The following is a 72,089-nucleotide window of genomic DNA, read 5'->3' as shown; positions in this document are numbered from 1 at the left end:
CTGCCCACTCCTAGGGCCCAAATATTACCAATATAAACCAGATATGATATTTTCACCAATACCACAATAATAGATAAAAACACCGTCTCTTAAGGCTCAATCCAAAAACTTGAAACACTGAACCATCTATTCTAGGCCGAGGAGCGGGGGCGCCATAGTGCGATCAAGAGGGTGCCAACCTCCGCTGTGAGGTAGGGTATCGTTGGTAGGGACACGCTAGGGCGTTATAGCCAGTGAAGGAGGCAAGCAACATCCCCCCATTCTCCCCAGGCAGCCCCATGCAAGCATCACCACCACCCCATTCTCCCCAGCAGCCCCATGCAAGCAACACCACCACCCCATTCTCCCCAGCAGCCCCATGCAAGCAACACCACCTCATTCTCCCCAGACAGACCCATGCAAGCAACACCACCCCATTCTCCCCAGGCAGCCCCATGCAAGCAACATCCCCCCATTCTCCCCAGGCAGCCCCATGCAAGCATCACCACCACCCCATTCTCCCCAGCAGCCCCATGCAAGCAACACCACCCCATACTCCCCCAGGCAGACCCATGCAAGCATCACCCCATTCTCTCCAGGCAGCCCCATGCAAGCATCACCACCCCATTCTCTCCAGGCAGACCCATGCAAGCAACATCACCCCATTCTCTCCAGGCAGCCCCATGCAAGCAACATCACCCCATTCTCCCCAGGCAGACTCCCACTTACCTGGTCTATGACTTTGGAGAATGACCCCCATAATACCCCAAATCTTGCACAAAAATCCTCGAAATCCAGCCATGACATCCACAGCCTCCTCCTGTCTGCTCTGCTCTATGGAGGAAGAGGCAGATTCTGCACAAAACACTCCAAAACCAAATCCTGCACGAAATCACAAAACCAAATCCTGCACGAAATCCCAAAACCAAATCCTGCACGAAATCCCGCCATGATATCCACAGCTTCCTCGTGTCTGCTCTGTCTGTTCTATGGAGGAAGAGGCACCACCCCTTCCGGTCACATGGGCAGAGGTCCTTTAGCCGACTTGGATTTAGCCTCTACCATGAGTTCAGTGAACCCTTCAGAGTTACCACATCTAATGAATGGCTGTGGGTGAGACTGGGCAGACTACCGGCTCTGGCAGATGATTGACATGCTGCGGCTTGTAGTGACTGGTCACACAGGCGGTGCCCGGCGGCTTCTCCCCACCCGCTGACAGTGACTGTCAAAGTAGTGCCTGAGTGAACGTGCTGGCGGAGGCCAGTCAGTCACGGTCAGCGGGTGGGGGAAGGGCCAGGGACCCGCCTGTGCGACAAGTCACCGGTGCGGCTCAGTCCTCATGGCTCTATGTGGCTTACTCTGAGACACCTCAGCATTACAAATGGCGGGAGCTTACTGTCGGTGGCTGAGCTGCTGCACACAGCTTGGGCAGCATGGGTCAGCTGACAGGTTCCCTTTAATGATTCTGTCAGTAAAATGTAAACTCAAGCGACCCTGGCGAGATTGTCAAGCAGAACCCTCCAAAGGAAATATTTCTTTTTCCCTTGAAGGTTTTTTGTGTCATTTTTCCAGTCACTCCCTGAACGTTTTTCTGACAGTTTTGTCCGTGTTTTAGAGGATTTTTCTTTAGTTTTTACTAGCTGTACTACCCGGCTTCGCCCGGATTAATGACTGCTGTTAGCAAAATAGAATGTGATAACAAAAATGTATTCTGCACACAAAAACCACAAAACAAATAGATTGAAATGTAATTATTAAAAGGCAAAAACTAAGCTAATAGAAGCATTTCTTAACATATATTAGCTTTGTTATACTGAGAATGTCTTTGTTGCCTATATTAACCAATCAGAGCTCAGATTAATTAACTGTAGCAAAATAGAAGCTGAGCTGTGATTGGTTGCTATTGGCAGCCTGATAAATCCCCAGCCAACATGAAGCCCTCCCCCCTGGCAGTATATATTAGCTCACACATACACATAATAGACTGGTCATGTGACTGACAGCTGCCGGATTCCTATATGGTACATTTGTTGCTCTTGTAGTTTGTCAGATTGTTAATCAGATTTTTATTTTTGAAGGATAATACCAGACTTGTGTGTGTTTTAGGGCGAGTTTCATGTGTCAAGTTGTGTGTGTTGAGTTGCGTGTGGCGACATGCATGTAGCGACTTTTGTGAGATGAGTTTTGTGTGGCGACATGCGTGTAGCAACTTTTTGTGTGTCGAGTTGCATGTGACAGGTTAGTGTAGCAAGTTGTGTGCAGCAAGTTTTGCGCATGGCAAGTTTTGCGCGTGGCGAGTTTTATGTGTGGTGCCTTTTGAGTATGTGCAAGTTTTGTGTGAGGCAACTTTAGCATGTGTTGCAACTTTTGTGCATGTGGCAATTTTTCCGCGTATGCAAGTTTTGCGTGTGGCGAGTTTTCCATGAGGTGAGTTTTGCATGTAGAGAGTTTTGTGCGTGGCGAGTTTTGAGCGGCGACTTTTGTGTTTCGACTTTTGTGTTTCGACTTTTATGTGGCGAGGTTGGTGTGTGTGTGGTGAAATGTGCGCTGAGGGTGGTATATGTGTTCGAGCACGTGGTAGTGTGTGGCGCATTTTGTGTGTGTGTGTTCATATCCCCGTGGTAGTGTGGTGATTATCCCATGTCGGGGCCCCACCTTAGCAACTGTACAGTATATACTCTTTGGCGCCATCGCTCTCATTCTTTAAGTCCCCCTTGTTCACATCTGGCAGCTGTTAATTTGCCTCCAACACTTTTCCTTTCACTTTTTCCCCATTATGTAGATAGGGGCAAAATTGTTTGGTGAATTGGAAAGCGCGGGGTTAAAATTTCACCTCACAACATAGCCTATGACGCTCTCGGGGTCCAGACGTGTGACTGTGCAAAATTTTGTGCCTGTAGCTGCGACGCCTCCAACACTTTTCCTTTCACTTTTTCCCCATTATGTAGATAGGGGCAAAATTGTTTGGTGAATTGGAAAGCGCGGGGTTAAAATTTCACCTCACAACATAGCCTATGACGCTCTCGGGGTCCAGACGTATGACTGTGCAAAATTTTGTGGCTGTAGCTGCGACGGTTCAGATGCCAATCCCGGACATACATACATACATACACACATACACACATTCAGCTTTATATATTAGACTAGCTGTACTACCCGGCTTCGCCCGGGTTAATGACTGCTGTTAGCAAAATAGAATGTGTTAACAAAAATTTATTCTGCACACAAAAACCACAAAACAAATAGATAGAAATGTAATTATTAAAAGGCAAAAACTAAGCAAATAGAAGCATTTCACAACATATATTAGCTTTGTTATACTGAGAATGTCTTTGTTGCCTATATTAACCAATCAGAGCTCAGGTTAATTAACTGTAGCAAAATAGAAGCTGAGCTGTGATTGGTTGCTATTGGCAGCCTGATAAATCCCCAGCCAACAGGAAGCCCTCCCCCCTGGCAGTATATATTAGCTCACACATACACATAATAGACAGGTCATGTGACTGACAGCTGCCGTATTTCCTATATGGTACATTTGTTGCTCTTGTAGTTTGCTTATTAATCAGATTTTTATTTTTGAAGGACAATACCAGACTTGTGTGTGTTTTAGGGCGAGTTTTATGTGTCAAGTTGTGTGTGTTGAGTTGCGTGTGGCGACATGCATGTAGCGACTTTTGTGAGATGAGTTTTGTGTGGCGACATGCGTGTAGCAACATTTTGTGTGTTGAGTTGCATGTGACAGGTTAGTGTAGCAAGTTGTGTGCAGCAAGATTTGTGCATGGCGAGTTTTGCGCGTGGCGAGTTTTATGTGTGGTGCATTTTGAGTATGTGCAAGTTTTGTGTGAGGCAACTTTTGCATGTGGTGCAACTTTTGTACATGTGGCAATTTTTCTGTGTGTGCAAGTTTTGCATGAGGTGAGTTTTCCATGAGGTGAGTTTTGCACGTGTGGCGAGTTTTGCGTGAGCCTAGTTTTGCATATGGCGAGTTTTGCATGTAGCGAGTTTTGAGTGGTGACTTTTGTGTTTCGACTTTTATGTGGCGAGGTTGGTGTGTGTGTGTGGTGAAATGTGTGCTGAGGGTGGTATATGTGTTCAAGCACGTGGTAGTGTGTGGCGCATTTTGTGTTTGTGTTCATATCCCCGTGTGTGGTGAGTATCCCATGTCGGGGCCCCACCTTAGCAACTGTACGGTATATACTCTTTGTCGCCATCGCTCTCATTCTTTAAGTCCTCATTGTTCACATCTGGCAGCTGTCAATTTTCCTCCAACACTTTTCCCTTCACTTTTTCCCCATTATGTAGATAGGAGCAAAATTGTTTGGTGAATTGGAACGCGCGGGGTTAAAATTTCACCTCACAACATAGCCTATGACGCTCTCGGGGTCCAGACGTGTGACTGTGCAAAATTTTGTGGCTGTAGCTGCGACGGTACAGATGCCAATCCCGGACATACACACATACATACATACACACATTCAGCTTTATATATTAGATATACCTGTATGTAATCTCCTGTATATAGTATATACCTGTGTGTCATCTCACCTATATATAGTATATATCTGTGTGTCATCTCCTGTATATAGTATATACCTGTATGTCATCTCCTCCTATACATAGCATATACCTGTGTCATCTCCTCCTGTATATACTATATACCTGTAGGTAATCTGCTCCTGTATATAGTATATACCTGTGTGTCATCTCCTCCTGTATATAGTATATACCTGTATGTCATCTCCTCCTGTATGTAGTATGTACCTGTATGTCATCTCCTCCTCTATATAGTATATACCTGTGTGTCATCTCTCCTGTATATAGTATATATCTGTGTGTCATCTCCTCCTGTATATAGTATATACCTGTGTGTCATCTCCCCTGTAAATAGTATATACCTGTGTGTCATCTCCTGTATATAGTATATAGCTGTATGCCATCTCCTCCTGTATTAGCCCTCGTTCACACGTTATTTGGTCAGTATTTTTACCTCAGTATTTGTAAGCTAAAATGGCAGCCTGATAAATCCCCAGCCAACAGTAAGCCCACCCCCTGGCAGTATATATTAGCTCACACATACACATAATAGACTGGTCATGTGACTGACAGCTGCCGGATTCCTATATGGTACATTTGTTGCTCTTGTAGTTTGTCTGCTTATTAATCAGATTTTTATTTTTGAAGGATACCAGACTTGTGTGTGTTTTAGGGCGAGTTTCGTGTGTCAAGTTGTGTGTGTTGAGTTGCGTGTGGCGACATGCATGTAGGGACTTTTGTGAGATGAGTTTTGTGTGGCGACATGCGTGTAGCAACTTTTTGTGTGTCGAGTTGCATGTGACAGGTTAGTGTAGCAAGTTGTGTGCAGCAAGTTTTGCGCATGGCGAGTTTTGCGCGTGGCGAGTTTTATGTGTGGTGCCTTTTGAGTATGTGCAAGTTTTGTGTGAGGCAACTTTTGCATGTGTTGCAACTTTTGTGCATGTGGCAATTTTTCTGCGTGTGGCAATTTTTCTGCGTGTGCAAGTTTTGCGTGTGGCGAGTTTTGCACGTGTGGCGAGTTTTGCATGTGGAGAGTTTTGCGCGTGGCGAGTTTTGAGCGGCGACTTTTGTGTTTCTACTTTTATGTGGCGAGGTTGGTGTATGTGTGGTGAAATGTGCACTGAGGGTGGTATATGTGTTCGAGCACGTGGTAGTGTGTGGCGCATTTTGTGTGTGTGTTCATATCCCCGTGGTGGTGTGATTATCCCATGTTGGGGCCCCACCTTAGCAACTGTACAGTATATACTCTTTGGTGCCATCGCTGTCATTCTTTAAGTCCCCCTTGTTCACATCTGGCAGCTGTTAATTTGCCTCCAACACTTTTCCTTTCATTTTTTCCCCATTATGTAGATAGGGGCAAAATTGTTTGGTGACTTGGAAAGCGCGGGGTTAAAATTTCACCTCACAATATAGCTTTGACGCTCTCAGGGTCCAGACGTGTGACTGTGCAAAATTTTGTGCCTGTAGCTGCGACGCCTCCAACACTTTTCCTTTCACTTTTTCCCCATTATGTAGATAGGGGCAAAATTGTTTGGTGAATTGGAAAGCGCGGGGTTAAAATTTCACCTCACAACATAGCCTATGACGCTCTCGGGGTCCAGACGTGTGACTGTGCAAAATTTTGTGGCTGTAGCTGCTACGGTTCAGATGCCAATCCCGGACATACATACATACATACATACATACACACACACACACATTCAGCTTTATATATTAGATTACATGTTTTTTTACTGTTGTTTTCTAGTATTTTTTTCATTCCATAGAATAGAGAAGAACATTTTTTTTTAAGCATAAATGATTGCAAAACTCCAAAAGATGTCCAGGTACCTTCTGAGCTTTCCTGTTGACTTGTATTTGTAAAGCATCTTTTGAGTGTAAAATGCCCAATGAATGTTCATGGCACTTCTTTTAGCCTCTTGGTGTTTTTAGAAACCTGGAGTGATTAACCCCTTTCCGACATTTGCAGTAATAATTTGTCCACTCGTCCTGGTACTTATTGATGCAGGATGAATTATTAAGTCCAGGCGTTGCATACACACAGGATGATTTTGGCAGCTGACACCCGGCACTAAGGCTGGTTTCACATTTGTGCACGGGAGGGCTGAGGATAGCTGCCTACTTCCTCCCTGAAGCTCCGCATACTTCTGTATGTGTCCTGCGTTTCCCTATCTTTAACATTGGGTACACAGGGAAATGCAAAAAACAAGCCCTCACGTGCTCTGTGGGCCGAAATATGGAAAAATTATAGCTCTCAAAATGTGGTGATGCAAAAACTATCTTTTGTAATAAAAAGCGTCTTTTAGTATATGACAGCACCGATATAACACCAATATAAATCTGGTATCGCTGTAATCGCAAGGACCCGAAGAATAAAGTCACCTAATCCCTTATACCGCAAGAGCAACAGCATAAAATATAAGACCAGTTCTCCACCTGTTGTTGATTTTTTAATTCTGTCTCACAATTATCGCAGTACAGCTTAGTGTACATTTATCCTGTGCTCTGTGCTGAGCACTTACACCGGGGTTTCCCTGTAAATCTCTGAAATACGTGATTCAGGCGGAACCCCTGGCAGAAGATTCCCTATAATGAGGCAGTGAAGGCACTGTGGACGCCATAGGACCTGTGATCCGTCAGTATCCGTCTTTTTAGGATTGCATAAAAGTGCCATCGGCCAGTTTTGTGCACTTCGGAAAAGGTCACCGCTTAACACAGACCAGACGGAGCCAGAATAACTCTTAACTCTGCTGCCGCACTATAGTGAATGGATCCCTGAGGGTGTTTCATCTGAATCACGTCACTCAGAGATTTAGATGGAAATCCCAAAGTAAGTGTTCAGTGTAGAGCGCCAGATAACTGTGATCCAAAGCATTATGTAAAATGTTCCCAATAAAACCTTCCAACTCAATCCACAAGAAAAAGCAAGTACTCAGGTCAGTCATCTTTTAATGGAAATATAGGAGGCTTCCACGTTACTGGTAGTACAAAGGCTTTGGAAAAGCAAAATGGCTCCTCAGCCACCAAAAGAAATTAAACTTTCTCCGCTCCCAAATCCAAATTCCCCCTCTCTTCTGAACCCCACAGTGTACCTAAACCACATATAGCATCCACATGTTTGGCATTTCTGAAGCGATGAGAGCCCCTAACTTATGGGTGGAAGTGTCAAGAAGCACGGGCTGGGCATAACATACTGGTGACTGCAAAGTACTGGTCAATACAACTGCAGTTTGCAATTTTCACTCTGCAACATTTATTGCTGCTTGTTTCTGGAAAATACACATGGAGTCCAAATCGTCACTACACCTGTAGATAAATTCCCAAAGGGGTTTAACTTCCAAAATGGGGTCACTTGAGGGGGGATTCTGCTTTTCTAGCAGTTAGGGTCTCGGTGTATGGAGTCTGCAAACTGTTCTAGGAAAATCTGTGCTCGAGGAGGCAAATAGCGCTTTGTTCCTCCCGAATCTCTCTGTATGGTTAAGTAGTACTGTACAGCCACATATGGGGTATTGCCAGGTTCAGTAGAAATTCTGGGACAAATTTTGGTGCCATTTTTACCAACTTGTGTGAAAATGTAAAATCTGGGGCTAAAACAAAATTTTGGTATGAAAAATGTAGGGTTTTTTTTCACTGCCCAATTATATAAAATTCTGTCATACACCTGTGATGTCAATATGATCACTGCAACCCTAGCTAAATCCATTGAGAGGTGTAGTTTGTTAAATGGGGTCACTTATGGGGAGTTCTGCTTTTCTGCTCTCCCAGTGGGTCATGGCACCTGCAAACCATAACAGTAAAATCTGGCGCTCCTTGTATTCTGAGCTTTGCACTGTGCCTGCATGTAGGGTATTGGCGTACTCTGGAAAAAATGGACCTCAGTTTGTTGTGAAAAAAAATATCCAATTAGCCCCTAGAAAAATTAAAAACTTTGAGGCTAAAAAAAATAACAACATGCATGTAATTTATTCTTTCTTCACTGCTCAATGGTATAAAATTCTGTGAGGCACATGTGGTGTCAATGTGATCACTGCACCCGTAGATGAATTAATTGGGGAGTGTAGTTTGTAAAATGAGCTCACATATAGGGGGTTTCTGCTGTTCTGGCACCTCAGGGGCTTTGCCAATGTGACATGGCACCCTCAAACCATTCCAGCACAATCTGAACTCTAATATGGCACCTCTTCCCTTTTGAGCTTTGCCCGTGCCCCAAAAGTAGTATTCCCTACATATGGGGTATTGGCATACTCAGGAGAAATTGTAAAACAAATTGTATTGTGCAATTTCTCCTGTTATCCTTATGAAAATGCAAACTTTGGGGCCAAAAAAACATATTTGTGGGGAAAATGTGATTTTAGTATTTTCATGGCTCAATGTTATAAACTTCTGTGAAGCTCCTGGGGGTTCATGCTGCTCACCACACATCTAAATCCGTTCCTTGAGGGGTCTAGTTTCCAAAGTGGGATCACTTGTGGGGGGTTTCCATTGTTTAGGCACATCAGGGGCTCTCCAAACGTGACATGATATCCGCTAATGATTTCAGGAAATTTTACATTCAAAAAGTCAAAAGACTCTCCGTAACTTCCAAACCATGCCGTGGGCCCAAACTTTAGTTTTCTCCCTCATATAGGGTATCAGCGTACTCAGGAGAATTTGCACAACAAATTGTATGGTGCAATTTCTCCTGTTACCTTTATGAAAATGCAACATTTGGGGCTAAGAACGTATTTGTAGGGAAAATGTGATTTTATTTTTTTATTTTCACGGCTCAACTACTGTGAAGCACCTGAGGGTTCAATGTGCTCACCACACATCTAGATCCATTTCCTGAGAGTTCTGGTTTTCAAAATTATGTCACTTATGGGGTATTTTCACTGTTTAGACACATCAGGGGCTCTCCAAAATGTGATATGGCGTCCATCAATTATTTCAGCAAATTTTGCATTCAAAAAGTCAAATGGCACTCCTTCCCTTCCAAGCTCTGCCGTGTGCACAAACTGGTTTTCTCCCTCAAATGGGGTATCTGCATGCTCAGGAGAAATTACACAACAAATTTTGGGGTCCGTTTAAAAAATTCCTGTGAGGCACTTGAAGGGTTAACAAGCTTTTTGAATGTGGTTTGTCAGGAGGAATGGGCCCAAATTCCAACCAACTATTGTGAGAAGTTTGTGGAAGGATATCCCAAACATTTGACCCAAGTCATTCAGTGTAAGGGCAATGGTACCAAATACTAATGAAATATATGTAAACTTTTGACTTTTGCAGTAAGTAATAAAAATGCCTTAAAACATTCTCTCTTGCTCATTATTCTGGCATTTGGCAAATATTAATAATTATGATCATCCTAATTAACCTAAAACGGGAAATGTTTATTCTGATTTCATGTCAGATATTGAGAAAACATGCATATGTGTCTTTTTATATAGTGTGTTAACTTCTGGTTTCAACTGTATCTCTGTTACATTGTCATGGTTGTGGTCTGGGTTCTCTCCCGGTCCTCATGGGATTAATTTTCTTTGGCCTCCTTTTGGATCTGGGAGGGACATATATACCCACACAAGGCTCAGGTTCCCTATCAGTTATACTTACGCCCTCGGCTGAGTGTGTTGACCCTCGTGTGCCTGTGCTTTGTGCCCGTTCTTGTGCTTGATCTTTTGGCTCTGACCCGGTTTGTCCCTTTGATTGTGATTTGGTATTCTGTCTCGGTACTGTTTGCCCATTTTGTATATTGACTCTTGCCTGGCTTTATGATTACCTGCTCTGTCTTTTCCCTCTGGTACTGCTACGTTATCTCTGGTTCTGACCTTGGCCTGGCCCTGATTACGTCCCTGACTGCTCCCCCTGGTAACGGTGTCATCGTCTGGTTGTTACCGCCGTCTGTCCGACAGCTCTCCTTTCCCCGTCGGAGCCTAGCTCTTGGAGCTCCGGCCTTGGTCTCCGCCCCTGGCCACTCCCCCCGGTGGTCACGTGCTTCAGGTCCTTTCCGCCTGAAGCACATCTCTCTGCCACTGCCATTCCTCATCCCTGGGATCCTAAACTGACCCCGGAATCTGTCATTCTGGGCACTTGCATCAGGCTAGTCAGTAAGTACCGTGCAGAGTGCTTTACATACATAAGGGCATAAAAATTCAAAGTTTGAAAATTGCAAAGTGGTCGCCAAATTTCAGTTTTTTCACAAACACAAGAAAAAATTTTATAACTATCATGAAGTGCTCCGGTGAAGCATTTCAGCGTTATTACCTCATAAAGTGACACTGGTCAGAATTGTAAAAATTTGCCTGGTCATTAACGTTCAAACCACCTTTGGGGGTAAAGGGGTTAACAGATGATCAAAAGCCTGAACATATACACATGTTGTTTTTACATAGAATTGCATATGTTCATTCTTTTGAAACTTTTCCACGGCGGAATCCACCTGAAGATGTGTGTACAAAACCTTACAGTACTCTACAGTCTCACAGTAATGATGCCCGCTGTTATGCCCCTAATCCTTACAGATTGTAAACTTGCACGCAGGGCCGTTACTCCTGTAACTATTGACTTACAGTGGGGAATGGAAGTACCGTATTTAATACACTGCCGATTTTGCAAGTTTTCCCACGTACAAAGAATGGAGAGGTCTATAATTTTTATTGTAGGTACACTTCAGCTCTGAGAGACAGAATCTAAAAGTAAAAAACAGAAAATCACATTGTATGATATTTACATAATTAATTTACATTTTATTGCATGAAATAAGTATTTGATACAATATAAAAACAGAACTTAATATTAACCAAGTTTGCACACACTGCAGCAGGGATTTTGTCCCACTCCTCCATACAGAACTTCTCCAGATCTTTCAGGTTTCGGTGGGCAACATTGAGTTTCAGCTCCCTCCAAATATTTTCTATTGGGTTTAGGTCTGGAGCCTGGCTAGGCCACTCCAGGACCTTGAAATGCTTCTTACGGATACACTCCTTAGTTGCTCTGGCTGTGTGTTTCAGGTCATTGTCATGCTGGAAGACCCAGCCATTACCTATCTTCAATGCTCTTATGAGGGAAGGATGTTGTTGGCCAAAATCTCACGACACATGAGCCCATCCATCCTCCCTTCAATATGGTGCAATCATCTTGTCCCCTTTGCAGAACAGCATCCCCAAAGTATAATGCTTCCCCTACCATGCCTCACAGTTGGGACTGTGTTCTTGAGTTTGTACTCATCCTTCCTCCAAATTTGGCATGTTGAGTTGATACCAAAAACTTCTATTTTGGTCTCATCTGACCACATGACCTTCTCCCATGCCTCCTCTGGATCATCTAGATGGTTATTGGTGGACTTCAAATGGGCCTGGACATGTGCTGGCATGAGCAGGGGGACCTTGTGTGCCCTGCAGGATTTTAATCCATGATGGTGTAGTGTGTTACTAACAGTAATGTTTGAGACTGTGGTCCCAGCTCTCTACAGGTTATTGATCAGATCCTCCCGTGTAGTTCTGGGCTGATTTCTGACCTTTCTCAGAATCATCCTTACCCCAAGAGGCGAGATCTTGTATGGCTGATTTGATCAGCTATCATGTGCACCCAGCGTCGGACTGGAGCACCTTGGGCCCACCAGAGAAAATCATTCTTGGGGCCCACTATCTAGCTACATAGAAATAGATACAAGACCACCAATTGTGCGGTAAAAATCGCTAATATCAGGGTATAATATAAGGTAGTTCACGTCTTAATTATGTAGCAAGGGTTGGGGTAGCCCCCTCACAATATAATGTAGCCCCCTCATAAAATATAATGCGGTCCGCTATCATAGAATATAATGCAGCACCCCACAATATATAATGCAACCCCCTCAGGTATGACGCAGTCCCCACCATAGAGTATAATGTAGCACCCCCATAGAGTATAATGCAGCCCCCCTCATATACTATAATGCAACCCACCACAGAATATAATGTAGTCCCCTGAGAGAATGCAGTTCCACCACAGAATATAATGCAGCCCCCCCATAGAGTATACTGTAGCCCCCTCATATAGTATGATGTAGCCCCCCATAATATAATGTAGTACCCTGAGTATAATGCAGTCCCCCCACAGAATATAATGTAGCCCCCCCAGGGCCGTATTTAGAGTTTCTGCTGCCCTAGGCACTTTTAGTGCTGCCTCCCCCTTTGGTGAGTATGACACTATCGGCAGTGACTTTGGCAAGAATCGCTGATGTGAAAGTCGCCTTTTGCAGCAGATCCGGCAGTTTTTCTGCATGTGTCGCATAACGGATCACTTGCAGCAACACTGTGTTCAGCCGCATTCATTCCCTATGGGATTTGCGGCACTTTGCCGTGATCTGGCAAATGTGGTACCATACCTCCCAACTTTTGAAGAAGGGAAGGAGGTATAAAGTTTGTGGCGCACGTCGTGTGCTGCGGCAAATTTTAGGCCACGCCTCTGACCACACCCATTTCACAACTAGTCACACCCATATCCACGTCCCAAACACAGCCATTTAGCACTGCTGATCACACTGTTTTATATACAATAATTATAAACAAAAAAAAATATGGCCACACAGTGCTCCATACTGTATAATGGCCACACATGATCCTCAATACTGTATAACGGCCACCACACATGATGCTCCATACTGTATAATGGCCACACACAGTTCTCCATACTGTATAATGGCCACACATGATGCTCAATACTGTATAATGGCCACACATGATGCTCCATAGTGTATAATGGCCACACATGATGCTCCATAATGTATAATGGCCACACAGTGCTCCATACTGTATAATGGCCACACAGTGCTCCATACTGTATAATGGCCATACATAGTGCTCCATACTGTATAACGGCCACACAGTTCTCCATACTGTATAATGATCCCACATGATGCTCAATACTGTATAATGGCCACACATGATGCTCCATAATGTATAATGGCCACACAGTGCTCCATACTGTATAATGGCCACACAGTGCTCCATACTGTATAATGGCCACACACAGTTCTTCATACTGTATGATCCCACATGATGCTCAACACTGTTTAATGGCCACAAATGATGCTCCATACTGTATAACGGCCACACACAGTTCTCCATACTGTATAATGATCCCACATGATGCTCAATACTGTATAATGGCCACACATGATGCTCCATACTGTATAACGTCCATTGGCCACACATGATGCTCCACACTGTATAACGGCCACACATGATGCTCAATACTGTATAATAGCCACACACAGTTCTCCATACTGTATAACGATCCCACATGATGCTCAATACTGTATAATGACCCCCCCCCTGTATGCATGGCTTATCTCCCTCCCATCCCATATGCATGGCTCATATTCCCCCCCTGTATGCATGGCTCATATTCCCCCTCCTGTATGCATGGCTCATATTCCCCCCCTGTATGCATGGCTCATATCCCCCCCTGTATGCATGGCTCATATTCCCCTCCTGCATGCATGGCTCATATTCCCCCCTGTATGCATGGCTCATATTCCCCCCCCTGTATGCATGGCTCATACTCCCCAACCCCCTGTATGCATGGCTCATATTCCCCAACCCCCTGTATGCATGGCTCATATTCCCCACCCTGTATGCATGGCTCATATTCCCCCCCCCTGTATGCATGGCTCATATTCCCCAACCCCCTGTATGCATGGCTCATATTCCCCACCCCCCTGTATGCATGGCTCATATTCCCCCCCCCGTATGCATGGCTCATATTCCCCACCCCCCTGTATGCATGGCTCATATCCCCCCCCGTATGCATGGCTCATATTCCCTCCTGTATGCATGGCTCATCTCCCTCCCATCCCATATGCATGGCTCATATCCCCCCCCCGGTATGCATGGCTCATATTCCCCCTCCTGTATGCATGGCTCATATTCCCCCCCCCTGTATGCATGGCTCATATCCCCCCCTGTATGCATGGCTCATATCCCTCCCTATATGCATGGCTCATATCCCCCCCTATGCATGGCTTATCTCTCCACCCCCGCTCCTGCTCCCATCTTGCATGGCGCGCCGGCTTATGTCCTCCTTTGTCCCCCCATCCCTCATACTCACCTGTCCTGCACTGCTGTGCCGACATCCCTCTCGCTCTGTCCCGACTCCCGACGCAGCACCTTCTTCCTGTGTGAGCAGTCATGTGATACCGCTCATTAAGGTCATGAATATGCGCATATTCATGACGTTAATGAGCGGTACCACGTGACCGCTCATTCAGGACGAGCTGCAGATGAGAACAGGCATCGCTGGAGCAGGGTGAGTATCGTCTTCAAGGAGGGTGGGTGGGGGGCGGCCGGGGGGGCCCCTGGAGCAGTGGGGGCCCTAGGCAGCTGCTGGCCAGTATGCCAGCAGGTGTCAGTGCCAGGGCCCACCGGAGAATCCTCCGGTTCTCCAGTGGGCCAGTCCGAGCCTGTGCGCACCTAACAGCCACGGGTGGAATTGCAATCCACCTGCAGCTGTTAACATGTTAAATGTCTCTGACAGTGGCAACTAAATGACGCTTACCAGAAGCGCTTCACAAACCCTGACAATTGGTGCCCCGTCACATGATCGTGGGGCGCCGATGGGTTGGAATGACAGCAGAAGACCTCTGTGCTTGTCATTGCAGATCTCCTGAAGCCCTGCTATGTGTAGCACAAGATATCAAGTGATAGCAGATTCAAGTCTCCTAAACAGACTATTAAAGAAAGTAAAATGTAAAAAATAATGTTTTAAGAAATAGCAAAAATATAAAAAGTTCAAAATAAAACAAAAAAATACGCATATTTGGTATCGCTGCTTTTAGAAATGCCTGATCTATCAAAATATAAAGTAAATTAATCAGTTCTATAAATGGCGTAACAAGAAAAAAATCGAAACTCCATAATTACATTTTTTTGGTCACCGTAACATTTCAATAAAATACAATAACGAACAGGCGATCAAAACATCTTATATACTCCAAAATGGTATCAATAAAGCCCACACCCAGCCCCCAATCCCGAAAAATGGAGATCCTACTGGTCTCGTAAAATAGCGCCATTTTTTTTTCTTTTACAAATGGATTTTTTTCACCACTTAAATAAAAAAAGAACTTGTACATGTTTGGTATCTGCAAACTCGAAATTACCTGGAGAATCATAATGGCAGGTCAGTTATAGCATTTAGTGAACATGGTAGAAAAATAATTGTGGAATTGCAAATTTTTTGCATTTTCAGTGCTCTTGGAATTTTTTCACATTTTCCAGTACTCTATATGGTAAAATCAATGGTTTCATTCAAAAGTACAACTCATCTTGCAAAAAGCAAGCCCTCTGACACAGCCATATTGACTGAAAAAAAAGTTATGGCTCTGGGAAGAAGAGCGAAAAACAAAAACGCAGTAAGGAAAAATCCCAAGGTCATGAAGAAGTTAATTCCTGTTAAGCACCTAAAGGGTTAATAGACTATTAAATGTGGTTTTGATCACTTTGAGGGTGCAGTTTTTAAAATGGTGTCACTTTAGGTATGTTTATAACTGACTTTTTTGGAGGATTTATTTAAAGGGATCCTGTTACCAGAAATAACTCCTGGTTTTGGCTTACAAATACTGACCAAATACTGAATGTGTGAACGCTGCCTTAGGGTTCGTGAGCACGATCGTATTTTCAGTCCAAGGTCTATTCGTTAAAAAACAGGCCAATGTTACTCAATGGGCAGTGGAGATGAACGATATGTTTCACTGACAAAATCTCTCTGAAAAAAAATGCAGCATTTACTAATTTCATAAATCGGATGAGACTCAGCTATTCAAGTCTATGGGTTTGTAAAAAAAAACAAAAAAAAAAACATTTTTATTGGTACCTTGCAGTTCTGTGGCATAGGAAACTGTAAATGGTCCTGTAAATGATTAATTGCTTCTCTACAAAAACTGATTGCATATGCATGACAAGTGAGAAGAAAGTCGTCCAACTTTTCTGGATGAAACTGATGATTTTTTTTAACAGTTGGGTGAACCTACCCTCAATATTCAAACTGTGTCTTGGTTATCAGTCTGGTTTTATGAAGAATATATATTACAATTATCAAATAAAAATGAAGCTACTTACCATAGGACTACTGACTCACTGAGACAAGGGCAAACTACAGAGAATGGGATAAATTTACCAATCCTGTGTAATATCTTGACAGCAAAAACTCAGACTGGACAGTCAGAAAATTAGCCAAATTTGTCACAGTGACACATAATAGGTGAACGACGTGGTGCATGTTTAGACACTTTTCACCACCTAGAAATATGAAAAAACGAGAACCTTTAGCGCATAAATTGGCCAATTCATGTGTACCTGGTAGCCACATTAAGGCATCTCTCGTATACCAGGTCCTAAACTTTCCTTTCCTCGCTGAGAATAAACGTCTTCATCTGAATGGGAACCTGAGAATCCTCTTCTTAGACTAAATATCTCTCTCTCTGTGGAGGTGTAATGCCTTAATGTGGCTACCAGGTACACATTAATTGGCCAATTTATGCGCTAAACGCTCTCATTTTTTCATATTTCTAGTGCAGTAATGCAGTTCAATTTTCATGTTTGCATGTTTTAGCGCCGCAGTGTGCTGCCTTATTTATTTGACTGTATACGAGTTGGTGACACTAGGTTCAGCACCTGTTCACACTTAGTCTATGTTTGGATGTGACGGTCAGTTTTTTGAAATTTGTATTCATTAGCCTTCTGACTGAGCACTCCTCCACCTCTTAGCCACAGGTGTTTTAATCGCAGCAGGTCTATTACCCCTCCACAGAGAGAGAGAAATTTAGTCTAAGAAGAGGATTCACAGGTTCCCATTCAGATGAAGACGTTTATTCTCAGCGAGGAAAGGAAAGTTTAGGACCTGGTATACGAGAGATGTCTTAATGTGGCTACCAGGTGCACATGAATTGGCCAATTTATGCGCTAAACGCTCTCATTTTTTCATATTTCTAGTGCAGTAATGCAGTTTAATTTTCATGTTTCACCACCTGTAGGTTGGCTCGCTTTAGACCGAGTTGCATCAAAATGTTGGCGTCAATGTTTCACCACTTACTTCTTCTGGGGCGTCAAAGCTCGTTTGAGGGGACACCGCGCTGACTATTCCTAACCTTCATCACCTTCTCATATTCTACCCTCCAGCCATACAGGTATAGACAAAAGGGGATTGTAACAACTCTGCTGGCATCACTGCATGGCCTCCCATCCGTCACACACCACTTACTCACTGCTCCAGGTCATGTTGTGATTTCTGTCTGTTGCCGTCTCCACATTCTGTGCCTCTGCTCTATGCATGCTTCCTGGCTGTGTGCATATGGGGGCGGCGACGCCAGAACTCTCTGGTTCTTATGGAATCAGGGTGCACCTGTCTAATCTGTTCCCCACCAATTACCAAGAGGCCTCCAGTCTTTAGGGCAGCTCCACCCTGTAGACTGGGCCTGTGCAATGTCTGCGTCCCCTTCTCAAGGACATTCCGTCTTATGTGAAAGACACTAAATCTTTCCTTAACCATGTGCAGAATTTCACTTGGCAGCCGGGGTTCTCCCTAGCATCCATCGACGTGGTGAGTCTGTACACCAGCATACCGCAATCATTAGGGGTCAATGCGATCAGGCGTATTCTCGACACCACGGACAAGGGTCCTGACTATACGGACTTTGTCTGTGGGGGTCTTGATTTTATTTTGACACACAATGCCTTCACTTTTCTTGATATTTGGTACAGGCAGACCACTGGGGCTGCTATGGGGACCCCGGCTGCATGCACTTTTGCAAATTTATGGCTGTTTTTGAGGAGGACAATGTCTATTCAAGCATTAATATTTTTCTTAAGCATATTAAACTTTATCTGAGGTATGTGGATGATGTCTTCCTGATATGGGATGGCACTAAGGAAGAATTTGCATCATTTGTGAAGTACATTAATACCAATAATACCATGGGGATGGCTTTTACACATTGTTTTGGGGGGTCTAAATTAGAGTTTTTGGATGTGCCCACCGCTATTAATTCGGGATCTTGTGTGTAAAGACATTCAGTGCAGGGAAGCTCTCGGCAGCAGCGCGTGCATATTAGCAGCGCTCCTGCCGAAAGCAGTTTTAACCCTGTGGACGCCGGGGGACGTGACAGACATCAGAATGTGAGTATGTAGTGGTTTTTTTTACTTTTACAATGGTAACCAGGGTAAATATCGGGTTACTAAGCGCGGCCCTGCACTTAGTAACCCGATATTTACCCTGGTTACAAGTGAACACATCGCTGGATCGGCGTCACATACGCCGATCCAGCGATGATAGCGGGTGATCAGCGACCAAAAAAAGGTCCTGATCATTCCCATCGACCAACGATCTCCCAGCAGGGGCCTGATCGTTGGTCGCTGTCACACATAACGAGATCGTTAGCGGGATCGTTGCTTACGTCACCAAAAGCGTGACGTTGCAACAATATCGTTAACAATATCGTTATGTGTGACTCAGCCTTTAGTCAGGAACCGCATCGCGAAGCTAAACACCAATTGGCTCGAACAAAGGACACTTAAAGGCAATTATAGTGGGCACTGTCAGTATTGTCAGTACCATCTCCCTGGACAGGTGCTGAATATTGGTCCAGTGACGTATACTGTACAACAATTTATTTCATGTAAAACCGAGTACGTAGTCTATGTGTTTTTTTGTCCTTGTAGGAGGTTTTATATTGGGAAGACCATTCGTAAAATGTACATACGATTTAGAGAGCACTTTAAGTCGATCCTTACAGGTAAAGGAGTACCCAGATTGATTAGTCATGTCAGGGAAGTTCATGAAGGAAACCCGGAGGTGTTGACATTTGTAGGTATCGAAAAGGTAATGTTGCCGACACAGGGAGGAGACTTGCATAAATTGCTATTAAGGAAGGAGGCTAGGTGGATTTTACAGACCAAAGCGGTCGGCCCAGCAGGCCTTAACGATAGAACTGATATGTCTGTCTTCTTGTAACTAATTATTTTGATATAATGATAGATTGGGCATTGTGCTCTTATTTAACATTATATTATGCGGTATTCATTATGTATCACACCCACTATCTGGATCTACGTCTGATGCGGTTCGTTCTTCTATGCATGTTCTGTTGTTATCAGTTCTGCGCATGTTCAGTTGCCATTGATCCACAGATAGCCTTGAGTTATAGTAAGTTATAATAAGTATCTATTCCAAGAAGACTTTAACTTAATAAGGACTTTGTGCTAAATTTGGTTCATATAGCCAATGATTGTTTTTAACTGTTTTTATAATTATGCACGTGCACTTTGTATTTGTCCAATTGGAACAGGACACAGGAGGAGTTTGAACGCACTCACCTATTTCTCCTGGCGTCATTTCCTTTGGTCATGGACCCGTAGAAGCGCTGTTCTTAGCGTGAAACGGCCGTCATCTCTCCCCGCACACTCCTGCCACTACCCCTCTCCTCCGAGCCGTGAAGATGTATTTCCATGTTTGAATAAAGGCATATTAACTCCAGGACCGGTGACTGCTGCCGCATTTGTTCTTTGGACTTCATGCCTGTGCAATGTCTAAACTCATTGTCTAGCTTCTAGACCTTGCTCTGTGTTCCTCCTTCTCTGGAGGCTTTTTGCCTTGCCTTGATCTTGTTTGTCTGCCCTCCAGGAGGCTGAATATCCTGGTCTCAGTATCTGTGTCCTTGCTTTGCCTTGTTTTGGTCTGTCCGCCCTCCAGGAGGCAGGATATCCTGGTCCCTGTCTCTTTGTTCTTGTGCCTTGTCTCGTTCCATTACCTTGTCTGAACTTTGTCCTATCTCTGTCTCCGTGTCTGTGGCTTCTTTCCCTGCTGTGTCTTTCCTTGTGTCCTCTCTGTTTGCTTATGCTCTGCACTCTTGCGGCTCTGCCTGCTCTGTACCCTTGTGACTTTGCCTGTGCTCCGCACTCTTGCGGCTCTGCCTGCTCTGTACCCTTGTGACTTTGCCTGTGCTCCGCTCTCTTTCAGCTTTACCTCTGCTCCGCTCTCCTGCGGTTCTGCTCCTCCTGCTGCAGAAATCCCTTGCTGCAGCTCCTCTCCGCATTCCTTGTGGTTCCGCTCTGCTAAGCTTCTGCTGCTGCACTATCCCTTGCTGTTCTACCACTCTTATCTGCACCTTTGCAGTTCTCCTGTGTGAACAGGTCCCAACCTGTTCCTTCATACTTCATTCCTTCCTGCTTGTTTCCTTACCTGCACCTCCCGTGTTAACAGGTCCCAACCTGTTCCTTCATACTTCATTCCTTCCTGCTTGTTTCCTTACCTGCACCTCCTGTGTGAACAGGTCCCAACCTGTTCCTTCATACACCACACCTACCTGCCCTGTGTCTCAGCCGTGCCTGCCTGCCCTGTGTCTCAGCCGTGCCTGCCTGCCCTTTGTCTCAGCCGTGCCTGCCCTGTGTCTCAGCCGTGCCTGCCTACTCATCCGAGTTTCAGCCGTGCTCATCTGCCAGTTCTGCCTGTCACCTGCACCAGTCCTAGTGTTCATGTTCTCCAAGTGGGATCAGCAGCCACAGCCAGACAAAATCCTGGAGTAGCACCTGGCAGCTGCCTGCCGCACAATTCTGACCTCACCATCAGAGGCTCCAGAGAAGACCAAGGCAGCTGTCAAAGTCATGCCCCTTCCAGGGTAGTCTGGTTTGTGGCCCAGTGGGGCCACAAACCCCCTGGCTCATGCCCACCAGTCAAGGCGTGAGCGTGACAGGGATTCTCTTACTGCACCATACCTATGGATCCTCATTATTCTCTAGGGTGACCCTGGCATCTTATGCTACACTCCTCAGTCCACACTGCTAGAATTCTACTACCATTGTGTGTTTTAAGTCATATGTTGTATTATGCAGTTCTGTCATGGGGAGTCACATGACTTTATCTATATAGAAACCCGTTGCTGAGATTATTCAAGTTATAACAATGATATTATATATTTATTATTTTTTGTCAAGATTCAGTGGCATTCCCTTTACAAGGCACTCTGTTCTTTTAGTTATGGTTTTATGTATTTTTTCTAATAAAGGTATCTCTTCGTTACTTGGGCTGCTTACCTTGAGCTAGAGCAGGTTTTACGTCAAGTGATGTATTGTCTGAGTGCATTGGATGAGGCAGTAAGGTGGCATGGACACCTGTATGGTTTTGGTTTAGTTATGTTGGTGCCATATAGGTCACAGTGTAGAATGACGGCCACATGACTATCAAGAGCCTCACTACAGCAGTAATATACACTGTGCACCGATGTATTATCGTTGAGATCATGGCAATGGTTGCGGTCTCACATAAATGAAAATAGTTATCTTTATTAAATTCAGAAAACTATCACACAGCATGAACATTTGTACAGTTGGTTACACAACTATTATATACTCCATCATGATGGTTAAATGCAGGGGGAAAATGTCCTAATGGAATTGCCATTTTTGTTTCCTATTAGTATGTAAAGAGAAAAATATTAGTAGGTAAAAAGTTTGGAGCAATTAATCTCTCGTACCCTATTTCCATCAGCAGCTAATTTTTGTCTTGTTCCTTTGCAGATGGTTGAAGTAATATACCGTGTCTAGTGCTTATGATAGAATTCATGGATATGCCATTCAGTAGGGGTCCAATTGCTATAGACACTCAGACTGCAGGGACTCCCATCAATCCACTAGGCCCATTCCCAGTCTCTACCTGCACGTCATCAGACCTATTCGCCTACAGTGAAATAAAATGCCATAGAGCCCCATTAATAATGTATAGATGTATAAATATGCAGACGCTTATCGTGGTTTGTAAAACTATGTGACACTATTACATTTTGGACACGGCTAATGAACCTTCAGCTTCATAATCTCGGCTGGCTGAGCATCACGAGAAGTGATCTTCTGCCGGAATCAGGGTGCTCTATTTAAGGGCTTATTCAGACGTTATTCAGATTTTTTTTTTCGTACGAGTTCTGTTCTTGTTTTTTACAGATAGAACAAATATCTATTATAGCCTACTAGGCTGTTCACCTGTCCGTGTTTCTTTGCGAGCCCGAGTCGTCTGCATTAAAACCTGGAAACGTCTGTTTTTGATCCGAGTCATGAATCAGACTAGGTACTGCAAATCTATGCTACGTTATAAAAAATTAGACAGCACTCAGAAGCCATCCTTATTATATCCTACTGCTGTATGATTTTCATCCTAAAAAACTTTCTTGTATGCAAAAAAAACCCAGATTAAATACTGATGGTTAAAACTAACTCACGTATAGAACAATTAAAAAATCTGATTACTGAGGAAAGTCAGTCAGTTTTTTGCCGGAGAGAAAAAACACTGACACGCGAACTAGCCCTTATTTGTCCCTTCAGATTTAGATTGATAATCAACATATCACAAATAGTACTCATTAAATATTCCTATATAGCACCTATAATATATACCGGTAACAATTTTTCTGTCTATAGTACCCATCTCATACATTTATGGCATGTCTGCAGGATATGGCATAGATTTATAGTACCGTAGGTACGGGTCCCACTTATGGAACCCACGTCTATCTTGAGAATGTGGCCCCGATACATGCAACTTTCAGTGGACTGGCGGTTGACATTACCATTCATTGAGATGGGAATTCTGATTACCTCTCCACTTGTGCCCCAGTTGTGAGATCTGTATGTCTCATTGGTGGGATCTACCTCTACTGCACATTAATGTCATATCCTTTAGATATACCATAAGTGATAAGATGGGAATGAACTAATTAAACAATATATACTGCAATAGAGCCTTTACTAGTAACAGTAGCGCAGTGGTCTCCAATCTATGGCCCTCCAGCTGGTGTAAAATGACTACTCTCTACATGTCCAGACCGCTGGAGAACAATAGTTTGGAGACCACAGAGACAGTCATAGTAGTGATCTGTCTACCGATAATATACCTTCATACCTTATTGATACTAAAGTGCTAAAATTGTGACCAGAAGAAATGACAGTAGCAAGGTGTGTATTCGTTCTTACTGACCATTTATGAATGATATGAAAACAATTTCTCTCTACCAGAGCTCCCATGTAGTAGGAATGAAACGACCATTTGTTCTAATTGCTAATCACAAACGGCCTAGCCATAAACTGACAAGTTCTGAAGACATGAAGAAAGAAATTGTTTAGCAATATTAGGGAAAGCCTGCACTGCAGACCCCGATTCAGAGGTTCCAGTAGCATTGATCACGAAGCAAGTCTTCTGAGGGCCTGTGGAGAAATAGAAGCACATAAGTCAATAATGCGTCTGCTTCAAAGCAAGCACAGGAAAAACATCTGACACTTTACTAGGCTATTATAAAATACTGGTGTAAATGCAAAGGGCTTCATTTATCTTTGTACCTGGCTGCCAGTTTTGTAGGAGCTCATTTTTCAAATAGAACCTTTCCTGAGGTCACCGCAGTTCAGGCCGGCAGGGAACGCCGCCTAAGTGACGTCACTGAGGCTGCGCTCGCAGCATCTCATTCCCCAGTGGTTTTCAGCCTGGACGGTCGCATCTTGGCACCGTCCAGGTTGAAAACTATTAATCCCCTAGACATGGATTGCGGCGTGGGACAGAACGACGGACAGGTATGGTATATTGTTGTTGTTTTTTAAATTTATTTTTATTACAGGAGATCGAGGGCTTCGATGGAATTAGGTTAAGTCGTAAGTATAGTTTAATTGAGAATATTAAAGGAGTCTGTCATTTTTTCAATTAAAGGATTTTATTCTGGCTGTGTCTTTATTTAACATATAACTATAGGATTAGTAATAGAGAAGTGTCTTATAGACTCCTCTCCATTACTAAGCCGTGGGCTTGATGTCACCTGACAATACAAAGGTGACATCAACCCCACAAATATTAACCCCACTTGCCACCGCTACAGGGCAAGTGGGAAGAGCCGGGCAAAGCGCCAGAATAAGCGCATCCTTTCTTGGGCAGCTGTGGGCTGCTGTTTTTAGGTTGGGGGGGGCTATATTAATGGCCCCTCACCAGCCTGAGAATACCAGCCCCCAGCTGTGAGCTTTAGCAAGGCTGGTTGTGAAAAATTGGGGGGACCCCACACCGATTTTTTTAATTATTTAAATAATTTAAAAAAGTGTGAGGACCTCTCTATTCTTGATAACCAACCTTGTTGAGGGTTGCAACCCACAGCTGTGAGTTCAAGAAAATAGGGGGAAACCCACATCGGGTTTTTCATTCATTTATTTTGCTGGCGGCGACTGAGGAATACCCCGATCATCCGCTCCTGCAGTCACTGTTATTAGCTGCAGCAGGTGTCGGATGATGAGAGTAAGAATCCCAAAAGCCCCCACCTGCTGTCCTCATTCGGACTTTAATATAACTGTCATCATTCTCCTCTGCTCGTTCCGATTGTTGGCAGAGCAGGGGAGAATGATGAGAGTGTCTTCAGCACCTGCCGCCGGGGAACAGCACTTACTGTAGCACTTCTTCCCCTGCGGCCGTCCGTGTGGTACTGATGTGGCACACGGTTGCCACACATGAGCTGCAAGTATTACAATCACAAACAAATGGACACACGGACATGGAATCTCTGGTACTGTTTTTTCCGGTACCGGAAATAAACGGAAGTGTGAAACCAGTCTTACTAGAATTTGGAACTTACTGTATCTCTTTCTGGAATTGAAGATACAGAAAATAGAACAAAGGTGATTTTTGCACTATTCCAACTATATTAAATGTCATGGTAAGTATTAGACTACTGAGGCCAATATATCAAGAACAACAATGCCAGTCTTGATGAGGGGATGGGGTGGAGTCAGACGCTCCTGATTCATGAAGAAGAGGCGCAAATCCTACTGCAGTGCCTGCTGGAGTAGGATTTCTGGTGCAGCGAACACCGCCACTAATCATGAATTTGACGAATGGCGTTCACCACCATGTGGCCGGCTCGCTTTCTCGGGAGTTTTGCGAAAATGGCATAAGAACCCCAAAAGTTGCATAATTTTATCGCAGCCGCGAGTTGAACCAAAAATATGAGACTTTTGAAAGGTTTTTAAGCCAGAATAGTGACATGAAAGTTTTGATGAATTGAGCCCTTTATACCTTCCTTAACAGACCCTTTACCTATGCATGCAAGGCATAGCTGTATGTATTTGTACATGAGATATTTTCTTACCTCCTCTTGGGCATCCAGTTCCATAGTTGGTGGCTCAATGTCTGTGTATTCCAGGGGTTCTTTGGATTCTTGCATTAGTGAGATCTTAAGAAGAAAAAAATAATTTGTGCCAAATAAGGAAGTTTGTATAAATAATTTAACTAATTTTCTACATTAAGTAAATATTTTCTATTAAACTGTATTAGTTAATAATAGGGCAGAACTTTGGTTAGCTCAGCTCATTGGTTAGCACTGTACCATTGCCTGGGTTCAAATCCCACCCAACACATCTGCAAGGAGTTTGTATGTTCTCTCCGTGTTTCCTCCCACACTCCACAGACATACTGCTAGGGAATTTACATTGTGAGCCCCATTAGGGACAGGGGTGATAATGATGTAAAGAGCTGTGGAATTTAATGGTCCTATATAAGGAAGTAAAACAAATAATAATATGTTCTGGACTGTTGCGTTAGTAAATCAAAGAGATGAAGCCCAGTGAGGAGATTTCTGGACTGTTTTTGTCCCAATGGGATAACCCGTGTCCATATATCCCATTTTGGCATATAGGCATCATAGATGGGGACCTGCTGTACAGGAAATGTTGCAGCTTGTAACTTCCCCTCACAGTAACGGCTCATAGCCAAGGACTTATAGAAGGCAGATACATAGTGATCAACTGCTAGTGAGGGGTTGTCCAATTATGTCGACACCATTAATGGGACTGTAGTCCTAATATATAGCTGTAGGATGTGTAAAATGTAAAAATTGGACAAACTTTGAATTAATTTATTTGCAAAGTACTTTAACTATTAATTGTATATGTAAACTGTTCCACATTACTTTATTCACTAGTGAGCTTAGTGACGTGCTTAAAGGGGTTGTTTGGGACCTTAAAATTGATTATCCATACGTGGGATAGATCATCAATGTGAGATAAGTGGGGGTCTAATATCAAGCACCAAACAGATCAGCTAAAATCCCATGTCAGAGCAGTTTTCGGCTTATTCGTAGGAGTGCGCCCTTCACCATGCTGTGATTTTAATTACATCCAAACACAGTTGGTTCTGACCTTCCTATAAATGCAGGCTTTACCATGTTATTAGCCATAGGTAAGTGTTCACACTAGGCATACAGGTCAGGTACCCATCCGATCTGAGATTACCATGACGTTTGGTGGATGGGCTCACAATTTTTGGCCAAATCTTGTGCTAAGCATCTCATGTGTTTTTTCATAGATTTCACAAGCCATTATGCTGTTCACATTTCATATATCTCACATTTCCTTGCTTTAGTACAATTGAGTGCAGCCATTGATCTATTTGCCATTTCTGTGTATGTCACAGAGCCTAATGTAGAAAAGAACTATCATCGGCCACATTTCCTTTACCTTCTCCATTAGTGGATCGTGTGCGTCACTGTACTTTCTCCTGTCTTCTATACATAGCACTGCATCATGAATAGTCAAGAAGAAAATGTCTGGCTTGATTTGGTCATCGAAAAAGAGACATTCTTCAAATTTTTTATAGACGTTATCTATTAAAGATAAGAATAAACATATTTTACTCATTGTACATAAGCTTTATGAAATAAATGTGATTTGTAATAAAGGGTGCCATAGATGAAAAATAAGTATGGCGTGCTGCCGGGACTGCATCACTAACCAGGTGCCACAGCTTTTACATTAAGTAAGTTACCCTAGATATGCTGCTTGACCCTATCCACTGTGACCAATACAAGCATCATCTGCATATGTATAGATTTATTTACAAGGGTATTATGAATTCTAAGCTTTAGACTTATATGCTGTATTCCATACAGGGACTGGCCACTACATACATCAGTGGTTTCCGGAGATATAGCAATCTGCCTGGATTTGTCTCTGTAACCCCCCCCAGTGAGTCCCTCTGCCTTTTTAAACTTTGTTATTTGTATCTTTCTATTGATAATGTTATAATTTATATCAGATTTGATAGCACCATTTTTTATTTTGTTTATGTCATATCCAATTGTAGGAGCATCTCGAGCTATGTATTAAGGTTACTCGGCATGGGTATTTTTGTTGGTTTAATGAAAAATTGGAATAGATTGGCTTACCATCACAAGCTGCAATGTAGACATCTACATCAATCCTTTTGAATTCTTTGTATATCTGAAGTAGAAAAGACATAATTGAAAATGTTTGATACCTAATGATATGGTAGTCTAATGTAATTGACCTCTTGGTATTGGAAAATCAATACATTAAAGACTAATTAAACCTTGCATATGAATTTTCATGATTAAAAGCCAAGATTCAGCAAACAGATCTAGTGAAAATGAAAGAACTCTGACATCCTCAAAGGCATATACAGAATATATATATATATATATATATATATATATATATATATATATATATATATATATATATATATATATATATATATCAGCATGGAGAGGTGTATAAACTTAATTTTTACTAAATTAATATAAATGAGAGCTATGCCTAAGGATGGAAGTCTGCAGGTAGTGATCAAACATCAAAATTTGCACAAGTACAAGTCTCTTTTAAAGTGTCCAATATAACTGTGCACAATAAAAAAAGGTTTGGTCTTGGTCTCACCCGTGTGTCCTAATGATATTAGAACCTCAATACCAGAGCCTAGGTAGAGGGATATTGATGCCAGTATACCCTGCCATGCTCTATGTGTTGCTCCTGATACAAGGTCAGTATCCAAGTATAAAGGATATCCCCAAATAATATACAATTCCCTGCTACACATTTCCTCCTCGGTTCCGAGGATTCATCAGGGGAGTCTATTATGTAGTGGGATGGGTGAGCTTATCTGGCACATGATAAGTGTGTGGCCACCAAACTTTCTCCTATAAATGTTATACATAGGGTATTGATCAGCTCCCCTGTTGTTTCCAGCGTTCTACTTCATTTCCGGGTAGTGATCTGTATTCCCAGTCCCCTGCACCATTTATGCCACATGTCATGAGAATGCGCCACTATGACACGCCCATATCGTGCTGATACATAGGGGAAACACATTGTCGTGGGAAGTTGTCGGAATGAAGCATCCAATGGCGCACTGTGTAATAGTGTGTAATACAACACTGCCTCCCGCAGTTGCATCATCAGTCATGTGTAATATGCTAAAGATAGAGGCGTGACTTTTGATGGAGACACGATCCAGGAGGTGGCGTGGAATTTGTGCGTTGCCAGCACTACATGTGTAACTAAATTAATATTAACATGGCAACTTGGTTTGTTTGGTCAGCTTAGAGTGTAGGATCCACTAGCATCCAGGTGTTTGGAATCGGAGGACTTTTAGAATATTGATAATGAGAAATGAAGGCGAAAAAGGGGACAACCTGACTGGGATCATGTGTAGGAGGAAAATAGATGCCCACAGATTGGATTAACCCAGGAAATTAGAATTTATCTTACCACTTTTAATGACCTTACAGCCACCACATCTACAAAAGTTATTTGCCCAAAGTCAAAGATGAGGCTGTGAATTGTGACTTTGGGAACATTCACTTTAACTGGCAGCTCTGAACTCCAGTCTACTTGAACCTCCACATTTTTCACTTGTGGGTTTTCTTCTTTTTCTGGGTCTTCAATATCATCATCTGGCTCAAACCCGTCATTATCTGTCCCCATATCACTAATGATGCCATTCTAAAAAGGAACAGGGGAAAGGATTTTTTATGTGATGCAGATAAGGAATATGCACATGACCAACAATGGCACTAGGATTATATACAATAACTCCAATCATGTGGCGGACTCTATTAGTGGAACTTACTATGAACATAACTGACAGCAAACTTGGTTTATAAGTCAATCAGTAATGAAGGGAAGTAGACCATTGCTGTAAGTTGTTTTTTTTAATAGTAAAGTAGCTCCACAGTAATATTAAATTTTGCTATAATTGACACATTGAGTGACAGGGTTAAGAATATTTGGTTATCTAACATTTAGCATAAAGCTTATTCATAAATAAGCTAGGGAATCGGGACAAAACCTTTACCTTAGTTGCTCTTAGCTTTCCTTTCTTAATCAGTTCATTTATCTTCCTCAAGGCTTTAGTCCGCTTATTAAAAACTCTGACGGCATCAAACCCAACCTAAAATGAAATCAACATGATATATTTACTATCCCAATAGCAGTCGACTAATAGTATTATTATGTAAGTTATTTTAGGAGATGAAAACAAATGTAAGTCCACTCACAATTGATTTAATGCCACTCTTTAGTCCATCAATATTGCCATAGAAAATAGCACTAGTAAACCGGACAATTTTAAATCCCTCTGGTTCCACAACCTGGGAAAAAGAAATAGAAATATTAGCTGGACTGCACATGAAGATGTACTTAAATACCTAAATCGCTTCCACTTTCTGTCCAACTAGTTTTCTGTCGTGTTCAATTGACTGCAGAGAGCTGCACTTTATTGACTGTTGATTGACTGCTTGCACATTAATCAGGCTCCAAAATGACAACTGTCCATTATAATGGCTTCTACTTCACGTTCAGTCAACGCTTTCAGAACAATGCTCTTTTCATTAGTCATGGTAAGAGCATGTTTCTGAAACATGTTGGTTTTCACCTCTTTCGGGCCACCATACAGTTTAACTAGTGACGGCACATGCCATGTCCAGGACCTCACGCACGTCGCTGCCAGAAAAACGGAAGGCCGGGACACACTGGTGATGTACCACTATGCATGCACAGGATTGATTTACAACACCAACCGTAACAGGTCAGAACAAAATACAATGACCCATAGGATCTATCGATACGTTTAATCCATTTGCACCTTCATGACCAGGCCAAAGTTAACATTTGTGACCACTGTTATTTTATGAGGCAATATGTGTTGAACGCTTCAAAGTATCCCACTGATTCTGAGACTGTTTTTTCGTAACATATTGTACTTCATGATAGTGTTAAAATTTATTCGATATCACTTGCATTTATTGGTGGAATAAAATGGAAATTTGGTGAAAATTTGGAAAATTTTCCAATTTTCAAACTTTTAATTTGTAAATCAGAGAGTTATGTCACACCAAATAGTTAATAAATAACATTTCCCACATGTCTCCTTTACATAAGCACAATTTTTGAAATATATTTTTTTTGCTAGGAAGTTATCAAAGTTGACCAGCGATTTCTCATTTTCTCAACAAAATTTACAAAACCATTTTTTTAGTGACTACATTACAATTAAAGTGACATTGAGAGGCCTATATGACCCCAAATACCCAAAAGTGACACAATTATAAAATTGCACTCCTCAAGGTGCTCAAAACCACAGTCAAAAAGTTTATTAACCCTTCAAGTGTTTCACAGGAATTTTTGAAATATGGAAGGAAAAAAATGAACATTTAAATTTTTTTCACAACATTTTTACTTCAGACCCAAATTTTTTAATTTTCACAAGGATAACAGGAAAAATAGACCCCAAAATTTGTTGTGCACTTTCTCCTAAGCATTCTGATACCTCATATGTTGGGGAAAGCCACTGTTTGGGCTCGGAAGGGAAGGAGCACCATTTAACTTTTTGAATGCAAAATTTGCTGGAATAATAAGCAGATGTCGTATTTGGAGAGCCCCTGATGTACTTAAACAGTGGAAGCCCCCCATAAGTGACACCATTTTTGAAACTAGTCTCCTCAGAGAACTTATCAAGAAGTGTGGTGAGCACTTTGAATCCCCAGGTGCTTAGTTAATAATGTTGAGTCAAGTTAATAATGTTTTACCACAGAAAATGTTTTTTAAACCCTAAATTTTGCATTTTCATGAGGGTAACAGGAGTTACAAATAATTTGTTGTGCAATTTCTCCTGAGTACAATGATACCTAATATGTGGAGGGAAAACTAATGTCTGGGCACACTGCAGGGCTTGGAAGAGAAGGAGTGCAATTTGACTTTTTGAATGCAAAATCTGCTGGAATAATTAGCGGATGCCATGTCGCATTTGGAGTGCACCTGATGTGCCTAAACAGTGGAAACATCTCACAAGTTACAACAGTTTGGAAACTAGACCCCCCAGGGAACTTATCTAGCTGTGAGCATCTTAAACCCCCAGGTGCTTCACAGAAGTTTAAAACATTAAGCCGTGAAAAAAAAAAAATCTAATTTTTCACACAAAATTGTATGTTAGCCTCCATTTTTTTTTCTTGAGGGTAACAGGAGAAAATGGAACCCAAAATTTTTGTGCAATTTCTCCTGAGTATGCACATACCCCGAATGTGGGGGCAAACTACTATTTTGGTGCATAACAGGGCTCAGAAAATAATAAGTGACGTTTTGGAATGCAAACTTTGATGCAATGGTCTGCCAATGTCATGTCGCGTTTTGGTGAGCCCCTGATGTGTCTAAACAGTGGAAACCCCCCAGAAGTGACCCTGTTTTGGAAACTAAACACTTCAAGGAGTTTATTTAGCTGTGTGGTTAGCACCTTGAACCCACAGGTGTTTGACAGAATTTTACAATGTTGATCTGTGGAAATGAAAGAATATATTTTTCTCCCAAAAATGTTTTTTAGCCCCACATTTTTTCAGTTTTGCAAGGATAGCAGGAGAAAATAGACCTGAAAATGTGTTGTGCAATTTTTTCCTTAGTACGCTGATACTTCTTATGTGGTCAAAAACTGCTTTAGAGGCACAGTGCACAGCTCAGAAGGGAAGAGGCGCTATATTGGACTTCAGATTTTGTTGGACTAGTTTGAGGGTGCCATGTCACATTGGTAGAACCCCTGAGGTGCCAGAACAGCAGAACCCTCATAAGAGACCCCATTTTACAAACTACACCTCTCTATAAATCAACTAAAGGTGCAGTGATCATATTTACACCACAGGTGGGTCACAGAATTTTATACCATTAGGCTGTGAAAAAAAATACATTTCTATCACCAAAATTTAGTTTTAGCCCCAGATTTTACATTTTCACTCTGAGAAATGGGTAAAAATTGCACCAATATTTGTCACATAATTTCTGCTGAAGGTAGAGTTGTGCTAGAAGAGCAGAATTCCTCTTCGAGTGACCCCATTTTGGAAATTATACCACTTTCGGAATTTATTTACAGATGTAGCAGCAATTTTGACTCCATGGGTGTCTTTTAGAAACAAGCAGCAGCAGATGTTGCTGAGTGAAAATTGCAAACTGCCATTGTAGCGACCAGTACGATGTAGTGACCAATACATTGTAGTGACCAGTAACTTGTGCCCAGCTCATCTAGAAACACGCACTCGTAAATTAGGCGGGCTCTCATCGCCACAGAAATGCCAAACATGTGGATGCTAAATGCGGTTTAGGCATACTGGGGCTCAAAAGGGAGGAGGGCATTTGGATTTCAGAGCTCAAAATTTGCTGGAGGAGCCATTTTGCTTTTTCAGAGCCTTTGTACCACCAGTAATGTGGAAGTCCCCTATATTTCCATTGACAGATGATGGACCTGAGTGAGGACTTGCTTTTTTTGTGGATTAATTTGAACCTATTGTTCGGAACATTTTACATAATGTTTGGGATCAAACATGGCGCTCTATGCTGAGCAATTTATTTTTTATGCTGTTTCTCGTGCAGTATAAATGATTAGACAACTTTATTCTTCGGGTCGGTGCAATTCCAACTATGCCAGACTTATATCTATTTTATGTTTAGCTGCTGTGAAACAGTATAAGATGCATTTTTTTTGCAAAATCAACTTTTTGCATTGCCATATTTTGAAAGCTATAATTTTTCCATATTTCTGCCAACACAGTCATTTTACAGCTTGTTTTTTTGCGGGACAAGTTGATGTTTTTATGCTCTCCACGTGTGGTAAAATTGATAAGGCAGCGTTATTCTTTGGATCAGTACAATTACAGTGATACCATATTCCTATTGTTTTTTTTTATGTTTTTGCATCACTATATTCTGAGAGCTATAACTTTTCCCAAAATTTTTCCACTGATTGAGCTGTATGGCGCATTGTTTTTTGTAGGACAAGATGACGGTTTCAGTTTGTACCATTTTTATTTACATTCGTTTTTTTCGTGTTTTACTCCACGTTTTGTTCAGCGGTATGATGAAAAAGCATAATTTTTTGCCTCAATTTTTTAGCGTTCATTAAATTGGTGATTGGTGGGACAGTTTTATAGATCGTGTCGTTTTGGAGGCGGCGTTGACAAATGTGTACTTTTTGTTTTTTTCACAAAAAAATTTATTTATGGGTACAATATATTTTTTATTATTATTTTGGGATTTTTCCAAAAATATTTGTACAATTCTTTTTTACACTTTTTTTTATAATTCCCTCTATGGGACTTTCACTTTCTTCAGTTGTCTGATCGCAGTTCTAATACATTGCAATGCACCACTATTGCAATGCATTAGAACCGTCAGCACTGCAGACACCAGTTAGTTAGATCATGCACTGTGCAAAATCTAACTAACTTGCTAGGGCCTGATGACCCAGATGTCGTCATGATGACATAAGGTCACTATGGCAACAATCGGGCCCCTGCGATCAGAATGCAGAGCCTGCTATGCCTGCTAATTGCTCTGATGGCAGTATTTAAGGGTTAAAGTGCTGGGTGTCAGGTGTCAGAATCAGCTAACACCCGGTGGCTATTGCACGCACAGCCATGACGTATTTATAACTCCAAGGTCGGTAAGTACCAGCCAACCTGGATGTATGGATACGTCCAAGGTCGTAAAGGGGTTAATTAACATCAGTGGAGTTTTATGTTGGATTAGTTGCATTTGGAACTTAAAGAGGTATTTCCATTTCCAAGATCCTATCCCAATATGAAGTAGGTGTAATAATAATAATATTAGCAAATATCTCCAATTATAAATGTAGTATAGCTATGTGGCTTATCCCATGTACACGGCATTGCAGTAGTTTAGGTATCCATGGTTACGACCACTAACAACTAAATAACTATCACTATATGAGGGCTCAAAACCATGGTTATCTAAGCTACTGCAATGCCCTGCACATGAGGTAAGTGACATAGCAAATCAAGAGAACTATACTACATTCCTACTATTATTATTACACCTACTACCTATTGGGATAGGATCTTGGAGATGGGAATACCCCTTTACATAGAACACTAATCTCCACATATGGAAGGGTCGGGACACAGAAATACAGTCGAGACTACTACCACTATATATTTTATGTATCCTTTCCATCTAACATTGCCACCCAGAGTTTTATATTGTCCTATTTGCTTATTTGATACTATCTGGCGTTAGATCCATATTTTCATTCGTCTGTCACCTGTGGCAAGTGCAATATAATTTCTATTCCTTTAATTATCTTTTACTACAAACAGTGTTTTACTTACACTTTTGTATTTTTTAACTTCCTTGTAGATTTCTGTTCCCGGGACGTTTCCAAGTCCACCACATGAGGGGCTAGAAGAAAAGCACATTAAAGATAAATATGCAATAAATATTTTGTCTTGAAATATAAGCCTGCTTGGAATTATCTATAATATTAGAGATTGACCTATTAGGAATTCACTAATACCTAATACACTATTATAATGTAGTGCCTAGAGTGTATAAATAAATAGTGTATAAAGTGGTTCCAAGGTAACAGCGTTCACATAAGGGACTGTACTGAATCTCCACTATTGTTTTTTGATAAGCACATTTAGCATGCGGCATCTTGACTGATATTTAAAAGACATGTACTTACAACTGAACTCGTAGAACAACGGTTAGTAATCCAAATACTAATCCTGCCAACAATCCCAGGTCAAGTCCCAATAGGATGGATGCAATACATGTGAATACCCAGAGGACCTAAACAAAAAAGGGTTATTATTACATATTGTTGCTAGACCATTAAGATTGTCTTGTAAACTGAAGAAGCAAAATATGCCCCATATGAAAATTAGCTGCTCCACATAGTTGTTACTTTTTCCCAACTCGCCACCCCACCTTTATTGTTTTAATTCTCATGGTAATTTCTGCCTTAAGACAGATCATCAGAAGAAAGTGCATATGCACACGTGATTGTATTGTTAGCAGGAGGCCTTATGAAGCTGGAGTACACCTTAAAAACACTGAGCACAGGCAGGACCCTGGAGCTGTCAGGGCAGGACATGTCAGTCAACGAGATGGACGCAGAGTTCCTTTACAAGCTCCCTCTAGAGCTGTTGTGCACTCCATTTTCCTAGTACATTGCCATTGGAATACTTATTACTGTCAGTGTCCAATCAATATCAAAGTCCAAGATATGCAGTAAAAATTCCAATATTGTGACTACATTAATTTCCCAATCCTTATGTTCTTGTGACTCAGTGTCGGCATCATTTGAGATTTTCAGCTTTTGCCAGTGATGTAGGCAGCCCAGTCCTTGGAATATATTCCACTGTGGGAAGTTATGGAGGATCAGTAGTGTATGCCGCCATTCACTGGTTGACGGAGTGGTTCAATCACATTCTTTGGAGTGTCACAGCCATCTAGACACTTTGCACAGATCTGTAGCTATGCCTTGTTCGGTCAATGGTGCTTAGTTGCAGTACCACGGAGCAATCTGTGAGGGTCCAACAGTTGAACTTCCATTGATCAGCGACTGACAGCGTGTTTAGTGATATACCATAACTGTTATGCCCTGTTTTCATTATTGTAGAATAGAAAGTGCATCTTCACTATTTTGCTAATAACAAACCACAAATGGAAAATGTCACATTTTTAGAATTGAAAATATCTTTCTTGTTCCCTTAAACACGGTAGCTATCTCTCTGCCTTTTATAATTAATGTCAAGAAGTGATGGTGCTGAAATATAACCATGAATCCTGCTCCATGAATGTAAAAAAGTTATCACAATGGGCGTTCAGATCCCAAAAGGTTCCAATACTATATATATATATATATATAAATCATACAACCGAAAATACTTACAGAGTCCCACTTGTTCTGTCTCCATAAACGGGGCACATCAAGAACTTGCCAAAACATTCCTTTAAGATTTGCTATGACAATGGCCGCCAACACCGACTGTAATGAGATGTATTACTTAGCCAATGTTCTTATAAAGATAAACTATAATTAAACAGCACTACTGTATATTGTTTTTAGAAGCAATTATGTTGTCATGTTAACTTTTTGTCGAGAGAACATTTCCATATCAGTAACCACCCTGTTTAGATGTCAACTTTACAAATTATATGGATATTAGTGTTTCATTAAATTGTTAGAATTGTAACATGTTAGTTTTATCATAACACCTTTGGTAATGACACTGAAATAACATATTTTGGGGGGATTACTGGTAGGAAAATAAGTTCCTGTATGTATCTTGTATGTTACATATTCTATAGTATAAATTACTCTGCAAAAAAAGTAGGTTTGAGTGCATCATTTATCATTTGCAACTACATTACATTACAGGAAAGAACTTGATTGTACTGGAAGTGTCTTTTACATTGTAAAATAATTTGATATTGAAAAAGACTGAGGACCCCGATTTATCAAGACCGGTCTTGATGAGGGTGCGTGTTGGAGGAGACGCTTCTGACACCCCTTTATGAATCAATGAATGGCGAGAGGCGTGCACCTTGGCCGAAATTGTACTCGACGCAACAGATTATCATGAATTAGACAAGCTGTTGCGTCACACTGACGCTATGCCCATTTTGTGACTTTTTAAAGTGATTAGTCTCTGATTACAGCTTTGGACACTGTTGTAACTAAGGACCAGTGCAAGACAGTAAAGTCATCAATGTACAAAGTTAGGGAAGAGTCAGAGAGCTGTACAGTGGCATGTAAAAGTTTGCGCACCCCTGGTCAAAATTACTGTTATTGTGAACAGTTACGCAAGTTGAAACCGAGTGCTAGGTGGCTGCTTAGAAGAACCCATGGCTGCCGTTTTTTGGCACAAGGTTAGAGGAGGCTGGATTGTTATAAAGCTGGGAAATTTGCATCACCTGGCCTTTCCTAATGATGATAGTGAACAAGCCATATACCTAACAGGATAATTAAGGTCTGAAACTTTGGTCAGAGTTATCTGAGAACACAAATCTCCAAGGGTGCCTAGACTTGTGCGTTGTCCCATTTTCTTTTTATAATTTTTAAAATGTAAAAAATATGTATTTTGTTGCCTACATTACAAAGGAAATGTGTCATCTTTAACTTTAGCTCTTTTAGAGATCATGTCATCCTCATCTTGCTGAACTGTTCACAGTAACAGTAATTTTAACCAAGGGTGCACTAACTTTTACATGCCACTGTATAGATAGGACAAGGATCACAATGCAATCCTCAGACTGGCTGGCAGCTCTCCTGACCCAAGCGTAACAGCTGCATAGAAATACATGCTATCACTCTCGGGTCTGGAGAGCCGACTGTCAGTCCGAGCATTGCGTTGGGATCTTCGTCCAGGTTATATGACTGTCTGACTCTTCCCTTACTCATTTTTCTGTAGATTATTTCTATATGTAATATGCAAAATAATCTGCTTTTCTGGTGTAAAGTTTCCTGTTTTTCTAGCCCCTATTCAACTGACTGATGATTAAGCTAAAGGAAAGACTTTCCATTATCACAGATTCACTCAACCGTATTTTCTGTTTGAGTGCTGTTGATAAAAAACCGGACACCACAAGAGTGCACTCAAACCAATATTATTCAATGGGTAGTGCAGATGACAGAATTGACGGTAAAAAATATCAATATGAACTAATTTCTTCCTCGTGTCGGATGAGACTCGCCCATTGAACTCTATAGGTACACAAAAAACAATTGTTTGTCATTCGGAGTAACTGTTTAGCATCCATTTTTTCCGGATACATTGAAATTCTTTAACATATCAAATCGCATTTAGGCTATGTTCACACTGGGCGTTTTTTCAACATTTTTCTTCAGAAGCTGCAGAAACAAAAGCAGGTCTTTATTGCTGCATTTTTCTTGTGTCTTTTCATGCTACACTTGTCTCTTCTGCATGCTGATATAATTTAGTGCAAAAATAAAAAAAAAACCAAATAATCTGATTCTACTTCATCAGGTTTTGGCACAAAAAAACGCAACACAACCTGATACCTGTGTTTATCCAGCTTTTTTCCCACACCCATTACTTTCAATGGGTGAAAAATGCTGAAAAAGTGTTAAAAGAAGTGACATGATCTATTCTGCAAAAACCAAGCAAAGGCACAATATACTGACACAAAAAAAACAAGCTGCGTGCATGAGATTTCTGAAATTTCTGTAAAATGCAACTGAAAATTTGCATTAAAAAATGCTGAAAAAAGCGCATAGTGTGATCATAGCTTTAGTCCTGTAAATTGTTAATAGCTGCTGCTGCATAAAAATGGTTTGCACATGAACGACAAGTCATACTAATTTTCTGGATGAAACTTGGACAATTTGTGTACACTCATGTGAACCTGATTCCCTGCCATCTTACCCTGGGAGGCCTCCTAGAAAGTTTTTCTACTACCCAGAAACCTGTCATTTATGTGTCTAACATCAAAAAGCTAGGAAAGATTAAAACATTTTATTTTCTACTTGAGATTCATCAGTTTATCAATCTTTCCAAGGAACCAGGTTAAAAATGACTATTCTATGTGATCTTATTTTGTGTGTGCATTGTGGCCTAGTGGCTGTTAAATACTGTATATGGTTGTTTCTAACCAATTATCTTGTTCACTGCAATCGAGGACTATGATATAGTTGCCATAAAATAATGCCATTGAGCCTTATCTAACACAAATAAATTTTTGTTACGGGGAAATCACTTTTCAAATTTCATTATGCAACATGTCATAACCCTTGACTATTATCTTTAGGGGGAATCTGTCAGCAGGTTTTAGCCAGCTCATCTGAGAGCAGCCTGATGTAGGCAGAGACCCTGAATCCAACGATGTGTCACTTAGATTACTGAGTGCGGCTATTCTGACACAATCAGAGGAGTTTTTAGATTTAGCAATTCAGCAGAGCTGAGAAAGCTAACCCCGCCCACACCAGACTCTGTATGTACATAGTTATAGACAGTGAGCTGCCTATCACAGAAAGGGGCGGAGTCGGATGTGCAAGTGCTCGCCAGCTAGCCACAGTAATGATAATCACAAAGTGATTATATCTTCAGTGTAAGTAAACAACACCACACAGCCGGACATGTGACACATTGATAAGTTTAGTGTTTTAACCCTTTCTTCATGCTGTTCTCAGATTACATAGCAAAAACCTGCTGTCAAATTCCCTTTAAACTGTGACCAGTTTCTGGAATATTAATTTAATTTAACTGAAAAGATATCTGTTTTGCATTATAGGTTAACAATGTCACAACTGCAAATATATAGTAACCAAACTGTCAGCAAATGCTACAAGCATGGCAATTAATAAGTACACTGCTCCAAACTAAAGAAAACCCAAATCTGAGTTCCAATCCTTACCTTCTGCAGTGGTTCCAGGAGTCTCCCAAGTGCCACTATAGCAATTAGCACAATAAAGGCTGAAATGATACCAGCTATCTGCAACACAAGATATTATTACATATGAGATGATATATCCTACCAATATATTCATATTATGTAAATGAATCTAGTGAAGAGAGACAGTTGCCCCAATACGTAGCTCGAGCTAACCTGAGTCTTTCCTCCTGTGCTTTCCTGGACAGCTGTACGTGACAAGGCGGTGGTGGCACAAAAGCAAGAAAACCATCCACTGAAAATGTTGCTGATCCCAAATGCAATAAATTCCTACAAGTAGAAAGAAACAGGCATTTTGTCCAGTGGTAATGGAGCCATACTTTTACATAATACTTTGATGTCCATACTTCTACGTTTACATTTGTTAATGTAGATTTACACCCATCAGCAAATCTAAACATTTTGCTCTAACCTGAGTAATTTTGTTTAGGCCCCTTTCACACGTCAGTTTTTTGCCGTCAGACACAATCCGGCGAGTTTAGAAAAAACTTATCCGGCAAAAGTTGGGCCGGATCTGTTTTTTTTTCTCATAGACTTGTATTAACGACGGATGGCCTCACGTTTCATCCGTTTTTTGCCGGATCCGTTCGTTTTCCGGAGGCCGGAGAAAATGGACATAACAACGTTTTTTGTGTCTGTCAAAAAAACGGACAGCAACGGATCTGTCGCCATCCGTCCTTTGCTATAATTGAACCCTATGGCGCCGGATCCATCAAATGATGGAATCTGGCGACGACGCAAAACTTAGCAATATAGATAAGGGGAGAAAGCTTTAAAACACGAAATTATTGTTAAAAATAGTGTACATGACAGGACACAGTGAAAAACAGCTCAATACACTTACACTACGTCCTTACTCCTAGCCATATATGTTAAGCTCACTTGAACAATAGCTGTGTTAACTCCTTCACCCCCAAGCCTGTTTTCACCTTCATGACCAGGCCAAATTTTACAATTCTGACCAGTGTCACTTTATGGGGTAATAACTCTGGAACACTTCAACATATCCCAGTGATTCTGAGCCTTTTTTTTCGTGACATATTGTACTTCATGATAATGGTAAAATTTCTTTGATATGACTTGCGTTTATTTGTGAAAAACTGGGATTGTGCAAAAAATGTTAAAATCTTGCAATTTTCAAACTTTTAATTTTATGCCCTTTAATCAGAGCAATTTCACGCAGACGAGTTAATAAATAACATTTCCCACATGTGTACTTTACATCAGCACAATTTTTGAAACATAATTTGTTTTTGTTAGGAAGTTAGAAGGGTAAAATTTGACCAGCAATTTCTCATTTTTCTAACAAAATTCACCAAGCCATTTTTTAAGGCCCAAATCACATTTGAAGAGACTTTGAGGGGTCTATATGACAGAAACAACCAAAAAGTGACACCATTCTAAAAACTGCACCCCTCAAGATGCTCAAAACCACATTAAAGAAGTTTATTAACCCTTCAGGTGTTTCACAGGAATTTTTGGAACGTAGAAGGAAAAAAATTAACATTTACCCCATTTGAGGAGACATGGGGGCAATTCCATTCATTCCCAAGATTTTACAGCCAGGGGTGGCAGCATTAGCAGGCTCCTGGTTGTAAATTTATTTAACCCCTTCAGATGGATTTACAGCTTGGGACATGACTGTACGGCAGACAGGTATTGAATAGTGTTGTTTTTTTATTTTTCCTTTTTTTTTCAGAAGACAAGGGTCGTCAGTTGGATTGAGAGTACAATAAAGATATTAAAACCCCATGTGTTTATTTATTTAATTAAAATACTTTATTCATAATGTGTGTGTTTATTTAACCCTTTATTACTATTGGATTAATAATGGATAGGTGTCTTTTTGACATCTCTCCATTATTAACCTGGCTTAATGTCACCTTACATTAGCAAGGTGACATTAACCGCTTATTACCCCATATCCCACCCCTACTCGGGAGTGGGAAGAGAGTGGCTAAGTGCCAGGATAGGCGCATCTTACAGATGTGCCTTTTCTGGAGTGGCTGGGGGGCAGATGTTTTTTTAGCCGGGGGGGGGCAATAACCATGGTCCCTCTCTAGGCTATTAATATCGGCCCTCAGTCACTGGCTTTACCACTCTGGCGGAGAAATATGGACGGGAGCCCACGCCAGTTTTTTCCGTGATTTAACCCTTTATTTTAACACCTACAGCTCCTAAATTTTATACACTGACACTTCTAACATTATTACTGAGGAATATGTAAAAATATGAAATGGTTTACTGTATGTAAACTATGTCTCATATCCTGTCGGGTTTGATAAGGAGATAGCAAAAGCCAGCAATTCAATTACCGACTTTTCTGCTATCTAGCTCTGTATGAAATATAAATATATATACATACATGTGTGTGTCAATGACATATATATATATGTATTGTGAGGTACCAAGGGGAGAAATACTAGAAAACATATGTTTCTCCCCTTTTCATTTCATATCTCACTCTCTCATCTGCTGGTCTGGGAAGCTGACACAGTAAGGCTGCATGAACTTCTCTGTTATTGTTGTGTAGGTTTATTTTGTAGCTAGAAACTTATTGTTAGTTAGTGGCCAGACGGCCTTAGATATTTTATTTCATGTTTGGCACGTGTAACATTGTACGACAAGTGTGTACAATAAATACGCCTGATGCATACCTGTGTGGAACTCGCTAGCCTGCTACTGTCCGTTGTGACTCCATAGCCACCTGCTTGGGCCAAAGCAAAAATCCCTGCTGAGCTATATTCCCACAGTATATACAGTACAGACCAAAAGTTTGGACACACCTTCTCATTTCAAGATTTTTCTGTATTTTCGTGACTCTAAAAATTGTAAATTCACACTGAAGGCATCAAAACTATGAATTAACACATGTGGAATTACATACTTAACAAAAAAGTGTGAAACAACTGCAAATATGTCTTATATTCTAGGTTCTTCAAAGTAGCCACCTTTTGCTTTGATGACTGCTTTGCACACTCTTGCCATTCTCTTGATGAGCTTCAAGAGGTAGTCACCGGAAATGGTCTTCCAACAATCTTGAAGGAGTTCCCAGAGATGCTTAGCACTTGTTTGCCCTTTTGCCTTCACTCTGCGGTCCAGCTCACCCAAAACCATCTCGATTGGGTTCAGGTCTGGTGACTGTGGAGGCCAGGTCATCTGGCGTAGCACCCCATCACTCTCCTTCTTGGTCAAATAGCCCTTACACAGCCTGGAGGTGTGTTTGGGGTCCTGTTGAAAAATAAATGATGGTCCAACTAAACGCAAATCAGATGGAATAGCATGCTGCTGCAAGATGCTGTGGTAGCCATGCTGGTTCAGTATGCCTTCAATTTTGAAAAAATCCCCAACAGTATCACCAGCAAAGTACCCCCACACCATCACACCTCCTCCATGCTTCACGGTGGGTACCAGGCATGTAGAGTCCATCCGTTCACCTTTTCTGCGTCGCACAAAGACACGGTGGTTGGAACCAAAGATCTCAAATTTGGACTCATCAGACCAAAGCACAGATTTCCACTGGTCTAATGTCCATTCCTTGTGTTCTTTAGCCCAAACAAGTCTCTTCTGCTTGTTCCCTGTCCTTAGCAGTGGTTTCCTAGCAGCTATTTTACCATGAAGGCCTGCTGCACAAAGTCTCCTCTTAACAGTTGTTGTAAAGATGTGTCTGCTGCTTGAACTCTGTGTGGCATTGACCTGGTTTCTAATCTGAGCTGCTGTTAACCTGCGATTTCTGTGGCTGGTGACTCGGATAAACTTATTCTCAGAAGCGGAGGTGACTCTTGGTCTTTCTTTCCTGTGAGCCAGTTTCTTTGTAGCGCTTGATGGTTTTTGCCACTACACTTGGGGACACTTTCAAAGTTTTCCCAATTTTTCGGACTGACTGACCTTCATTTCTTAAAGTAATGATGGCCACTCGTTTTTCTTTACTTAGCTGCTTTTTTCTTGCCATAATACAAATTCTAACAGTCTATTCAGTAGGACTATCAGCTGTGTATCCACCAGACTTCTGCACAACACAACTGATGGTCCCAACCCCATTTACAAGGCAAGAAATCCCACTTATTAAACCTGACAGGACACACCTGTGAAGTGAAAACCATTTCCGGTGACTACCTCTTGAAGCTCATAAAGAGAATGCCAAGAGCGTGCAAAGCAGTCATCAAAGCAAAAGGTGGTTACTTTGAAGAACCTAGAATATAAGACATATTTTCAGTTGTTTCACACTTTTTGTTAAGTATATAATTCCACATGTGTTAATTCATAGTTTTGATGCCTTGAGTGTGAATTTACAATTTTCATAGTTATGAAAATACAGAAAAATGTTTAAATGAGAAGGTGTGCCAAACCTTTGGTCTGTACTGTATATACCTATTCTATGTGTACACATTTATTTTAGCTATTCTATTCTAACCTGTCAGTGTGATTTTACTGTACACCGTACTGAATTACCGGCTTTTCTAGAGAACACCGCTGCGTATTTCACGCATGGTCCGTGTGTAATTCGTATTTTTCTCTCCCCCATAGACTTTCAATGGAGGATTTTTTGTGCAATACGCTGACAAACGCAACATGCTGCGATTTTCTCAGCCTGTAAAATACGGTCGAGAAATATATGGCTGATGGAAGCTGCCCAATAGAGAAAAATTGGTCAGTGTACAATGCGATGTTTTCGCACCTCTCGCTCGTCCGTATTCCTCTCTAGTGTGTCCCCAGCCTAAGTGATGTGATTCAGATGAAACCCCTGAGCGATCTATTCACTATAATGAGGTAGCAGACTTACTCTGGACTCCATCTGGCCTCTGCTCAGCGGTTTCCTTTTTAGAAGTGCACAATATTGTGGTGGACCTCGCTTTTATGCATGCCTAAAAAGACGGACACCGCTGGATCAGAGGCCAGGCTGCATCCACAGTGCCTTAATCTGCCTCATTATGGGGAATCTTCCTCTGGGATTCCATCTGAATCACATACGTATTTCAGAGATTTACATGGAAACTCCGGTGTAAGCGCTCAGCACAGAACGGATGATAAATGTGGTCCGAGGCTTACTGCCTTACTGCAATCTTTAGGAGACACAATAAAAAACTTTTTGCGTCGATGCGATTACAGCGATACCTGATTTATAGCGTTATTTATGTTTCACTGCTGTCACTCACTAAAAGATGCTTTTATTACAAAAAGCATTGCAATATTTTCAGAGCTATATCGTTACATATTTCTGTCAACAGAGTCATGTTCCGGCTTTTTTTTCGGGACAAGTTAACATTTTTATTGGTACCATTTTCAGACACATGACATTTTTTAATAATTTTCTATTCCGGTTTTTGGGAGGCAGAATGAACAAAAAACAGAAATTCAGGATTTTTTTTTATGCCTTTCCACGTGTGGTAAAATTGATGACAGCTTTATTTGTCGAGTCAGTACGACTATACCAATAGCACATTAATATAGTTTTTTATGTTTTGGTGCTTCTACACAGTAAAAACTATTTAATAGAAAAAATAATTATAATAATATAATATTATATATAATATAATAAATATTTTTGCATCACTTTATTCTGAGAGCTATAACTTTTGTATTTTTTCACTGATGGCTGTGTGGTGGCTTTTTTTTGCAAGACATAGTGACGTATTCAGTGATACCATTTTTATTTACATTTGTCTTTTTGATCGCGTCTTATTCCACTTTTTGTTCGGCGATATGATGAAAAAGCATCGTTTTTGCCCCGTTTTTTAGCTATTTTTATGACCTTATTCACAGAAGGGGTTACCTAGTGGGATAATTTTATGGGGTAGGTTGTCCTGTAAGTGTCCATACCAAACGTGTACTTTTCTCTTTTTATTTATTTTTTTGTTACATAAAAATAGAAAATTATCAGTACACTATATGTATGTATATATATATATATATATATATATATATATATACACTAGATAGTGGCCCGATTCTAACTCATCAGGTATTCTAGAATATGTATGCACATATGTACATCGTGCTTAACACAGCCACGTAGTATATAGCACAGCCGCGTAGTATATAACAGCTACGTAGTATATAACACAGACAGCCACGTAGTATATAGCACAGCCACGTAGTATATAGCACAGCCACATAGTATATAGCTGCCACATAGTATATGGAAGCCACATAGTATATAGAACATCCCACGTAACACAGACAGCCACTTAGTATGTAGCACAGCCATGTAGTATATAGCAGCCACATAGTTACATAGTTACATAGTTATTAAGGTTGAAGGAAGACTTTAAGTCCATCTAGTTCAACCCATAGCCTAGCATGCCCTAACATGTTGATACCAAGGGGAGAAATAGTATAGTATAACACAGCCCACATAGTATATAGCACAGCCCACATAATATATATCACAGCCCACATAGTATATAACGCAGCCCACGTAGTATATAACACAGGCCACGCAGTATATAACACAGCCCATGCAGTATATAACACAGCCCACGTAGTATATAGCATTGTGGGCACCATATCCCTGTTTAAAAAAAATGAAAATAAAAAAATAGTTATATACTCACCCTCCGGCATCCGCCGAAGCTGTCCGAGACTGCTAAGTCATCTGGGTAATTTTGCAATGTATCACTGGGAGCGGAAGCTGGCGGCAGCATCGCGCACATCGGTGGACGGCGGAAGGTGAGACTAGCACAATTTTTTATTTTTTTTATTTTTAACATTATATCTTTTTACTATTGATGCTGCATAGGCAGCATCAATAGTAAAAAGTTGGTCCAGGATGGGGTGACACACTGGCACCGACTGGAGGGGAGTAGGGAGGGGGCAGTGACTTGAGGAGAGTAGGGAGGGGACAATTCGCGGCCGGACTAAGCCTGTCGCTGATTCGTCGCGGCCTGCCGGCCGCAACCAATCGGCGACGTGGGATTTCCGTGACAGACAAACAGACGGAAGTACCCCTTAGACGATTATATAGATAGATAGATATTATTATTATTTTCTACATTTTTAAAAATATTTTTACAATTTTTTTTTTTATTTTTTTTTTTACTTTTTTGCTTTGTGCCACTATGGGACTTTCAGTTTCAGCAGCCTGATCGTTGTTATAAGCTATTGCAATGCACGAGCTTGGCAACAGCTTATAACTGTCTGTGCTGCACTGACACAAGCCCCTTAGACGGTGCTCTTCACATGGTTTGAGAGGCTTGCCATAGCCTGGTGACCCTGATGTCGTTATGACGATATTAGGTCACCATGGCAATGACCTGGCACCCCGCAATGATGTCGTGGGGATGCCGATCAGAGAGCAGAGGAGGCTCACTCTGCCTACCTTCTAAATGCTGTAATCGCTATTAATCACAGCATTTAGGGCGTTAAACTGCCGGAAGTGGGGCTGGCACTGCTCCTGGCAGTGAATGCCAGATGTCAGCTGTGACACTTACCAACCGGGACGTACTGAGTACGTCTAAGGTATGGAAGGTGTTAAAGGAGTTGTCCACCTTTGTGGACAATTTTATTTTTTTACTTAAATGCATACAATTGGTCCTAAAAATCATTTTTGCATTTGGGTTTAATTAAAAATGTTGCACAGTTTGCTTCATATTGCCTCTGTATTACACAATCTATTGCTGGCTGCAGAATGAGTTAATAGGGCGGACGCTTTATCTTTATTTTCCAAGAATTGTTGGGGATATGATTTTGTGGCACTTAATATTTTATACAGTCTTGGCCAAAATTGTTCCAGAAAATGAAGTATTTCTCCCAGAAAATTATTGCAATGATACATATTTTGTTATACACATGTTTATTTCCTTTCTATGTATTGGAACAACACAAAAAAGGAGATGAAAAGAGCAAATTGTACATCATTTCACCAAAAACTAGATAAAATAATTGTCACCTTTCCAAAATTGTGAGCAAACAACTTTGTTTCAAGCATATGATGCTCATTAAACTTACTTGTGGCAAGTAACACTTGTGGGCTATATAAAAATCACTATTAAAACAAACCCAAGAAGAAAAGTAACCATTTAAAGTTCACCCACATTGCTCACAACCCCAGTGGGGGAGCATATAGGCAGGGGAGAACACCAATAATTGAGAAAAGGACAATCCTACTGCATAAAGAACCAAAAAGAATTGGAGTACATGTCCAGAATAATATACCAAATTTTATTAAATAAATAACATAAATGACAAGGCAAACATATCACAACACTTAAAGACACATAGTATATGAATTCAAATGAGACGGGTAGCACAGACCAAACAACCGGTGCTGTCCGTTACCAACGCCATATATACAAAAAATCACATGCATGATGCAAAATATATACTGGGGCACAGAGTCAAAGGGAAAAAGTATTGGGTCGTATAGAAAAAACACAATGCGGCCCTGTACACAGGCTAGCAACCAAGTAACTGTATATTCAAACCCATCCCCATGCTCTTACCACAAGTTTGGCGTCAGATCTGGACAGCACCGTTGCCCCAACGCGCGTTTCGCGTCAGCTTCGTCAGGGGGCCCCCTGACGAAGCTGACGCAAAACGCGCGTTGGGGCAACGGTGCTGTCCAGATCTGACGCCAAACTTGTGGTAAGAGCATGGGGATGGGTTTGAATATCTAAAGTGGACAGCAATGAGTCTGCATCTAAATCCTATTGAACACCTGTGGATAGATCTTAAAATTGCTGTTGGGAGAAGACACCGTATGGGAAACCTGAAGCAATTTGCAAAAGAAGACTCGTCCAAAATTCCAGGTGAGAGAAGCTTGTTGAAAGTTATAGGAAGCAATTGATTGCAGTTATTTATTCCAATAGGTGTACAACCAAATATTAAGTTGCCCATTTTGGGGGTTTTGTGTGAAATTATGTTGAATTTGCCTTTTTTCCCTCTGTTTTTTTGTGTTGTTCTAATACACGCTAATGATATAAACATGTGTATAACAAAACATCTAATTGTAACACTTTCGGTCATGACTGTAGGTATGAAAATTTCTCTTGCTCTTGTTAGAGCAGCTTTCCTCACAGACTGCACAGATCTCCAGTCCATACGATAACGGCTGATGGATGAACATGTCACCAGACGTGTTCGTCAGGCTTGTCCAATTGAAAACATCACATGAGAAAACTGATTCTCCATTGGATGGACATGTCAGGTCTGATGCTCCTCCGTCAGCAGTCATTAAATGGAACGGAAAGCTGTGCAGTCTGTGAGGAAAGACAAGAGCAAGATATAAACCTGTCATACCTATATAACAGTAAGTGTCACAAAATCACGTCCCCAACACATCTGATAAAATAAAGATAAAAGCGGCCACTCTGTTAACTCATTCTGCAGCCATCAATTAACTTTCGTACAGCTATAGGAGGTAAATGGTGCAACATTTTTAATGAAACCCAACTGCAAAAATGATTTTTAGCCCCAATTGCATGCAGTTGAGAAAGACATTGTTCCTAAAGGTGGACAACCCCTTTAGTGAGCTTAAAAAGTGTTCAATACAGTACTAGGAGACCTAAGAGTATGACACATGTTTTAAGCGCAATTGGAGGCTTTGCCATACTTGCAGCTTGTGGAAAATCGATTAGCTGTGAATCCAATTTTTGGGAAAAAGTGAAAGATCAACATGGTGAATTTGAATTTCAAAATATTTGCTCATCTCTGATAAATGCTCCAGTATGTGATGTTTACACATAGTCATAGTATAGCATGATATAATTATTGAAATATGCAGTATACAGAGAACACATACCTGATTCCCATTTATAGAATAGCTGTGTTTGGTGGCATACACTTTACCCACAGAAACAGCCACAGCATAGGCCACTATACCTATTGAAAATGCTGAGCCAATCATTGGTGAAAATAGTGCCACATCCGGTGACACAGGAGGTATAAAACTGAAAAAAACAAAATAATGATAAATATTCAATTCCCAGTATATCAAGTTTGTGACTAATATAAAAAATACCACATCCTAGATATCACTGAATGAAATATTCCAGTTGCAAATCCTTTATTTATTACATAGTGGAATGCATTGCAAACACTAAAACATAAAAATAATCAATGTAAATCAAAATGAGTATGCCATGGAGGTTTGGATTTGGAATGATACTCAAAATCAAAGTGGAAAATCAAATTACAGGCTTATCCAACTTCACTGGAAATGCCTCAAGACAAGGAAATGATTCTCAGCAGTGTGAGTGGCCTCCACGGGCCTGTATGACCTCCCTAAATGCCTGGGCATGATTCTGATGAGGTGGCAGATGTTCTCCTGAGGGATCTTCTCCCAGACCTGGATTAAAGCATCAGTCAACTCCTGGACAGTCTGTGGTGCAATGTGGCGTTGGTGAATGGAATGAGACATGATGTCCCAGATGGATTTAGGTCTGATGAATGGGCAGGCTAGTCCATAGCATCAATGCCTTCATCCATGCAGGAACTGCTGACACACTTCAGCCTCATGAGGCCTAGCATTGTCATGCATCAGAAGGAACCCAGGGCCCAGTGCACCTGCATATGGTCTCACAATGGGTCTGAGGATCTCATCCCGGTATCTAATAGTAGTCAAGTTACCTCTGGCTAGCACATGCAGTGCTGTGCGGCCCTCCAAAGAAATGCCTCACCACATCATTACTGACCCACTGCCAAACCAGTCATACTGGGGGAGGATGCAGGCAGTAAAACATTCTCCATGGCATCTCGAGACTCTGTCACGTCTGTCATATTTGCTCAGTGTGAACCCACTGTCATCCATGAAGAGCACAAGAGGTCAATGCCGAATCTGCCAATATTGGTGTTCTGTGAAAAAATGCCAATCACCCTGCACAGTATTGGGCTGCAAGCACAACACCCACTTTTGGATGTCAGACCCTCATACCACCCTCATGGAGTCTGTTTCTGACAGTTTGAGCAGACCCATGGATGTTGGTAGCAATTTTGCAGGGCTCTGGCACTGCTCCTCCTGTTCTGTCTTGCACAAAAAAGGAGGTAGCGGTCCTGCTGCTGGGTTGTTGCTCTCCTACAGCCCCCTCCGCATCCCCTGGTGTACTGGCCTGTCTCCTGGTATCTTCCATGTTCTGGACACTGTGATGACGGACACAGCTACCCTTCTTGCCACAGCTCGCATTGATGTGCTGTCCTGGATGATATGCACTACCTGAGCAACTTCTGTGGGTTGTAGACACTGCCTCATGCTACTGTACCTCTAGGGGTGAAAGCAATGACAAATTGCAAAAGTGATCAAAACAACAGCCAAAAAAGATGAGAACAGAAAAATGGTCTGTGGTCACCACTTACAGAACCACTCCTTTGTAGGGGTTGTCTTGCTAATTGCCTATCATTTCTACCTGTTGTCTGTTCCATTTGCACAACAGCAGGAGAAATTGATTCACAATCGATGTTGATTCATAACTGGACAGGTTTATTTCACCGAAGTGTGATTGACATGGAATTACATTGTGTTAAGTGTTCCCTTAATTTTTTTGAGCAGTGTACACATATACACACACGTGTTTGTGTGATAGACCCCATACGTACCCAACCTAATTTGGCCCTAATGTCCACATATTTTTAGTGTTTTTCCATTGTTACATTCCAGGATCCATAACTTTTCTATTTTTTGTACACATAGCTTTATGATGGCTTACTTTTTTCAGGAAGAGTTGTATTTTTCAGTGGCACCATTTTAGCATACACACAACCTTTGTTTACTTTTTATGGAAAGAAAAAGAAAAAAACACCAATTCTGTTGTTTTTTTTTTTACATGTGGTATTTTACGATTTTCATTTGCTGCACAAAAAAAGTATTTACTATATTCTCTATGTGAGCACGATTATGGCAATACCAACATTTATGTTATTTTACTCATGTTTTATTACTTTTATACAATAAATGCTCTGAAAAAAACAGGTAAGACTTGATTAACGAGTATAATGGAAGTCAGTGGGCAACTTGAACATTTTTCTGGAAGACCCTGATGCTCCCGGTAAGGCTGTTCTCCGCAAGACCCGGCGAGATCGGTGATAACATCAATAATGTTACTGACATCACTGTTCTCGCCGGGTTACACAGAGCGCAGTCTGACCGGGAGTAACCTATGAAGCTTTGTTTGTTTGTTATTAGAACGAAGCTCCATAGGTTGCACTACAGAATCGGTGGACATTGTGGGAATGCTATGGACTACGCCGGAGCTGCGGGGTTAATAAATTGTTGAACGAGGGACTGTCTCTTGGCTTTATTTATTTAATTCTGTCTTTATGTCTTTCAGGTTGCCATTTGTGTATTATGTTGGAATCCTTAGACTACTTCGGACCAGCAATGCTTTTTTATACTAATAAATTGGTGAACCAGGTGTCGAGGAGTATTTTTAAATAAAATATTTTTGTGTGTTTTTTTCCTTACAACTTCCTTTTTTTTTAATCGCAGCAACAGCATATGGGGCAAATATCTCTATGAAGCATCTTATAGGGCCATAATCAACGTTTGTGCTGTACTATATGGGGCAAATATCTTTATGGAGCATCTTATGGGGCCATAATCAACATTTGTGCAGCATTGTATGGGGCAAATATCTTTATGGAGCATCTTATGGGACCATAATCAACATTTGTGCAGCATTGTATGGGGCAAATATCTTTATGGAGCATCTTATGGGGCCATAATCAACATTTGTGCAGCATTGTATGGGGCAAATATCTTTATGGAGCATCTTATGGGACCATAATCAACATTTGTGCAGCATTGTATGGGGCAAATATCTTTATGGAGCATCTTATGGGGCCATAATCAACGTTTGTGCAGCATTATATGGGGGCAAATATCTCTATGGAGCATCTTATGGGGCCATAATCAACATTTGTGCAGCATTGTATGGGGCAAATATCTTTATGGAGCATCTTATAGGGCCATAATCAACATTTGTGCAGCACTATATGGGGCAAATATCTCTGGAGCATCTTATGGGGCCATAATCAACATTTGTGCAGCATTATATGGGGCAAATATCTCTATTGAGCATCTTATGGGGCCATAATCAACATTTGTGCAGCATTATATGGGGCAAATATCTCTGGAGCATCTTATGGGGCCATTATTAACCTTTGTGCAGCAGTATATTGGGCAAATGTCTGTATGGAGCATCTTATGGGGCCATTATTAACCTTTGTGCAGCATTGTATGGGGTATATTTTAATATGGAGCATCTTATGGGGCCCATCATGAACTTTATGGAGCATTATATGGGGCTCCTGATTCAATATGGATATCCAAAAACACTTAACCTACTGATGTCTCAATTAATTTTACTTTTATTGGTATCTATTTTTATTTTTGAAATTTACTGGTAGCTGCTGCATTTTCCACCCTAGGCTTATACTCGAGTCATTGAGTTTTCCCAGTTTTTTGTGTCAAAATTAGGAGGGTCGGCTTATACTCGGGTCGGCTTATACTCTTATATATGGTACTTTTTTTGTGACTGTATATGATGTATTATTTTTATAGGCATTTGTGCCTTATTAGAATAAATAACTTTTCAATCTGCAAAATTGTATTTTTGTTCTTTTCAACACATTTTCACTTTTTTTATTTATTTATTAGTCTCACAAGGGGACTTGAACATACAATCTCTTGAAATGCATTGGTCATACTCTATACTATATAGTGCACAGCATTTTCCAGCCTGTTAATGTTAGACTGACAGCTGCTTAATAGACCATGCCTGCGGCTTTGGTCTATGGCAGCCCAGGGCCATAGCAACCACCGGCACCCTGTTAACACTCCGTGGAGTGTCGATAGAATGACAGGAGGGATCTATCCTTTTTCTCACACTATGCATTCTGCCGATTGATTTATCCCAGACCATTAGGACATTAAACAATCGCAAAATCTTTTTGCGCAATGTGAACAAAAAATGTTGAGACTTTTGCCATTTTCACGCCTTTTTCGCTTAGCTCTGACAAAGCTCATTAAATTCATGACAAGCCCTGGCGTACCTTGTGCCCCAAATCTTCTTCCAGTCCCTCGCACTTTATCCTGCTCCTTCGTCATGATCAGTAGGAAAAACAATGAGTATTTGATGAGTTTTTTATGTTGCAGATTTTCTGCCGCATTTCTGCACATATTTGTTAGTCTTTTTTATTGAGTTTGTGAATGCGTTTTTTACTTGCGTTTTTGACACTGCGATATTTGTCTCTCGTTGATACGTCATGTTTTTGATGATTCCTGGTACTTGGCTTTGACAAAACTTTATTGATACAGTCATGTATGGATTAGATAGTGTAAACGCTCTAAAAACGAATATGCATTTTTAACCTGGGATTTGCTGCATCTAATCAAGTCTATGGGAAAAAATCTTCACATAAAACTTAGCGTTCCTGCAAATGATGTTGCGGATTTCAAACACGCAAAGCAGGTCAGTTACTCAGCTTAAAGGTAAAGCAAAGTGGGCATGAGATTTCTATAAATCAAATCACTTTGCTCAATGAAAATGTGCAGCGTTAAAAACTCAGTTTTTTTGTTAAAATTTTATCTTCTTCTCGAACTTGTGGGGCCTTATTATTTTCATAGAGACCAGTGTGTGCTAATCTGAATGGAAACTGCAGATTTCAGGAGCTTTTGTGATCTGTTAAGAGCTTAAATGGAACCTGTCACCAGGAATGATGCTGTTAACCTGTAGACATGCGGTTAATCTGCAGGTTAACAGCGTTATGATGCTGTACGGCGCCGGCACGCTGCCGAGTGCAGCGGGGAGGAAATGATCTTTATTCTCCCCGCCAGAATTCGGTATTCAGTCATGGAGGCGGGGGCACCGCATTATTTCTGGTGACAGGTTCCCATTAATTATTGCAGTATAACTGCAGTACCACACATTTACTCAGTCAACTTAGTATCATATATATGAACTCAAAGAAATAATCTCATATATTCGCATAGCAATACATAGTGCTTCCTAGTAGGCAGGTAAAATTATTGTATTATAAGTACTGAAACTTTTTGTACGCTGATAAACACTTACCCACTCGGAATCGTTTTTACAATTCCTGCATTATATTTCTTTTCTAGATTGACTCCATACGAAATCCCTGTAGCCACAATTGTCTATAATTAAAAGTATAATGAAACATTTAGCAAAAAACCATATAAATGTATTATTTATATGCCAAAATAGGTTACACATACCACCATGATTTCTATGGGAATGGGTACTTTGAGGATGTGCTTATAGCGATCGTTCAATTCTTTCACCACAACGCACACAATGAAAGTCAAAAGTCCAGCAATCAAATCAGCAATATTGGTTTTTGCAATGTTTGTAAAGATATCAATAATTGTCTGCAGAAATAAAAATGAATAAATATCAGTTATTCACTATTTTCCAGTGACATCATGCCATCATAACATATTCAACTCTTGCAAATATTAAGAGACCAATGCAAAATGTTCAGTTTGTCTGATTTTTCTCTTTATAGGTATATTTTTGAGTAAAATGTAAATTGTTCTTTTATTCTATAAACTTCTGACAACATGTCTCCGAATTTCCAAGCAATACATTTTGTATTTTTTTTGACAAAGAAAAATGGTCACAATTTTTTTAAAAATTTAGTGCTTTCAGGCATCAAATAATGCAAAGAAAACAAGTTCATAATAATTTAGAAACAACAATACTAATGTTTTAACTCAGGAAGAGTTCAGAAATCAAATTTTGTGGAATAACCATGATTTTTAATCACAGCTTTCATGCGTCTTGGCATGCTTTCCACCAGTCTTTCATACTGCTCCCGGCACAAAAATGTAAGCAGTTTGATGGCTTATAACTATAAATCTTCCTCTTGATTACATTCCAGAGGTTTTCAATGAGGTTCAGGTCTGGAGATTGGGCTGCCCATGACAGGGTTTTGATGTGGTGGTCTCATTTTTGTCTAATTTTTGCCAGAGCTGTAGATAAAATCTACTTCTGTAACCCATACAAATCTCCTATGGTACTTGGCTGATGTTTCCAGGTGGAAAATGATTGTAGATGTAGCCATGCATGTCTGTGGTGCTCTCCATTGACTTGTATAGGAATAACGGATAATCCCTATAGAATTGAATGGAGTAAGCCACAGAGACATCCACCTCACCATTCTTTCTCCATCTGGATGAAAAGGATGCAGGACCCATTTGAGAAAGGCGGACCCCACAACAATAAGGTATATGGCATATCCCTTGGATATGTCATAAAAATTCCTAAATCACAAAACCTCTTTAAGTTACACACATGCACTTTTACATTGTATTTCAGGGCTGTGACCTGACATTTCACACGAGTCATCACTTGAAATGATGATAAACTTACATATATTATAGAGAGCACGCCATTGTAATTTTTCGTGGGGACATTGAGAACTGTTTTGACTTGGGAGACAAACACTTGGAAAGCAGCAGCTGTGGTGAACCCACCGACTAACGGATCTGCCAGGTATCTGACAATGAACCCAATCTGAAATACCCCTAGTAAAAGCTAAAAAGGAAAAACACAGAAATATATAGATTAGCAGAAGAATGTCCAGTGTTATACATAGCAATGCCACAGAGAACAATGTAGTAGTAACTGGGGGATTTTTAAGGGCAGGAGAAGAGAACAGAACACACTCCAATTATTCGATATGTTTTCAGTTTTTAAACTTTCTTTGCGCATAAATCTGTTAATTACCATGGACTTACAGATTCCTCTATATGCACTATAAACATAAAGCACTATATCATGTACTATGTATTACAACACAAACTATTATACGCTTAAGGAAAAATAACTGGGTTCAGCACCTAGAGTCTATGCAGGTTAGTATGAGATCAGAATCAAATATTTCGAAAATGTTTTTACCTGAATGATTCCAATTAAGAAAGACAGAGTTCCAGAAACTATAACTCTATATGCGTCCCTGGCCACTGTGTCTACCACGGTCTTGTTCAGTCCAGTGCTGTTACTAACAATGTTGAAGTTCTCATCCGGTGCCATACTCAACACAACAGACCCCACCATCAAACTGACCACTGGAAATGGACCTGTTGAACACATAAGGTTAACTGATTGTATTAAATATACTCCAACCGCAGACAGCCATGAAATGTATTTTTGTGCCGGTCCAAAGTTTTCAATGCTCCTCCATTTGGATCAAACAATATGCATCACTTAGTAAGGATGAAACTGTGAAATGTAAGAGATGCTACTGAACAACGAGGCATCTGAAAGCTGTCTCCATAAGTGTCCTGCACTGAGTGAAGCAGCATCTCTCACTGTCCAATGGGAAAATTAAATATGCTGCTCAACCCCTTTAAGGATTTGGAAGCAAAATGGAGTCAAAGTGTGAATGATTGGTATATTCTGTATACATTGTATACAATACTGCTTAATAATGGCTGTTTGTCAGAATGTAAATGTACTATTTGTCTTTTTCTAAAATGTACTGATATGATAACTTACCAACAGAGATGTGCTTTGATGTTCCCAGGATGAAATATGTCAAAATGGGAAAAAATGAAGAGTAGAGGCCATATCCCACAGGGACCGCAGCAAGTAATGCAAAAGCCAGACCTGTTCCAAATAAATAAAAGGCAGACCATAGTTATAATACCACAATTTATAAAATATTTATGGTAGAAGAAAATCTATATGAGCTGTATGATATAGCTACATCTTTCTCATTTTTTTCTATTTGATGTGATTGTCTATTTGATAATAAAGCAATGTCAAGCATCTACTTAAAAATAAGTTTTTTATTCAATGAATGTGTATGCATCTGCACATGTATGCATCTGAACCCCCTGACGAAGGCTGTCACCAAAACGCGCGTCGGGGTGGGTGCCACTCAGCTGAGAGTCTCCTAATTTTTCTATTGCAGTAAGTACAGCTCACATTAACTTTTGATTTTCCAGCTATATTAATGTTGTACATGGTGCACTTTTGTATTCTCTACATTGGTCATATGCTATAACCACATACATTTCATATTATATATGATTTTGAATAAGTATTTGCATTATACCTGACTCCCTTTTTGATAAATTGTTTTCTAGAAATCTTGGACCCCTGCATCACTATATATTCCCTTGTTACCTGAATTTTGAATAAAGTTTATATTTTTTTACAATCTGTGTTTATTCTGGGCTTCTATGGTCGGTTGCATGCTCTTTTCTTCAGTCATTTATTAATGACTGTCCAGTTTTTAGCTATCACTATTCCACATAGTCTGTAGTGTGACATGATTTTATAGATTAATACTTCCCTATTTTATTACCAATCCCCTATGTGTATGTCACACTCCTATGTCATTTCCCTTCTTTTCTTATCTGCACATAATAAAGTGTGAGTGTAGTAATATGTTCATCTACTACTTCTCTCTCCAGTGTCCAGCGCTGGTCTTCTCTTCTCAGTGATGTCACCACTAACTAGCCGGGTCACTCTATGCTCTGTGCATGAGCCAGAAGTCTCTTAACAATGTAAATTTATAGAGCCTTGTTCGGACGCTCCATAGGCTTACATTGTAAAAGTCATTTCCCGGTCACGCATAGAGCGTAGAGTAACCCAGAGAGTCTGCAGAGCAGTGACGTCACTGAGAAGAACGGTGCTGGAAACGTGAGAAAGCAGCGGTAGGTGAGTATATTAGCACACTCACACTTCAATCTTTAGAAATCCAGACTTACCTTGCAATGTACCAACAAGCCCTGTGCTGACTCCAGAAATAATGTCGCTCACAATCCATTCTTTCCATCTGTACGCTGGAAGCCATTCCAGGACTGGGAAGAATGTCTTTACAATCTTGAGAGCTCTTTTGGATGTACAGCTTTTAAAGAAAAAAAAAGAACAGACTTAAAGGGGTGATCTGAAACTAACGTTAATTTTAATCCTAATGTCAATCTATTTATTGTCATAATCTAATCTCTTTTCCAATAAAATTTCATTAAAAAGTCCTTACCGTTCCCTCACTAGGCTGTCTAACTACAATATGTTATTTTTTTACCTTTTTGTTTGATGACACCTTGTTTGACAACCCCCAATGTATGCTGTGATACTCAATGAGCTACCATGAGGGGGCAGAGGTCACTGTCACTGTCACAGCCTCTGCCCTCACACGAAAACAAAGCATCATCAGTGACGTCCGTTCAGTGACTGGGTTACTCCCTGCTATAATGAGCATACGTTGGTTGTCATTTCTGACGTATGCTCACTAGGATCTCAATATGCAAATTGCCTCTTCAGAGAAAATGAGGTCTTAACTCTATAGCGCCACCTATTGGAAGTAGCGACCCTACAAGTCACAATCAACCCTTTAACGAGTCGTGCAATATGACTTAGGATAAAAGCTAAATCAGTATCTCAATTTGCAGACACGGTGTTTCGGGCTGTTGGCCCTCGTCAGTGCGAAGCATGAGAACTGATTTGGCTAGGCGAGAGGCTCTGGACTGGGGTCTAAGGGGTAACGTTTCTCCTTATGGAGAGTGACATACCAGCTGGCTTGTCAAGGTAAGGAGGTTTATTTGCCGTGCAATGCTCCTCTGGGAAATAAAATATGCAAATTGTCTCTTCTGAGAAAAAGAGGACTTAAACTCTATAGCACCACCTGCTGTCACTGTGCACTATTCTTTCTATAGCACAGTGACAGTGCACTCGCTCACATACTCTGATAAGAAATAACAAACCATCAAGAGAGCATATTGTCAGTGTGCATTGAAAGGAGATTACCCAGCAAGAGGTGCCTCGCAAGTGATGTAGCAGGGACTAGCCCAGCCCCTGAAACGGACATTACTGATTACGCTTTGTTTTAGGGTGGGAGCAGGTGCTGCAGCAGTGACTACAGCCTCTGCCCCCTGGTGACGATTTGTGTGAGTATCCCAGCATGCCCTCATTCCTCTGAAACAAAGCGTTATGACACAGTAAATACGTAAAAAATAGAGCAGTTAGATAGCGTAGTGAGGGAAAGATAGGGACTTTTTAGGTATATTAGAAAATAGATTTGATTATTACATTAAATAGGCATTTAGGATTAAAATAATTGTTAGTTTTGAACTACCCATTTAATATAGCTTCAAAATGACTATTGTTCTAAGTACAAATTACAGAATAAAGGCAACAATAGGTCTCTGTGCGGTATGGTAATAATGACCGAATGTCAGAAATTGACTTTAATTAAAATGTGCCTCAATCTTTGAACATAATTTTTTTAATTTTGTGCTGGTTAATTTTATCATATATTTATTATGATTAGCAACAATCCAAATCACCGTCTTCCTTTCTCGTACAGTCATATTCTTAAAGGGAACCTGACAGGAGATATATGCTGCCTGAGCCAGGAGCAGCATGCGTCAGATACTAGCTGTGTTATTCCTGCCATGTATGTTTAACACTGCAATATATTAGGGAAAGCATACTGTGATAAGCCGGCAGAGAACAATACTTCCTGGATGATCAGTCGGGGAACATGCCACACACTAATCATCCTTAGCCGACTTTGAAAGTATATTTTCTCTGAAATGCCGTTTTATTTCAGAGTAAAACAAACACAACTGCAAAAAGTCTAATTCATTAACTACTGTCTGATTCCTGCTGCCCACTGTTCAGACAGCATTAATTTCCCTTTAAATATTCCAATTCTTGAAACTAGAAGCCACTACTAGGGAGATAACAAAAACAGATGTATACAGGTACCATTAAACAATAGCAAACAAATAAAGTTGCACTCTGTAGCGCTATAGCATGCAAACATGAAATATATGAAATTGGAATTGCATTACTGCTCTAGAAAATAGGAAAAAATTAAGATATTTAGCACATAAATTGGCCAATTCAGTTATGCCCAACAGCCAATGACAAGATGATCCTATTTGCTGAGAACCTAACTTAATATGGAACCCAATAGGTTCCCAGAAAAGAAGACTGTCTTGTCGTTGGCTGCTGGGCATACATAAATTGGTGCTAAGTATTTTAATTTTTTCCTATTTTCTAGAGCAGTAATGCAATTCCAATTTCATATATTTCATGTTTACATGCTATAGCGCTACAGAGTGCTACTTTATTTGTTGGATATATATGGAGATGACTACTCTTAGCTTGCACCGGTTTGTTTGGAAGTGACGGTCAGTCTTTGATATTTATTAAACTATAGCAAGTCCCTACGCACTGAAAATAGTAACAATGTTAACTGGAGGTATAGCTGGAGATATAATTTAAGAAAGAATAAGGAGGTATAAAACAAAAAGACAAAAGCAGCATCTGACATATTAAGTTGTAATAATCATATACCATAGACGATTCAATAACAATAATCACGATGGCAAAGTTTCTCATCTCAGCTTTAGTTCACAGATGAAAAAAAAGTCCAACTCATTAACCAAAGTGCGTGCGGCACCTGTGGTTGACTTGCAGACAGGACACGCTGGATCCATAGCTGTAACCTGGCCAACAGTTACTGACCTCTAGGTATCTTATTAATGTGTCCATGTTCTGTTTCGCTACAGTAACTTACTATCAAATTCACAAAAAAACAATCTGTATGTAAAATGGTCCCTAAGCACAATTGCCACGTTAGCCAATAGCACCACATTCAGTGAACTAAGAATGGCTGGTAGGAATAACCTGCAGTTCTTTTTCAGCCTGTCCTGGACAGTTTTCCTAACGATTTCCTTCCTTTCATTTTCCTCCTGGAAAGCTGGGTCTGAGTAAACTGATCGTGCCACCAGGTATCCAGGGCTGTGCGTATCCATACTTTCTGATGCCATCTGCGAAAACACAGACAGAAGTATGTGAAATGTCTATTTTCCATCAACATGTCCTGAAAGTATTGTTAGGTGCACATAACTGTACAGTGTATATATATATATATATATATATATATATATATATATATATATATATATATAGAGCTATAATACATATAGTAAATTGTATGGAATTTACCGTGAAAAATGTCAGGCATTGACACAATGTGATACAATGATATTCCTATGTACCTGTAAAAGCTGCAGCCCTCAGCAACCTTGGCAGGTAACCGGTGCCACTCACATTATATAGTCCTTGCAGCCCAAGGGAAGTTGTGTTTACAGGAAAACAGAGACTCCCATCACCAGTTTCAGGTAGAATTAACTCACCATCCAGCACATGCATGTTAACCCCTTTTGTCTTGAGTCCTAAGAAGTCCAGTAGTCCCAGGCCACCTTATAAATACACTTACATAGCATATTTGATAACATGTGTCCATTAGAACTTTCTTTTTCAACTCTCCTGTGTACAAACATTCAGTGCTGCTACATAATGTTCTTACTTCTTGCACAATTATGATTTATGAAGTGAATCAGCTTTGTTCCCCTTGCCTTCCCGTCCACACTTTTATGATAAATGTATAAGAATATACATCTTATTCTGGCTGCACTAGTAACAGATATTTAGAAATCTTTACTTGTAAATGTTATTAGAGCAGCAGGTTATTCATTAATTAGTACCTATTTGGTGATTAAAAATAATTCTAATAAAATGATATTTGCGCTCCGATCTTGTATCAGTCCTGGGTGCTTGCTGTATGCCGCCTAGATGTGTGCATACAAACAGGTATTTTGTCTACATATACACACAGTTCTCGGGATGTTACACCTTGTAAATACTTACAAATGGCTTAGAATTCTGCTGCAATGTCTTGTGCTTTTTTCCTTTTGTAGTTCATTCACCATTACTTTTATTAGCTGTTTTTATAGGGATGTAATGTGCGATATTAGAATCAGGTAATTTGCTTGCCATCAGTTCACCCATGAGAAAAATGAATAAATCATATACCGTACAATAAATATAATAAACATAATACAATAAATAAATATAATATTCGAATGATGCACAGAAAACTTCCTACAATGGTCATGGTCATAGTATCCAACAATAAATTGTACCACTGCAATTAATGTAAAGGGTTGAAAGTATCTCTAACCGGCAACTAACTTTTTTTTTCAGTTTTTTTTTAAATAATATATATTTGATTGGCAGGTGGCATTATTTTGCACCTGTCCATATATCCTCAGGTACATTATGGAGTCAAAAATTACATTTTTGTGTAGAAAAACAAGGGAGGGATAAAACAGAAAAGCATTAGTCTCTTTTTTTTTCTATTTGTTCTTTTTGGATTAGCTACTGGAATTTGCCTAAAAAAACAAACAAAAAAAACATAAAACTGCATTTGAGATCCAGCCTATAAAACTCTGAACTTTTTTAGCAGCTTGGATTTGTATTGCTCTTGCTTACCATGTCCCTCACATTACTAAACTTTTATACATTTGGAAGATGGATGAAAAAAGGTACTTTCGCAAATATCCCTGTTATGATTTACTTCAATGTAGTTTAGACATGTTAAATGTTCTCTAAAACAAAGTATAAATATTAGCAGTGATAAATCATGAAATAAATCAAATACTTAATTCTATGACTCTTAAAATTGCAAATATGGATTGTAAAGAACTCACCAGCTATCTAGAGTTTTGTTTTATCATTAACAAGTTGCACTCTGTAGCGCTATAACATGTAAACATGAAATATGTGAAATTTCAATTGCATTACTTCTCTAGATAATAAGAAAAAATGGAGATGCTTAGCATATAAATTGTCCAAATCATCCATGTCCAGCAGCCAACGACAAGGCGATTACCGGTTGCTGGGAACCTATCTAATGTAAATCCTCTCCTAGACTGAAGCCTATATTTATGGGTTAGGGAGGATCCTGCTGTAATTTTTCTTATTTTATGGAGCACTAATGCAATTCAAACGTCATACATCTCATGTTTACATGCTGTAGCACTATAGAGTTCCACTTTATTTTGTTAGTTTTGTATAGAGATGGCTACTCTTAGGCTACGTTCACATTTGTGTTGCGTCGGGCGCAGGTTCGGCGACGCATGCGTCATGCGCCCCTATATTTAACATGGGGGCACATGGACATGCGTTGTCTTGCATTTTGTGACGCATGTGTCTTTTTTGGCGCACGCGTCAGGGCGCAGAGGATACAGCAAGTTGCATTTTTTGAGCGTCAAAAATCATGCCAAAAAAGGGCGCATGCGTCACAAAACAATGCGTTTTGCATGCGTTTTGCATGCGTTTTGCATGCGTTGTGCGTTGCGTCGCTGACGCAACGCCCAACAACGCAAATGTGAAAGTAGCCTTAGTATGCATCTGTTCACACCAGTGTCTTCGGACTGCTCGAAAAATATGTTCGCGTGGCCGCGGCTGCATGTCTCGCGGCGGTGGACAGCCGCAACACATGCAGGGATTGCCTAACAAACATGGAAATCTCTGTCAAACAGCTGCAAGCCATGCAGCTGCAGGGACTCAAACATATTATTCGAGCATGCTGAAGACAGCGCCCCAGCATGCTAGGCTAACACCTATCCAAGCACTTTCACTCCACACTAATAATGATCTGTAATATTCTTTAAAAAATCTTTTCTTTTGGTTGTGTTTAAAAGGTGGCTCAATGTCAGCCCTTCAACACTTAATAACTATTAAAATTGGATTTGGGTACTTTTAATATAGAGCAGCAATGAGAGCCCCACAGCTCCTTGAAACTCTCTCCAATTTACATATTTGTAATTTGTAAAGAATATTTAATATTATTAATATATTTCCTGTTTCAAAGTGAACTTGCCAGATTACAGACAACAGTCAGTATTCACTGTTTTAGGTAAATCTAATCTCTAAATATTTATGCAGCAGCCTACACCACTCCTATGTGTCTTTTACTGTCTAATTACATTTTTGCCTGAAATTCACTTACTTTATTTTATAATAGTAATTTGCAAGTGTTGATGAGCGATATTAGAGTGATTTGCAGCAACTAGTGATAAGCGAATCCTTGTGTATTCGGCTTTGGCTGCTTGCCAGCCCGCACTGGAAGTGAATGGAGTGGAGGGTGAGCAGGCGCAGTAGCGCGCAGTAGCGCACACTCGTCCTCCATTCACTGTCCCAGATTCCGTCCAGAAAATAAGGTTTGTTGAAAGGCTGAGTGCAGGGCAACCAATCAACACACTTTGTGGCTGCAGCCCCTCCCTCAATCATTAGCATAGGTTGAAAATGGCAAAGGAGAAGATACACAGCCGAATACACAGGGATTCGCTCATCCCTAGCCGCAACGTATCAAACTTTAATGAAATTTGGATTTATGTTCGCTATTTAGGACTCCCACAGATTCAGTCACTAATGTCAGAAAAAATGGTGTCTTCAAATTGCAGTGTAAGGCTACTTTCACACTAGTGTCGTGCACTGCACGTCGCTATGCGTCGTTTGGCTGAAAAAACGCATCCTGCAAAAGTGCTTGCAGGATGCGTTTTTTCACCATTGATTTGAATTAGCGTTGCATTGCGACGCTTTGCCACACGTCGCAACCGTCGCACGGCCGGAACTCCGCCCCCACCTCCCCGCACCTCCCCGCACCTCACAATGGGGCGGCAGATGCGCTGGAAAAATGCATCCGCTGCCCCCGTTGTGCGGCGCATTCACTGCTAGCGTCGGTACGTCGGCCCGACGCACTGCGACGGGCCGAGTACGACGCTAGTGTGAAAGTAGCCTTAGAGGAATGTAGTTAATTGGAAGGACAGCAGTCAGTATTACCAGATCAAAGCTGCTGTTGAATCGGCAGGCGTGGCCAGGTTTTATTTCTTGCACAGAATCGCAACCAATATGTACAAGTGCTACTGTATCAGCCAATTAAGTACTTCAGTTCTGAGAAAAAGCGAGAATCCCAATAAGACAACAATATCACATTATCAGTAAGGTGAAGAGTGTGTGCAGTCAATGGAAGAGTCTCAAAAAAAGTGCTAAACAGCAAACCAAAACACAACAATCTAAAGAGAAGGAATTCGTTAATAAACGAACTTAATGAGTAGCTTGATGTCGCTCATGCTGATGTCATGTAACTTATAAAACTTCAGAAAGACAGTGACTTCTTGCTTGTGCAAAGAGAAAAAGGTTGTCGTGGAAGCATGGGACCATTAGACAGAAAGCTGGCCAAAGTTCAGGAAAGAAAATTTATGAGAGAATTACGGGCGGAGAAACAAAGAAAAAAGGAAACTGATCAAGTTCAGTCGTCAACAGCGTCGGCTGATCTTTACTGTAGTAGTAGCAGTTGCAGCGACAACAGTGCTTCCAACAATGATAGTGAGGGGCATTTCAGTCCCTATAGACATAAGTCAATAAGATCTGTCAACAATGTGACTCTGAAAGTTGCTGCAGCCCTAGACAGAACTATTACCAGTGATATAAGAGCCATCTATTTGCTTCCTGCTGCTACTCAGTCTCTGGGCCGTTATCCAGACAGTATCATGTTGAATAGGGAATCTTTGAGATGGGCTCGTCGCCGGCATCAAGAGATTGCAGCAAATGCTATCAAAGTTTCCTTTGATAGCTGTGGTCCACTGACTATACACTGGGATGAGAAAAGGTTTGCCTGGTGCAATCCCCATTAGGAAATGTGCTCCACTATTGTTAAGGCCATCCATTGCACATCTTGCCACATGTATGCAGTCCTTGAGCAGCCGGTCGAGGGTGCATACTGCTGTGTGAGATGTGAGCACATTGTGCATTTGGAAGCCCAGATTCTGGATCTAAATGTGCAGCTGGCAACACTGAGATCCATTGACAATATGGAAAGGAGTCTTCTGCTCACTGAGCAGACGCTCAATGGGATAGATAAGGAAGGGGATGGTAGGATGGAGCTGGAGGCAGCAAGCTGGGTGACAGTTGGAAGGCCGGGTAGAGGGAAGAGTGCCAGGGAGGCTAGTCCTGATCTGGCACACCCCAATCTGGCTAAGTTGGCAGATGAGGGGGTGCCAGTACAGGGGTAGCACTGCTGCAGCCAGGCATGTCCTCTGAAAGCCGAAGGAGTGACTGCTACAGTAAGGAGGGAAATAGCAGAGCAGGGCAGGCCAGACAGGTGCTGGTAGTGGGGGACTCAATTATTGGGGAACAGATAGGGCAATCTGTCACAAAGACAGGGATTGTTGAACGGTGTGCTGCCTATCTGGCGCTCGAGTCCGACACATCGCTGATCGGGTTGACAGATTACTGGGAGGGGCTGGTGAGGACCCAGCGGTCATGGTGCACATTGGCACAAATGACAAAGTTAGAGGTAGGTCCTTAGAGATGATTTCAGAGAATTAGGCTGCAAGCTGAAAGCAAGGACCTCCAACGTGGTATTTTCCGAAATACTGCCTGTACCACGTGCCACGCCAGAGAGGCAACGGGAGATTAGGGAGGTTAATAAGTGGCTCAAGAATTGGTGTAGAAAGGAGGGGTTTGGGTTCCTGCAGAACTGAGCCGACTTCTCGGTTGGCTACAGGTTCTACGCTAGGGATGAGCTGCACCTCAATGGGGAAAGTGCAGCTGTGCTGGGGAAAAAATGGCTAGAAGGTTGGAGGAGTGTTTAAACTAGGGAATGGGGGGGAGGGTATTCTTTTTATAGGAGGGGAAGATAGGGCAGATAGAGACCTGGGCACAAATAAGGAAGTTGGGGTGGCGGTGGCATGGGGGGTGGGGATAGAACAATTCGTAATTTAAGAAAGAATAGAGGTACAGAGAGAAACATAAGGTACATGTATACTAATGCCAGAAGCCTCGCCAACAAAATGAACAAATTAGAATTAATGTTGTTGGAGAATAATTATGACATGGTGGGGATATCTGAAACATGGCTGGATGAGAGCCATGACTGGGCTGTTAACTTACAGGGCTATAGTCTGTTCAGAAATGACCGAACGGATAAGCGAGGGGGAGGTGTGTGTCTATATGTAAAATCATCCTTAAAACTCATCCTGCGTGATAATATAGGTGAATCTAATGGAAATGTAGAGTCCCTGTGGGTGGAGGTAAGGGGAGGGGGAAAAAATAATAAATTACTGATAGGGGTTAGTTATAAGTCTTCAAAAGTAATGGAAGCAACGGGAATATCTTCGTAAAGCAAATAGATGAAGCTGCAACTCAAGGAGAAGTCATTATTATGGGGGACTTCAACTACCCTGAAATAGATTGGGGAACAGAAACCTGCAGTTCCAGCAAAGGTAATCGGTTTTTGACAACTATGAGAAACAACTACCTTTCACAACTGGTTCAGGACCCAACAAGAAGGGGGGCACTGCTAGACATAATATTAACCCACAGGCCAGACCGTATATCAAATATAAGGGTTGGAGGTCACTTGGGTGTATCCTTTAATAAGATATATAGTAGAGGGGTTACAAGGACACTAAACTTCAGGAAGGCAAATTTCCAAAGGATGAGAGATGATCTTGGTGCAATTAACTGGGACGATATCCTGAGACATAAAAATACACAAAGAAAATGGGAGACATTTATTAGCATCCTGGATAGGACCTGTGCACAGTATATACCGTATGGGAATAAACATACCAGAAATAGAAGGAAACCAATATAGCTAAATAGAGCTGTAAGGGGCGCAATAAGTGACAAAAAGAATGCATTTAGAGATTTAAAGGAAGTAGGTAGTGATGAGGCATTAAATAAATACAGAAAATTAATAAATTCTGTAAAAAGCAAATTAAGTAAATCAATCGAGTAAAAATAATCCCAAAATATTCCTTAACTACATAAATAGTAAGAAACTGAAAAATGATAGTGTTGGCCCCCTTAAAAATAATCTGAGTGAGAATGAGGAAAAAGCCAACATGCTAAATGATTTTTTTTCAACAGTATTTACACAAGAAAATTCCATGGCAGACTGTTGTGAATTTGGTTTTTGGGCTCCCCCGGTGGTCACTGGTGGTACTGGACTTGTGTGCTTCACTTTCTCTGTTCACCTGTTTCCATCAGGATATGGGAGTATCCTATTTAGCCTTGCTGCTCAGTTATTCTAGTGCCGGCCATCAATGTAACCAGAGCCTTTCTGTTGCATGTTCCTGCTTCTAGACTACTATCAGCTAAGTTGGACTCTTAGTCCTAAGTTTGTTTTGCATTTTTGTTCCAGTTCACAGTTATGTTATTTTTCTGTACCTGGAAGCTCTTGTGGGCCGAAATTGCCACTCCGGTGTCATGAGTTGACACATGAGTCTTAAAGTAATTTCGGGATGGTATTTTAATAGGGTTTTCAGCTGACCGTGAAGTTCCCTATTGTATCTTCTTGCTATCTAGTAAGCGGACCTCGCTTTGCTGAACCTACCTTCATACTACGTATGTCTTTTCCTCTGAACTCACCGTCAATATATGTGGGGGGCTTCTGTCTCCTTTTTGGGGGAATTTCCCTAGAGGTAAGCCAGGTCTGTCCTTTCCTCTATTAGGGTTAGTTAGTCCTCCGGCTGGCGCTGGGCGTCTAGGGATAAAACGTAGGTACGTCACCCGGCCACTGTTAGTTGTGTGATAGGTTTAGCTCACGGTCAGCTCGAGATTCCATCACCCAAGAGCTGTTCTGTTATTTATGTTCTCTGACTTTCCCTTGCCATTGGGAACCATGACAGTATGGCCGGCCAAGGGTTAAAACCGTTGGCAGAAGAAAGGAGAGAAAAAGAAGTCTGCAGACTTTTTTTTTTTTTTTTTCTTCTGAGCTTGCTTTTTAGTTGACTCAGTTGCATTTCTGCTCTAATTGCAGCCTTTGTCTCTCTCTCTCCTTCTAATCCTTGAATGGCTCTGATCTCACCTGATTAAAATGGATCCTCAGAGTTTGGCTACAGGTTTGAATAATCTTGCTATGAAGGTTCAAAATTTACAGGATTTTGTTATTCATGCTCCTATATCTGAACCTAGAATTCCTATACCAGAATTTTTCTCCGGGGATAGATCTCGTTTCCTGAATTTCAAAAATAATTGTAAATTATTTCTTTCCCTGAGATCTCGCTCCGCTGGAGATCCCGCACAGCAGGTTAAGATAGTAATTTCCTTGCTGCGGGGTGACCCTCAAAACTGGGCATTTGCATTGGCACCCGGGGATCCTGCGTTGCTCAATGTGGATGCGTTTTTTCTGGCTTTGGGGTTGCTTTATGAGGAACCTAACTTAGAGATTCAGGCTGAAAAAGCCTTGATGGCCCTATCTCAAGGGCAAGATGAAGCTGAAATATACTGCCAAAAATTTCGTAAATGGTCTGTGCTTACTCAGTGGAATGAGTGCGCCCTGGCGGCGAATTTCAGAGAGGGTCTCTCTGATGCCATTAAAGATGTTATGGTGGGGTTCCCTGCACCTACAGGTCTGAATGAGTCCATGACAATGGCTATTCAGATTGATCGGCGTTTGCGGGAGCGCAAACCTGTGCACCATTTGGCGGTGTCTTCTGAGAAGGCTCCAGAAAATATGCAATGTGATAGAATTCTGTCCAGAAGCGAACGGCAGAATTTTAGGCGAAAAAATGGGTTGTGCTTCTATTGTGGTGATTCAACTCATGTTATATCAGCATGCTCTAAACGTACAAAAAAGGTTGATAAGTCTATTTCAATTGGCACTTTACAGTCTAAGTTTATTCTGTCTGTGACCTTGATTTGTTCATTATCGTCAATTACCGCGGATGCCTATGTCGACTCTGGCGCCGCTTTGAGTCTAATGGATTGGTCCTTTGCCAGGCGCTGTGGGTTTGATCTAGAGCCTCTGGAAGTTCCTATACCTCTGAAGGGTATTGACTCTACACCATTGGCTAGTAATAAACCACAATACTGGACACAAGTGACTATGCGTATGAATCCAGACCATCAGGAGATGATTCGCTTCCTTGTGTTGTACAATCTACATGACGTTTTGGTGCTCGGATTACCATGGTTACAATCTCATAACCCAGTCCTTGACTGGAAAGCAATGTCTGTGTTAAGCTGGGGATGTCAGGGGGCTCATGGGGACGTACCTTTGGTTTCCATTTCGTCATCTATTCCCTCTGAGATTCCGGAATTTTTATCTGATTATCGTGATGTTTTTGAGGAGCCTAAGCTTGGTTCACTACCTCCTCACAGAGATTGCGATTGTGCCATAGATCTGATTCCGGGCAGTAAATTTCCAAAGGGTCGTTTATTTAATCTATCTGTACCTGAACATGCTGCTATGCGAGAATATATTAAGGAGTCCCTGGAAAAGGGACATATTCGTCCTTCTTCATCTCCCTTAGGAGCCGGTTTTTTCTTTGTATCTAAAAAAGATGGCTCTTTGAGGCCGTGTATTGATTATCGACTCTTGAATAAAATTACAGTCAAATATCAGTATCCTCTGCCACTGCTTACTGATTTGTTTGCTCGAATAAAAGGGGCTAAGTGGTTCTCTAAGATTGATCTCCGTGGGGCGTATAATTTGGTGCGAATTAAGCAGGGGGATGAGTGGAAAACCGCATTTAATACGCTCGAGGGCCATTTTGAGTATTTAGTAATGCCTTTTGGTCTTTCAAATGCCCCTTCAGTCTTTCAGTCCTTTATGCATGACATTTTCCGTGAATATTTGGATAAATTTATGATCGTGTATCTGGATGATATTTTGATTTTTTCGGATGACTGGGATTCTCATGTCCAACAGGTCAGGAGGGTTTTTCAGGTTTTGCGGGCTAATTCCTTGTGTGTGAAGGGTTCTAAGTGTATTTTTGGGGTTCAAAAGATTTCTTTTTTGGGGTACATTTTTTCCCCCTCTTCCATTGAGATGGATCCTGTCAAGGTTCGGGCTATTTGTGATTGGACGCAACCTTCTTCTCTTAAGAGCCTTCAGAAATTTTTGGGCTTTGCTAATTTTTATCGTCGATTTATTACTGGTTTTTCTGATGTTGCTAAACCTTTGACTGATTTGACCAAAAAGGGTGCTGATGTTGCTGATTGGTCCCCTGCTGCTGTGGAGGCCTTTCGGGAGCTTAAGCGCCGCTTTTCTTCCGCCCCTGTGTTGCGTCAGCCTGATGTTACTCTTCCTTTTCAGGTTGAGGTCGATGCTTCCGAGATCGGAGCTGGGGCGGTCTTGTCGCAGAAAAGTTCCGACTGCTCCGTGATGAGACCTTGTGCGTTCTTTTCTCGAAAATTTTCGCCCGCCGAGCGAAATTATGATATTGGTAATCGGGAGCTTTTGGCTATGAAGTGGGCTTTTGAGGAGTGGCGTCATTGGCTTGAGGGG

The 72,089-nt window shown here is 41.1% G+C and overlaps 1 protein-coding gene across 2 annotated transcripts; it reads right to left on the bottom strand.

Moving 5' to 3' along the window:
- Positions 1 to 21,783: 21,783 nt before the first annotated feature.
- On the bottom strand, positions 21,784 to 62,030 carry LOC143775969 (pendrin-like). 2 transcript variants are annotated; one of them, XM_077264787.1, is made up of 21 exons: positions 62,002 to 62,030; positions 61,628 to 61,770; positions 58,699 to 58,838; positions 57,479 to 57,589; positions 56,879 to 57,060; positions 56,351 to 56,515; positions 55,195 to 55,347; positions 55,031 to 55,113; positions 49,765 to 49,912; positions 40,182 to 40,295; positions 39,990 to 40,067; positions 36,505 to 36,600; positions 35,293 to 35,399; positions 34,937 to 35,006; positions 29,828 to 29,920; positions 29,626 to 29,721; positions 29,040 to 29,273; positions 27,701 to 27,755; positions 26,994 to 27,139; positions 25,628 to 25,711; positions 21,784 to 23,714 (listed from the first exon to the last, which is right to left on the bottom strand). In XM_077264787.1, the coding sequence occupies exons 2-21, from the start codon at positions 61,768 to 61,770 to the stop codon at positions 23,691 to 23,693; spliced, it is 2,322 nt and encodes a 773-aa protein (XP_077120902.1). In that variant the 5' UTR covers positions 62,002 to 62,030; the 3' UTR covers positions 21,784 to 23,690. The 2 variants fall into 2 exon arrangements, with proteins under 2 accessions (XP_077120902.1, XP_077120901.1); XM_077264786.1 differs by having other exon boundaries at positions 23,555 to 23,714; positions 61,949 to 62,006.
- Between the last annotated feature and the right edge of the window lie 10,059 nt (positions 62,031 to 72,089).

The sequence above is a fragment of the Ranitomeya variabilis genome, chromosome 5 (genome assembly GCF_051348905.1).
Source record: "Ranitomeya variabilis isolate aRanVar5 chromosome 5, aRanVar5.hap1, whole genome shotgun sequence".
Taxonomy (NCBI): Eukaryota; Metazoa; Chordata; class Amphibia; order Anura; family Dendrobatidae; genus Ranitomeya; species Ranitomeya variabilis.
Note: the sequence above shows the minus strand (reverse complement) of the source record. Positions and strands in the feature narration are given on the sequence as shown.

What these genes read in the sequence shown, in the direction of transcription:
- LOC143775969 (XM_077264787.1), bottom strand. Translation starts at nt 61,770, where the DNA reads ATGGCATCAGAAAGTATGGATACGCACAGCCCTGGATACCTGGTGGCA. An exon ending in ATCAAAGCACATCTCTGTTG is followed by an intron (nt 57,061 to 57,478) that starts GTAAGTTATCAT and finishes TGTGTTCAACAG; the next exon opens with GTCCATTTCCAGTGGTCAGT. An exon ending in TTCCCATAGAAATCATGGTG is followed by an intron (nt 55,114 to 55,194) that starts GTATGTGTAACC and finishes TTTTAATTATAG; the next exon opens with ACAATTGTGGCTACAGGGAT.